Raw genomic sequence first — 59,634 nt, 5'->3', positions numbered from 1 at the left:
TTCAAATTCTCACCAAATTGAGAGCATACCACTCCAGCATCATCAACAACTCCAATGAAGTTGAAGAGGAGGACCACCTAAAAGGGCATAAATTACACTGGGTAATTCTGTATTCGATTACATAATATATTTATATACATATATGACGTGTATAATTATATCATATGCAATTAAGAGGCCGAAAAGGTCCACCTAATAAATAAAGGGAAAAAGAAGGAGCTCAATCCCCTCTTATGTATCATTATATCTGGGAGTAATTAATTTGACGACCTCTCCCCACTGTGAAAATGAAATTGCTTATATGTATACATACATGCATGCATACATGTATATGTATATGTATATGTATATGGATTCTCACCAAGCAAGGTAAAGATCTGACCTTTCCTTGGAGAAACAGGGTTGTTGAGGGGAATCACATTATACGCACTTGTTATTTATAGAAAGGTCCCTATTGGTACCACTTTGATATGTATATGTCAAATAAGATGTGTTTAAGAACTTCATTTTTTATTTTTTATTTTTTATTATAAAATCTTACAATTAGTAAAAAATTAGAAGATTACGAGTACGTATTTAAATTCTTAAAGTATTATACGGCACGAAGATGTCTCAACGTTGAGACGGACGTTCAATCTGACGTTTTTTTTCTTAATTTTTACTTCTTGTTCTTGTTTATAAATTTCTACAATTTATAATTAGAATATAAACTCTTGTGAATTTTGAATTGGTAACAAAATTTACAATTTTATTGAAAAAAGAAAAATTAGAATTTAAAGGCGGCCCATGACAGTGGCCATTCGGCTGGTTGTCTCACGAGACAACAAAGTAAGTTGCAACAGATTTAAATCAGCTGCTTCGTTGTTTTTATTATTTAAATTGTTTTAATAAAAAATCACAGCACGTATGGTTAGTATTTATGACCCTTGCTAACTTTCTACTTAGTTTCATTATCCTCACGTGATGTATACGTACGTACATACATACATACATACATATATATATATATATATATATAGAGAGAGAGAGGTTCGACTTCCAAAATTGACTTTTAACTTTTTGCCCATTTGTAATTTCTTTTAATTCCTATAATAAAATTATTAATTGTTATTTTTTTTCTCATAATAATCATACACTACCTATAACACAATATAAATAATAATACATATATATATAGGATAATTCTGTCTTCGGATTCCAAGTTTGAATTTTTTAATAGTAATATCTTTGTTTCCTTTAACTAAATTCGTTTCGTTCAAACTTATATTGTGATAAGCGTTTGTTGTTATCGAATAAACTAATTTAAAAATAAGATAACATACTGATAAATCAATCATGAATTTTAATATCATAAATATTTTTTTATAAAAATATTCATGAATCTGATTAATTACTATTCGTATTTTACGAAAAGACATGCGTATGTATTGACCTAAAGTGTATATTTTTATAACTAATTTGTTCTTAATTAATTAGTTAAAAACGTAATTACGTGGTTAATTTTCAAATATAATATAGTAATATTTTATTTGAAGTTAACAAATTGTGACCACCTTAATAATATTATACAAGTGTGTGTGTGTATAAACAAGTGCCGTGTGGGGATGCATTCATTTCAACTATTCAAAAGAAATGTATGGGTTAACAAATGGCAGGAATTAAATGGAAGATATTATATATATATATATATATATATATATATATATACATACACACACATATACATATAATGATATTTGTCTACGAAATTCTCACCAACCAACTACTCAGCTACTTTAAGTCGAGTCGAGTCTAAAGTATATGTTAAGTTTATTTTGTTCCATTAAATTTTGAATCCCAAAAAGCAAAGCTCAAAATTTTTTTAGGTGGTGATTGGAACATTTTCCTTCAAGGCCGCCATATTAATGGAGCCTACTTATTGGATGGCTAAAAAATATCATTTTTATATCATATCAATTCTTATATAATTTTTTTAAAAAATATTGTATTAGTTAATCGTTAATATTAGTACGTGATATCTTTTGCCTCGTTACGTTTTTACATACGTTAACACGTAACATCTGACATAAAAAAAAAAAAGTTATATATATATATATATTTAATATGATATTTAATATAGAGATATAACTAATTGAAAAATAACGTGTATCAAAATCGGATCTACCTAATAATTATTAAGAATAAAACGATTTAAAAATATTATAACATAATGAAATGATGATATTAAATAAATAAATAAAAATTGTAATTTTTTATTTTTAATTTATTCTATAAATAGAAAAAACTACTAAATAAAGGAGTAATAATTAATTTTCTTGTTCTATCAATAATTCTTTCAAATCATAATAAATTTATTTAGAAAAATTAAATTATTTGGTCTTACTTAGACGTCACCAAGAAAATTAATGACATAAACTTGATTGAATTGTCAAAGTCGTGACCAATTATTTATTTTTAAAAAAAAAAAAAATCAAATAAATTGTCTAATAATTTAATATATATATATATATATAAATTTATAATAAATAATCGATTAAAGCAGGTGATACTTATAATTTAGCAGCATCTAATTTTTCAACGTGGTGTGTAAATATTGGCCAAGATAATTAATTACCAATTAAAGTTTAGTCAAAAAATTTGCTATATCTAATAATTGCAATGATAAAGACTAGACGTGCATGCATGATATATGCATTAATAATGATATTATATTCTATCACCGAAACCGATTTCTAATGTGAGGGAACAAGTAGGTGAAGATTTTTCAAATTAAGTTTAGATTAAAGTTTAAATTTGTATTAAATTCATTAAAAAAAGTGTTTAATTCTTGTCAACTAACTCAAAATTTCCGTAAAATTATACCTCTCGATCATATACTTACACGAGAAAACAGGGATATGATTTGTATCATTTATCCCAATACTTATCCTTAAATATGATCCGGGTCAAGTGGGTTTGGTGAGATTTTGAGTGTTACTCACTTAGCTGTTTTTTTTTAATTACTTCCATGTTAGTTGACATAATTTTTAAAATCTTAACGAGAAAATTCCTACTTATCTTATTATTTTAAATAAAGATCAATTTAAATTTTAGGATGTCTTTAATTTTTGTGATTTTAAAATAATTTTATCATGTTATTACTGTTGTAATTCCATGAGTTCCTTTATAATCTTACTCATAAAGTCTTGTTTAAGTTCACAGTTAAGTTTGTCACTCTTAACTTAATCATTATTTAATATAGGTGGTGTGCCCATTAAGCCATATAGTTCATACAAGTGTTAGCTTCGTGGAAAATGTGACAAATACAAATTTTGTAATCACAAGGGAGAAGCTCTTTAATTTAATTCATAGTCGCATGTGGTTGTGGTGACTTGAACTGTCCACCTATTAGAGCAAAATGGTAAGAACCAAGTCCACCGCAATGATTAACCTTCTGATCTCCATGTCCTAAATTAACTTGATATTTTTCAATGTCTAATATTTTAATTGTCATAGTATAGATATTGTTAATTTGATACATGAATTCAGTTATCCATTTGTTTCTACTGTTATGAATAAGACCATATGTCGTGTTGTTACTCAGTTCATCATATACAGAGTCATCATTATTGAGCTTAAACATATTTCCTTAATAAAGTTTTCCAATCTAGTTCAATTTATTTATTTTAATCAACAATACCAAGTTTCTAATTGATTTACATGTACAAAATGTAAAACTCAAATGTCATATTGATAATACCATAGCTCAATGGTGCTCTTAAAGTGAGACCACGAACCACTTCGTTCCTCATCTTCCAAAATGACTAGGCATTAATTACAAAACTAGATCTCTATCTAGCAATGCTACGAGCATTAACTTATCTTTTCAGTAAATCTACATACTCATCGAAACATATGAAACTCATTAGTATATTTTTATCAATAAATTCAACTTTTATCAGTTTGAAAGTCAGACGATCACATAAAACATGAATGACACTCTCGCTAGAATTTTAACAGTAAGGTAACCCATCATCACATATGAAGTTTTATTGGTCTATTTTTCATTTAAAAAGAAACTTTTAAATGCGAATAGTCATAAAAATTGAACTGTTATTCTTTTTACAGATATTGCAAATAAAATTATTGTCAAATATATAGATTACACAATCACACTACCGAACCTAATAAAAATAAACAATTTGTGCAAACTAATAGAATTCACAAATAACAAACATTAACTCTATTTGCTTTGCTAACCAGCAAGAAAAAAGAAATATATATATATATATATAAAGAAATTGACATATAGATGTTATAGTGAATGGTCCATCTAAAACCAAGGCCCAATCTCCTTATTAGAAGAGCCCATGCAATTTGTGGGTCTGAAAAATTAGGGTCCAAAATTTCAGGATATAAAAATATTTGTAATTAATTAAGTATTATTACTAAATTAATTATTGTGTATATATATATATATATATGTATATATTGTATATTAAATTAAGAATTGGTGTATTTATTTAAAAGAAAAAGCGCCGCTAATATGCGCGTAAAGGAATAGATAGATTAGATTTGGCAAAGCGTGTTGCCAACCGGACCGAACAGACATGCACCCTTTACTCTAACTCATTCGTTATTTCCTCAATATGTATATACAATATGTATATACATACACACAAAATACAATATATATATATATATAATAACATTGTAATGTTAGAATTCAATGTTTTTGAATTTTGACCCACGACCACCATACCTTCTAAGATGACTTGAATTTGACATTTGGCATCTATACATATATATATATATATATGTATAATGTAATGTAGGGCCTACGACCAAGAAGGCATGCCTTGAGTCGGTGAACAAGTTCATATGCTAAATTTCAAGTCATCGCCTTTCTACCATTACCACCAACCCCTTCCCCCTATTTCCCTTTCATAACCAGTCAATCCACCAACTTCTTTTTGTAAAAAAATTCAATTCGATTATTCTACATGTATATATATATATATATATATTGTATTCTCTCTTACAAATATTTTATTTTTAGAATATTTAAGTGTATAGAATTATAAACAAATAATAGTTTGACCCCCCCAAAAAATTGTAATAAATTAATTTTGACAATTTTTACACGAATCAAATTCTTGAATTGGTTCAAATCTCTTACTCACACCAAACAAATATTATGTCAACTGATTTGGTAAAAAAACAATACAATCAAATCTCCACGTTTTCTTCCCTTTTAGTTTCCGAAATTTGATTATTCGAGACTCGAATTTTCTATTTTTGACTTGCGTGATATTTTTACTCCGATTGATAATTATAAAAGTAAATATTTTTGATTTACGAATTAATAAGATCATAGTATTTATGATTTAATTTTACTAAATCCACATTTGAAATTTCTTGATTAGCAAAATTAACAGTGAGCAAATAATAATAATAAAAATAGAAAAAACCTTGCTTGCTTCTGCCATTCAAAGCCAAAACCTTTCAGAACCTAAACCTTATATCGTCCTCATTCACCAACCAACGAAACTTCACCCTCTGTTACTTCAACTATTTAAGCCATCTCTGCAACCCAATCTTTACAAAATCTCCTTTCCTCTTGCATTTCAAAAAACACAGCGACGATAACGAGGAAAAACTGCAGCAATGGGCTTTGACGAGAGACGGACATTGTTGGAGGAATTGATCGAGAGAGCAGGAGGCTGTGCAGTCATTGATGGAGGTTTCGCTACACAGCTCGAGAGACACGGCGCTTCCATTAAAGACCCTCTTTGGAGCGCCATTTGCTTGATTAAAGACCCAGACCTCATCAAGCGGGTACAATACGTTTTCTTAAATGCTTTTTTTTTGTTTTTTTTATGGGTTTCTTATTTTTTTCTTTTATTAATCCCATTTCCGGGCTCAATCTGTTTGTTTTTTTTCCTCTGCAAAATGTACTCATTTAGCTATATTTTATTGGGTTCAATGTAATCTTTAGTGATATTCGTTGGTAATATCTGGGTCGTATATGCAGGTTCATATGGAATACCTGGAGGCTGGTGCTGATATCTTAATAACTTCATCTTACCAGGTCTGTTTATTTACATTTCATGTTTTAGTTCAATAGTTAGATCTATTTTGACTCTTATCTGCTTGTATATAACTGAGTTATTGTATTATTCTTGCCTTGAGTTCTATATCCATTCTAGGAAAAAAAAAAAAGAAAAACTTGAGTGGATTTGTTATTGTCTTTTTGTGTTAGATGGTCAGTCACATGTTTCCTGCTAAATTTGATGCCAAAAGAAGTCATTTTGGTTGTTGATTAATCTGATCCTATTTGCTTTCTCAAACAAGATAAATGCTATTATTTCTTTGATCTGGGAACTTCTGTTTTGATTTTCAATTATTATAATGAAAAATTCTTTCTATTTTTACAGGCCACCATCCCTGGATTTCTCTCCAGGGGATTGTCCATTGAAGAAAGTGAATCCTTACTACAGAAGAGTGTCAAATTGGCTGTTGAAGCTCGTGACAAGTTCTGGGATGCCATAACAACTACTCCTGGGCATAGTTACAATCGAGCTCTGGTTGCGGCCTCAATTGGAAGCTATGGAGCTTATCTTGCTGATGGTTCAGAATACAGGTGCGTTGTCGACGATCTGTGTAAATGTTAGTATAAGATATATGCAATTGGTTCTTAATGTTATTCGTGCTTGTAATTATATAAATGCACTTAACATAATCATGTCATGATAATGTTGTCCATCCTCTGTTCACAGTGGGTGTTATGGACCAGATGTAAACTTGGATAAGCTGAAAGATTTTCATCGGCGTAGACTGCAAGTTCTTGTGGAGGCCGGTGCTGATTTGCTTGCTTTTGAGACCATTCCTAATAAACTTGAAGCTCAGGTATCGACTCTGTTCTTTCACTTTCTAGAGTGTATTAATGATTTACAGATTTCCAAATAAAAATATGACTCTGCTGCATTACTCCATTTAATTGATCGGAGTCATTTCTCGATTGGCACTTACACCTTACAAGCGTATTAATATTCAAAATATCAAATGTTGTAGGCCTGTATCGAGCTTCTTGAAGAAGAAAACATTCAAATTCCATCTTGGATTTGCTTCAGTACCGTCGATGGTCAGAATGCACCATCAGGAGAGACTTTTGAAGAGTGTCTTAACATGATAAACAAGACTAACAAAGTAAATGCTGTAGGCATAAACTGTGCACCTCCCCATTTTACAGAAAGTCTCATTTCTAAATTTACGAAGGTATTACTCCGGATATTCTCCATTTTCTCGCATCCCCTCGTAAATTTTTCTCTTTCCATACTCATCTTCTTAAAGACATGAAAAATTCGGGCTCAAAGATATTGAAATCGATGGAGATGTGCTTCTTTCACATTTTGAGTTGCAGTGTTTCTTTGTTTCCAGTTAACTCAAAAGGCAATAGTTGTTTATCCAAATTTTTCTCTTTCCATACTTATCTTCTTAAAGACATGAAAAATTCGGGCTCAAAGATATTGAAATCGATGGAGATGTGCTTCTTTCACATTTTGAGTTGCAGTGTTTCTTTGTTTCCAGTTAACTCAAAAGGCAATAGTTGTTTATCCGAATAGTGGGGAGGTATGGGATGGCAGAGCAAAGAGATGGCTGGTGAGTTACTCTTCTCCCTTTCTATCATCCACCATCATGTGCACGCTTGCCTGCACATACAATTGATTTGATGATTATTGAATTCATATTGTGATTCTGATCAACAGCCATCGAAATGTTTTGGCGATGACAAATTTGAGGTGTTTGCAACAAGATGGCGTGACTTGGGAGCTAAACTCATCGGGGGTTGTTGCCGTACATCTCCTTCTACAATCCAAGCCATATCAAAGGCTTTGAAAGAAAGCTCTTAAGCAGTTCTGAAGATCATGCATAATTTAAGGAATACAAAAGGTTTTGAAAGGAATCTCTGAATTAGTGAGAGGATTACCCCGAGTCTCCTGCAATATATTTATTGTAGTCTAGAGATAGTTATTTCTTTAGACAGATGAGATCTTTTTGTAGTTTTTTTTTTTCTTTTGAAATGGGGAAGGTTTACATCCATCCCTTGAGACCAGTTGAGGCAGAAGGGTGTAAGTTTACTAACTAGTCATTTTAAATTTGATTTATTCCATTCTTGATGTTATATGCAGAAAAGAAAAAGTGCAAAGAGTGCCTGAAAATTTTGAATTGCAACAAAAGAACTTTCAGAAACTAATTGTAATGTAACTAATAATTCAAAAGGGAAAATAATGAAAATAGCCACAACCGTAACTTCATTATAATATTAAAGACTTGTGTGATTTCCTAAAACCAAAAAAGAATGATTCATACGGCTCAAAAGGAGATAACGGGAAGATCAAATTAGTTCAAAACAATATGCTTCAACGTCAAATACTTTCTAGCGTTTACAAACTCCCAACAAAAGAAGCTAAAACCTATACATGCCAATTCCACATAGAGCAGTCCTTCACCGTCCATGACGAACATGCTTATCATAAGGTGTCCATCTGCCACCAGATCCATCACCAAGAGTAACACCACCATATCTCATTTCAGGGCTTCCATTTAACATGTAACTTCCACCACCTATACAAAAAGAGCAAAAGCATTTTCAGAGGCCACGGTTTGTGATGATAACAACAAGAATATGAGGATAGATGTAAAAGGGAGAGACAAGGAAGGACCTCGATCCCTTCTCTCCGCATTCAGCTTCTCTGCACGTAGCTTCTCAATCTCACGAGCCATGCTAACAAGGTTTTTCTCCATTGCTTGCTTCTGTTCAAATTGTTCCTCGTTGGCTTTTCTTTCATACTCAAAAGCTCTCCTATAAGATGACATATCAGTTTCATTATTTCATAAAATTTGACAACACAACAACCCATAATACTAGTACAATGCTTACACCCCAACCATGAAAAGACAGAAAGCAGGAAAAACTCAACCAAAGAATTCAACCGAAACAGAGGTCCTATTTCGAACCTGGCCTCAACAAGATCCTCGTGCAGTGCTTCTATATCAGACCTCATGGTAGTTAGCTGCTTGTTCTCAGTCTCTAAATGAGTAACATCCTGAGTAAATCCTTTGACTTGAGACGTCAATTCCTGCCGCAAACTAGTCAAATGCTGAACTTCCGTCCTTAATTGGACAACCTCTTCATTGAGAGGCACAGAAGCACGAAGCTCAGCTTCCAGCTTCAATCCTCTCTCTATCAACTCCCTGGCATGTACCTCCTTCTCAGCTTGAAGTCTAGGTATGACCTGTTCTAATTGATGAATATCATCTTTTGCAGTTGCCAGCTCCCTTTGAAGATGCGTATTATCATCAACAACAAGCCGATTCTCAGAAATAATCTGCTGCATCTCCCTATATTGCATCTCAAGTTCCTCTTCTAAAATTGCTGGATGAATGTGCAGGGGTCCTGATCTTTGACTCAAAACAGGCCGTGGCCCATGACGGAAACTCCGGTAATTATCAGGACGACGAGGCATATGATTTCTTCCAGCCATAATTAGATCCTGCAAAACTATGCAAGTCACAAATTACTGAAAGCACAACTTCTGTTCAGGTGAAACAGAGAATAAAAGGAAAACCAAAATGGATACTTAATCATCTACTAAAGCAAAGCTGTAAGAGTAATGCCATTTAATGACTACTCTGATGCTTCATTACGCCCGTTCAAATATGTGGCATCACCATGTGGATTCTGGTATTGCCGATTCATAGAAAGGCTCCCTATTTCAACAAGCCGTACCTCTGTTTCCAAGTAACTAGACCAATAAATCTGAATTTTCCATTCACAATGGCAGACCATTCTTCCAAGAAAAATCTGATTTTTATAACTTTAACCTATATTAGTATTGATTATATAAATTTAACTCACTTGGTCCCATCAATTACTGAGAGTTAAAAGCTCTTACAAAAAAGCTTTTAACTAAAGTGGCTGGGTCGCATCATCTAAAGACAGGAAACTGCAAGAGGTTTATGTCATCCATCATTTGATGCAGCAGAATAAAGAATCCAACAATAATAAGTACCAGCTTACATATAAGGGAAGGAGATGTTAAATAGCTTACGATAACTGCATTCTATCTTACAAACAATAATTGAATACAAAGATTCGTGAACACGAAACTACTGCATCTCTAATTAGCATGTCTCAAGGTTATTTGTCATTCAATCTCCAATAAACATCACAAACACCCGTAGAAAAGCAATTGTATTCCACTAACACCCAAAAGAAAACCAAAAAAAAAAAAAAAATCTAAAATGGCACAAGCTATAAACAGTTTCACCATTTCCTTCAGGAGCTAAAGCAATTGTCTTTAATAATCCCATTAGCATCTCCAGGGTTTAGTCACTGATTATGGTTAAGAAAATAAACGATTCGAACCTAGAAAACCTTTGCTAGAAACTATGAGAAAAAGTTCATTCACATTCACCAAACATTTCCAACCAATTCCCACAGGGCTTAGTGTAATACCAAAATTACAAAACATTGCATTCTTTATCACCATAAATATTTTATAGCATTTAAGCCCGTTAAAGCGGATAGATAAAAGAAAGTGAGTTTTGCAAACTGTAACAAATGCAGTGAGTATAGCGTCACAGATGAAGAACGTGGTTTTTATCGTATCATTTTGAGCTTTCTGTTCCAAATTAGATAAAAGGGAAACCATGGATAACTTACAAGGAGCGCCCAGAGCCGGACAATAAGACCTAAATCTGAACCTTTCCGATCAACAGTAGCTTATCGGTGATCATCACAGACAACAACCCTATTTGCAGGGAAAAGCTAAAAGAGAAAATTTTTAACTCAAAAAACCATTTTTGTGGGCCATTTTATTTATGGGCTTGCTTCATCCCCCCCATTGGATCTCTATGGTTCTTAGCAGATCCAGACCATCTTCAATTATTTGACACCAAAATTTTTATTATTATTAAAGGAATTAATTAATGATGCATTTTCATAATTATAATAAATAATTTGATTCACAGAAAATCTCATAAATTAAATAATTAAATAAAATTAAAATATTTAATTCCACTAATCTCATCTTATTAGGTATATATAAACCTTACATTTATTCAATAGAATCAAACCATTATATTTCCATAATTACGATTACTTATTAATTAATTTGTGGCGAAGAGTTGTTACACTTTTCTCTTGACAATGTTTAACAAATCAATTTTTCGGTATCATTTCGGCCGATGATGAATCTGCGCGGCGTACAGATTTTTTGCATCCGAAACCGCCACTTCGATGATTGATTTGAAGAGCATCAAATATAGATTTTTCTTCAGCAGGGTGACAGAAGCATAAATTCATTCTGCATTCACACTTTCCTGGTGGAGTACAATCATCTACGGTTTTGCATGGAATGTTTATGTTCCTCGCATTTGCCCATTGTTGCATACCTGCATTCAAACTCAATCACTTAATATCTCTGTAAACACAAGAGAAAACATATGTATTTACAAGTAGTACATAATCAGCACGTATAAACAAGTAAAATGTTACGATAGAACAACTATAAATATCAAAAGTGTATGAGGAAATAATTACCGATCGTAAAAACGACAAGAAGAAGAAGAAGAAGAGAAGAAGTAAACTTGCGAAAAGAGAGTGACATTTTCTCTCTAGTGGCTGGTTTATGGATGGTGGCTTACAGGGAGATATATATATATATATATATATATATATATATATGTGTGTGTGATGTGAGGTTTGTTAATTTTTGAGTGAAAGTTTGAGCTTCTCTTACTTGTATTTATATTGAGATGAGCATTTTGTTGTATTTAGAAGAAAAATATATTAACTAATTATAACAATCGTAATAAATATTCTCAATAAAAAATTTGATTTGATGATATCATATTTGTAATTAATAAATAATTTCATTGAAACTGAAGTAGTATAAATCTGAAAAATATGATTTTCCAATAAATTTCAAAATACAAAATCTTGTGTTACTATTTTGTAAAAAAATTATTAAATATGAATATATTATATACATGTGACTCAGATAAATGTACGTCTATCTATTTAATTTATTATGTTTTAAAATATTTTATTTACGTGTTTATTTAATTCATTATTTTCTTAAAATATATAATTTTCTAAATCTCCTTGATTAGATGTTGATAGTTTTCTAAATTTGTTTGATTAGATATTGAAAATACCCATTTTCAATAACTTTAAATTTAAATAAATATATTAATATAAATTATAAATAAGTAAAGAAATTATAAATGTATGTCATATAAAACTTACGTAAATATGCTAAATAATACAAAATTTATGTATTACATAATATTCCTAATTTTTGGAGAAGAGTTGTTACATTTTTCTCATATATGTATTTGACATTTTAAATTATCTTGTTTATAAATTACTTCTTTGGTGGTGGCGGTGCATGGCGTACTAAAACTGGCTGTCTGGCATCTAGGACAGCCACTTCCATGATCGATTTCAAGAGAATCAAGAACAGCATCATTTTCAGCAGGGTGGCAAACGCACAAATTCATTCTGCAATCGCACTTTCCCGGTGGAAGACAATCGGCTGAGGTTCTGCATGGAATGTTTATGTTTCTCGCATTACCTGCACTCAAATTTAATTGCTTAATATGTCTATAAACACAAGAGTAAATATATATATATATGTATATATAGATACGTATAAGTAGCGGATAATCAACATATACAAAACAGTGAAATATGACAACAGAACAATAATGAATACCAAGGTGTATGAGGAAATAATAACCAGTGGTAAAAACCACAAGAAGAACAAGAAAGTAAACTTGAGAAAGGAGAGTGACATTTTCTTCAGTGGCTGGGTTCTGTATGGGAGTTTAGAGAGAGAGAGAGAGAGAGAGAGAGAGAGAGAGAGATTTACATATATGATATGAGCTCTGTTAGAATGAAAATTAATTGCATGTGTCTAAGAATGAGGATCCTGATAAATCTTCTTAACATAAGTTGGATTTCATTAAATCATATCTAATCCATACACGATTGTATTAACTAAATGTAGTTACATACCCTTTGTATATATTCATTTAGACCCTTTTCAAAAGGGATAAAGAAAAAATTATAGGCCACTTGTACCAATTAAGTATTTAAAACATTTGAAGTTATCCACTATATATTTATAATATATATAATATAAATCATAAACAAAGAACAAAATAATTATAAGTATCTATTGTTTAAGAATAAGTTTTATGTATAAATATGTATATGAGAAAAAGCTCAGAAGGTAATGGATAAAGGGGACCGCAATCTGGGCTGTAGACTTTATAACGGCAGTCTGATAATTACAAGCAACAAAAGAGTCTGCTTCACTTCAATTATTACTATATATATGAATATATATATATATATACGTATATCCCTAAATGGGATCACATACACAAGGACTCTTCATTCTCATCCTTTACAACTCTGGGCCCACTAGAAATCCCCTTGATTAGACAGCCAGCCAATCGAAACCCTCAGATCAAGATGATCTTGCATGCTCATCCAACCAGAATCCAGATAAGGTCTTGTGTAGCCCCCAAAAGTGCTCTTGAAATATATACATACACACACCTAAAAGTGCACTGCAAAACTCTCAACTCAGTCTTTGTGATGTTGTAATGCTGTAAAAGCGCGGTTGTGGGTCATCCATGCACACTCAAACATAACCATCACCTTCCATACAACTCAATAAAATTATTATACCACCATTTTAAAACCCTCTTCTGGAATGATTCAATTCCAGTAATCTCTGTTTGGTTCTCGGTGTGATTCGTTGTGTCTTCTTGAAATGATTTTGACAAAAAATGTAGCCAACGCCGTGGGTGGCAAGACGGCTAGAGCTTGTGACAGTTGTATAAAGAAAAGAGCTCGTTGGTACTGTGCTGCTGATGATGCTTTTCTTTGCCAAGCTTGTGATGGTTCAGTCCACTCGGCTAACCCACTTGCTCGAAGACATGCAAGAGTTCGCTTGAAGACTGCTTCTGGCCTCATCAAGAATCAATCTTGTACCCCCACTTGGCACCATGGCTTCACGAAAAAAGCTCGAACTCCTCGATCCGGCAACAAGGGTAGAAAGGATGATAATCACAACCCAATCCCTCTGGTGCCGGAGCTTGGCACCGATGAGATTTCACATGAAGAGAACGAAGAGGAGCATCTTCTTTATAGGGTTCCCATTTTCGATCCGTACGTTGCTGAGCCGTCAAATGAATCTGTAATGGGTGTTGAAGTGGGAGATGTGTCAAAAGTTGTGGTATCTGGATCTGGGTATGGAGAAGGGGAGAGTGTCTTACATGGGTTTCTTCCATCTGATATGGATCTTGCAGAGTTTGCAGCTGATGTTGAGAGCTTGTTGGGGAGGGGATTGGAGAATGGAAGTTTTGGAATGGAGGAGTTAGGGTTAATGGACTGCAGAGAAGACAAGGAAACTAACAAGGAATGGTCATTAGGGGTTAATGATAAATCTTTAGTGAAGACTGAAGAAGAAAATGAGGGTACTAATTTTGAAGGTGCTATAAGAGAATGCCATATGGGTAATGAGCCTTTTGAGTTGAGCTTCGATTATGATTCTCCTACCACCTGTGGAGATGAAGAAGAAGAGAAAGCGGTTAAGGGAGTGGTGGATAAGGAGGATAGAAGTTCTGCTTCTTGTCGTGAAGAAGCTGATGGCTCAAAGAATAAAAAGAAAAAGAAGAAGAAAAATAAAGTATTTTTGAGATTGGATTACGAGTCGGTGATCACTGCATGGGCAAGCCAGAATTCTTCATGGACAACCGGTGAACGGCCGGATTTTGACCCTGACGAATCCTGGCCTGAGTTTATGGTAAGGGTAACTCTGGTTCATGGCTTCTCATCCATCAATATAACAAAAATAGAAAATAATAGTATGCTGTTATGTATTTCAGGGAATTAAGGGAGCAGAAGTTCATCAGCCATACGGTGAAATGATGGGAATGCTAGGACACCATGGAATGGGTGATGGAGGGAGAGAAGCAAGAGTATCAAGATACAGAGAGAAGAGAAGAACAAGATTGTTTTCGAAGAAAATAAGGTACGAGGTTCGGAAATTGAATGCAGAGAAGAGGCCTAGAATGAAGGGGAGATTTGTCAAGAGAACAGCTTTTGCGGGACCTGGTTTTCCTAATCTGTTCAAGTAATTAATTAATTAACGAGCTGTTTTAATTAATAATAAGCTAATAATACTTAATTGTAATCTCCACCCAACTGGGTCCTTTATGTGAATTAGCATGCATTAAGGCTGCTGGTTTCTTTGACTTATTAATATACGAAACTGCTTATATGAATAAAACCATTAAGCTGGTAAGCTCATGCTTATATGTACCATCTTCCAGTAACATATCTATCTCCTTTCTTCTTCCTTTGTTGGTCTTTATATAGTAGCGCTCAATGATCAGGTTTGGCCAGTAGTCAGCTTAAGTCAAATGTATCATTAGCTACTTGTTCTTCAAGATTCTGGCATTCTGCAGATGCTTAAACTGTTGATGAATTACTTCCTTTTTCCTGCTTTTACTGTCGGAACTGAATTGAAGACTGTGTGTATATATATTGATGGGCGCTTATGCAATCTCTTTACACTATAACCCTCCTTGTATTCATGACAAGAAACATATATATCAATACCATTGAAGTAATTGTGTTAACAAAAAGTTGAATTCTCTTTTCTCTTTTCTTGTAGAACAAAGGCTAAAATTTTCTAAAAGACATATAAGCCTACAAAACGTATACTATGTAAAGTACATGAGAATTCAATGAGTAATAAAATATTTTACATATGTTTATTTAACTAAGATTTCTTAATATCCATAATTAAGTAATTTTAGATTTTTATTGAGTTTCTTAGTTTTTAGCTTTGGCGCTACGTGAATTTCAGAGATTGCGAACAGAAATATTTTATATTTATTTTATATCCCATACCTACGAATACATGAACAAAAATTATTATTTAATATATATAAAATAAGTGAAAGTGTATTAAAAATATATAAGATTATACTTACATAGCATACTAAACAAATACTTAATTGACAATAATACCACAGAGATTATAACATTGATCTTAGCCAAAAAACTTAGAAAAGTATGATACATATGGATTACTATCAACATCACTATATACTATTTCTGACATTTATTTGGATAGACATACCAACATTATTACTTACATCTCCGTGTACTATTTTTGATATTAAATTCTTTCGTTCGGATAACATTGTTTGAATTTTTGAAAAATATAAGATAAGTTAGACAAAATGTTATTTTTTTATAAAAAGGAAAAAGATATATATTTTTTTAAGTACATAAAAATTTATATCTAACTTTTAACATGTTGTAATTATCATAATTTAATTATCACGAATTATTCTTTTCACACAAAATATAAATATATTTGCTGATACTTAAATATAATTTGATCATTACAGTTCATCATCAACACACTGATGAACTAAATTTTTAATTCTGCTTAATAAAGTATTATAAACTAAATTTATAATATATTCTGCTGAGTTTTATGTATTCAATAAGACAGGTGTGGTAGAAGTTGGATTTTCATAGGCGTCAGAGTGAAAAACCAATATAAATGAAACACATCCCAAGCACGACCACCATGGAAATCATGAACTAATCATTTCAGAGTTGAAGATTTAAAGATTCTGAAAAATTAGTATTTTTTTTTAAAAAAAAAATCTTGAAAGTAGATTTTAGATTAGATAGAATCTGTAAATGAAATCTCTGTACACATCTGAGGGTTGAACTTTTTTGTCTGGGCAACACAATAATAATGGAGTTGTTCGAGACTCTCAAGTTGGTTTCCAAGAGACAAATCCTGAAAGCTGAATTCTGATGGCGATGCCAATGGTTCTGAAACTGTATACACATATATATATATATAATTTATAATTATCTGAATTAATATTCGAAATTTTAATTCAAAATGGAATAAAAGAATTACAGTGGCCCATGAATAATAAATGTAGAAGTTGGCGTTTCTCCACAAATTGACGTGAATGCATGGTCTGTCTTGACAGTTGACACAGTTGTTTCTGCAATTTTTAAAAGATGCAAATGGGTCCACCTTCCACCCTAATCATAAAATTCAACTCCATTTTTCACTCAAAGAATATTCAATACTATTCAAATTAGAATGTCTAAAAATCTTAAACTGAACTCTAATTTTTTAACCACACATGTTATATATATGTAAACACACATATGTATGGTTAACTATTAAATGTGATATAAATTAATTCAAACTAAATATGAAAAATATAAACAAACTCGTACTGAATCAAAAAGAACGAACGCAGAAACGTATTTGAATCCATAACAAAAGAGATTTTCACGTCATGGAGTAAATCTTTTAAATCAACATGTAGCTATAAAAACTAATTTTCACTGCTGATGGAATAATATAAAATAAATAAAACACACACGTGTGATTTGAGAATTATAACTCATTTTTATATTGTATGATTTTTATTGTCTTTCACTTTTTTCATTATAAAATTATAAATTATAAATATAGTATCTATAGATATTATAAATTCGTATTTTAACTCAATGCATTAAGAATCATAACTATTTAATCGTAATTGATCATTTTTAAACGGACCCAATAAATTAATAATCTGTTATACACACCAAAGCTCACATTAAAAAACTATTTGTTCATAAAAAAATCCGGCAAAATGTATTATCTTTTATATATCTAAATTAGAGTTTGTATTAAATTTTTAGTTTTTTTTTCTATTTTAAAAAATATATAACTTGATTTCTGTAAGTTCAATTTTATAAATAATATTAGTGAATTTATTAGGGAAAGTAAGTTAGATATATGTTTGTTTTTTTATTGATTAAATTTTCATGTAGTATCTGATTTATAAAAATTAATTTAATTTCTTTTAATTATTTTAATAAAAATTTAAAAAGTTCAAAAAATGAAAAATTAAAACATAAATTTTGAACCTTGCTCGGATTGCTTGATTCTTATACGATGTTTATTCTTTAAACTTGATCCATAAATATGTTTTAAAAATGTATAAAAATGTAATTAATATATTATATGTTTTAAAAATATGTAAAAATGCAATTAATATATTATATACTTTACTCCATATATATATATATATATTCTTGTATAATATTGTAATAGCTCAGAACTTGTAAGGAAGTAAATTATAAATTAAATGCGGAAATAAAATAATGGTGTTAGGGTTTACATTCTTTATACGATAATTCTGAATACCCAATAGGAATACAAAAATGACCATTCTAAAGGAACAACTAATAATCAAAAAAATAAACGAAAAATAAACAAACTGAACATCTTACTTGCAACTCTCTTGTGAATCGGGATCTGGATATTGGTCATCTTAATTTAAAATAGTAATGAAAAAGTGAGCTATATTAGTTTAGTAAGAATGTCACACTACTCACCGATACAGAAATAAAGATCGATAAAAATCATGAAAACAACTAATGGACTTTTTATTTTAAGTAAATTAATTTATTATAAGTAAAATCATTTATTGTATACTTACTGTAGCGAAATTTTAAAAACTGACCTATAGAGGCAATGACACAACCAATCTCATAATCTCATGTATAATTAACCAGAACAACAATTTTTTTTGTATCTGCCTACTAGTATCTATGGAGGTTCAGAAGGATGTCCCTACTATGCGTGAACTCTTATTCAACTTTTTCAATGAACCAGCGGTCCTCATACCCCGTCCGGTATGAGTGTGAAAAATATCATCACTCAATACTCCGTTCAGTATGAGGGTGAAACGGGTCATCCTCATACCCCGTCTGGTATGAGCGCCAAAGTACCAATCATCCATACCATATCCGGTATGAGGTAACGTTTACGGTAGAGTTCCCTATGTACCCGATCCGTTCATTATCTCTCAGGATATCTAGTAAGGCTACGATTCATTCACTCACTTAATTAAATAATTTTCTATTTACATTTAATTTTTAATTTCATAATTGAACAGTAAATTACACAAAACAAGCAATACATACATCAAGAAAATACAATCAAATTATCATACTAATTTCAGTATATTATCATGCATTCGAAAATGTAAATTTATCAATCAGTTAAATATTGCAAATAATAATAAATAACTCGTTTTGCCTCTATCAGTAACCTTTAATTATCGATGTTTTTAAATTACTCAAAATACCATATTATTTATAATTAGATTTCAATTTCATAACATGGAATAAGATGAGAGATTCTTACTCGAATCAATATCTGAAATGCTAAGTTTTTAGCTATGCCTACTAGCAAACCCCAAATTCTCTAATTTTTTTTTGAAGATTAAAACACGCTCCAAATACCTAGAAATACCCCCAAAAAACCCAAAATTGGTGTTAGAAACCCTTTTCATTCAATTTCAGAATTCTGGCAAGGCGGTGCAGCATTGCTTCGGCGACGGCACCGCCGCTCTCAGTGACTGTTCGCCTCAGGTTGGCCATTTTTTGCCAGTTTCGGTCGATTTTGTACTCATTCTTAAGAGAAAATATGTTAACGAGCATCGGTTGGCCGAAAAAAGTCAAAAAATAAAAGTTTACCAGCGGCATGATTTTTCAATGTGGCTACTCTGCTGGCTCACCTTCGCGGTTATGTGTTTTCCTTCGGTCAACCTTTCCTTTTTATCTGCCTACTAGTATCCATGGGGGTTCATAAGGATGTCCCCACTACGGGCGAACCCTTATTCAACTTTTTCAATGAACCGACTGTTCTCATACCCCGTTCGGTATAAACGCTAAAAATATCATCCCTTAATACCTCGTCCGGTATGAGGGTGAAACGAGCCGTCCCCATACCCCATCCGGTATGAACGCCAAAATACCAATCCTCCGTACCCTATTCAGTATAAGACAACGTTCATGGTAAGGTTCCCTATATACCCAGTCTGTCCACCATTTCCCAGGATATCTAGTAAGGATACCATTCATTTACTTACTTAATCAAACAATTTTTCATTTACATTTAATTTTCGATTTCACAATTAAACTGTAAATCACGCAAAACAAGCAATACATGCATCAAGAAAATACAACAAATCATCATATCAATTTCAGTGTATTATCATGCATTCAAAATTATAAAATCATTAATAAGTTAAACATTACAAATAGTAATAAATAACCGGTTTCGACTCTATTAGTAATATTTAATTATTGATATTTCTAAATTACTCAAAATATCATATTATTTATAATTAGACATCAATTCTATAACAGGAAATAAGGTGAGGGATTCTTACTCGAATTGATGTTCGAAATGCTAAGTTTTTAGCTACGACTACTAGTGGTCTTTGGGTTCCCTAAATTTTTTTTTTTCTGAGATTAAAACACGTTTCAAGTACTTAAAAATATCCCAAAAAATCTAAAATCGGTGTTAAAAACCCTTTTCGGCCAATTTCAAGATTCCGGCACGGCGGTGGCGCCGTGCTTCGGCGACGACACCGCCATTTGCTGCGGCAGTTTGCCTCATGTTGGCCGTTTTTGGCCAATTTTGGTCGGTTTTATACTCATTTCTACAAGAAAACACGTTAAAGGGGCTCGGTTGGTCGAAAAAAGTCAAAAAATAAAAGCTTATCGACGGTGAAATTTTTCGATGCGACGGCTCCACTGGCTCACCTTCGCAGTTGGGCCTTTTTTTTTCGGTCAACCTGTGGAAAACAAAATGATGAATATAATGGTTGAAAAATTACACGAAACGGGAATCAGAAAGGGCCTCATCGGAGGTGGTTTTTTATTTTTTCCGCGGCGACGCTGTCGGGCTTTACCTGCGATTTTCAGCTTGTCTGCCGGTCTTTTTGCTCCGATTTGGCCATGTGAGTGTTCAAAATTGAATTTTGAGCGAATTAAATTTTTTTACCTATTTTGGCGGTCGGAGGTGGCTCCGGCACGGCGGCGGGCGGCTCCCTTCCCAGCAACTAGTTCTTTTTCTCTGGTAGGGCCTGGCGGTTAGGGTTATGATTTGGTGTGAGGGGATGTATTTATGTCCGTTTTATTTTAATTTGGGTCATCCATCGCGTTTGATCTGCATCGTCCGATCGCGTTTAAATAAGAAGTGAATCTAGACCGTTCATCGCAATTTGATCTGGACCGTTTGATCGCATTTAAATAAGAAGTGAATCTGGATCGTTCATTGTGATTTGATTTGGCCATACGATCGTGTTTATAGAGGGAACATATCTGAACTGTCTACACGCGCGGGAACAAATCTGGACCATTCGATCGCGGACATGTGGATTGCCAACGTGGCCTCCCCCGTGGCATCGCATCAGAGTGCCTTGCCATGTGGCGTGCTCCGGTTCATCGGGGCTGCTAATTGAGCGTCCTACGTGAGACATTTTTCCTAAATTGTGTTTTGATATCTAATATCTGATTTTTGTTTCAAAAATACATCTAGAACCCAATTTTTGACCTATTTTTCCCAAAATTATTTTCAAATTCATCATCTACTTATTTTCTTCATTTTTACACTAAATAAAAATTTAAAAATTTAAAAATTATATTTTATACATTAATTTTAAATATATCAAAATTAATCTCGGGTATTACAAATATACGTTTCTAATTATTTTTATTATTCATTTATAATTTATATTATGTGTATAATAAATATATAGTGGATAACTACAAATATTTTAAATACTTAATTGGAACAAGTGGCCTGTAAATTTTTCTTTACCTATTTTGAAAAGGGTCTAACTGAATATATATATATATATAGAGGGTACATAACTATTTTTAGTAAATACAATCATGTATTAATTAGATATGATTTAGTGAAATCCAACTTTATATTAAGAAGATTTATCAGGATCCTCATTTTTATACCAGTATCTGCTTAATTTTACATTGGATTTTTTCTTCTAAATATAACAACACGTTCATCTCCACTATAAATACAAGTAAGAGAAGCTCAAACTTTCATTAAAAAAATTAACAAAGCTCATATTATATACACCTCTCTCTATCTCTCTCTCTCTCTAAGCCACCATACATAACCCAGTCAGCCACCAAAAAGAAGATGTCACCCTCATTTCTCAAGTTCACTTTTCTTGTTCTCCTTCTGGTTTTTACCACCGGTAATTTTCTCCTCATACACCTTTGGTATTCATTACTGTTCTATTGTAATATTTTACCGTTTTGTATATGTTGATTATGTATATTCTCTCGTGTTTGTACGTATATTAAGCGATTAAGTTCTGAGTGCAGGTAATGCGAGAAACATAAACATTCCATGCAATACCGTAGCTGATTGTCTTCCACCAGGAAAGTGTGAATGCAAGATGAATTTGTGCTTTTGTCACCCTGCTGAAAATGATTCTATACTTGATGCTCTTGAAATCAACCATGGAAGCAGCAGTTCTGGATACAAAAACCCAGTACCCCCTGTAACTTCATCTGCTGAAACGATACCGATAAATTAATTTGTTATATGTCAAAATACATATATGGGAAATGTGTAACAAGTCTTCTCTAAATAGTAATAATAAAAGTTTAAGTGTCAAATAATTGAATTACTTATTGTGTCTGCATTCTACATTTATTTTAGCTCAAAGATAATGGAGATCTTATTTGAAATTATTAAAATTGAATTTCATCTGGATAGAAAACAATTTATTTTTTTTTCCAGTTCTAGGTGAATTATTTGATTAATAAATAGACTAATTTTAATAATATATAGTACAATTATGGTGAATTGACATGTCTTTTTAGTGGCTGGCTCACCAAAATGAGATGGGGAAAGGACCTTCTCTAACATTGAGTTTCCATTTATTCTTCTAGTAATTCATTAGTTTTATTAATTATATAAATCGTGTATCTTAATAATAACATAATTTTAAAAGGTGGTATGCGTAATACAATTTTTTAATGAAAATATACAGAATACGTAACTTATAACTCAACTCACATTTTCGTATAATAGAGTTTGAAAGTATTTATTTATCGGTTAACTAAAGAGTAAATGGTATAACTATATTCATCTAACAAATAATGTTTAGATTAAGTACTTTTTTATTATAAATATATATATTTTGTTTATATAGAAATTCACATACACTTTATTAATCATATAAATATATACATTAATAATGATACAATTTTCTTAAAATAAGACACATATCACAACATCTTAAATCAAAATATACAAAATATATGACTCGAATTCACACGTTTTATGTAATAAAATTTGAAAATACTCGTCGTCTAATTAAAAAATTTACAAGGATACATATCCCGGCTTAACTATTTCTTAGGATCGGCAGGAGGCTTAGACTTACCACCATCTTGAATATCTCCGGCCTCAACAGTGCGAACCTTAAATCTCTCTGGCCTCAAAGATGGTGAGCCAACGCTTAAACTCCTCTTCAACTGACTCGTTGTCACTGCAGCCCGATCATCATTGCCTCTTTCTGGCGAGACCGTCTTGCCAAATTTCTCGAACAATTCAGCAAACTCATTTTGAAGTACCCCTGGAAGCAAGTTGTACAGCAACTCACGTCTTTGAAGGTAGAGTTGCCTGAAAAACTCTACCAACATCATCAACCGCACGTCCATTTTTCTTCTTGATGATGATGATGATGATGATGATGATGGTGAAGATGATAATGAGGATGATGACGAGGATTTTTCTACCTTGGCTTCGATTTCATGGAAGTTATCAACATGATTTGTAGTGTAGAAACCACTACTTTCGAGCAGCGATATATCGTGATTTCCTGTATGGTGTCGATGATGATCTAACGATGGAAAACCATGTGGGTTATAAACTTTGGGATCCATACAATCAGAAAGCCGAAGCTTGTGAGGATTTTCCATGGATTTATTTTACGGAATCTATCAAGGGAATAATGGTAAAATTATCAAACAGGATGATGAAGAGATTGAGGTATGAATATAATGTTGATATAATCTTGGTGTTAAATCAGACGACAGAACATACATGTTTTAATCTGCTATAAATGTTTTTATGGTGTGTATATATATACAGAGAGATGTTTCAGGGTATGATTTGGTCGTTCATCTAAACAATTTATTAAAATTTCCACACCAAATATTAAAAAGAAAATTATGGTAGCTGACGGATGATCTTTTAAAAAACTAAATAGATAGTCATGATAAGGAGAAATTGCCTGTGGCTGCTTATGTGCGAAGCTACGACTATATATAATTTGTCCACGTTTCAACTTTGCGTGTGCATATATATATATATATATATAATATCAGATTTTCTTTTTAGAGATATATAAACAATTTATGGGAATTTCGTTTAAGATCTTATTGTTTCCTTCCCAAGTTAAGCATTCATCGTCTCATTGAAGGAAGCTCACTTATACATATACATATATATATATATATATTATGTAGCGTAATGCGTCTCAACTACATATGAAACTTGGAAAAAAACCAATATTATATCTTAATTGAAAGGTTTGCATTAATATTTTTAGTAAGGGACACGTTAAGTTGTTGAAATAGCGGTGGTAATAACACTTCAATTATATTATACACATATATATATAGTATCTCAAAGTATATCTATTATCTATATATATATATATATATATATATATGCATATAGGTTGCCTCACGGCTTTTACAAGAAGAAAAGAAAAATTAGAAAAGTCTCATTGTCAGTTGATACTGATACACCATATGCTTTATTGTTAAATAATAAACTTGAATTTATATTCTCGATATTTAAACCAGTAAAAAATGAAAAAGAAGATGTCAAATAGCAGACAAGAGCATGGAGGGATATGAAAATCAAGACAGTAAGAAAGTTAATTAATGAGCTATAAAATCAATGAATATATAAATACAGAAGGGAATAAGGTTTCTAAATATTAAACCAGGAATTCTAACTCTGATATTCTAATAAATAATAAAGTTAAATTAAATCATAATCTGCTTTGATCATCAAACATGACTGGATTATTCTATACGATCATATTTACATGAGAAAGTCAAAGAGTATTTGTCCTTGTTTGATCAAGAGATGGAAACAAGATAAGATTTTGAACATATTATTGTTCAGAGGGGACAAGACATGAATCGATGCAAGTCATTGCTCTTTACAAATTCTATTTCTCCCCAGCTATAACACCAAATACTACTATTTATTTTACAACAAAAGCAAATTGCAATGATAGATCCTACAGGACTATTTCCGAAATCTTCTTCCTTGAGATTACCATGAATAACACAAGAGATCGCTAAACTATCTATACATATCTGGTCTCAAGTGATCATTGTAAAATGCAAAGTGATTACCGGGAGGTATCCCAACTGACTGGCTTGATCGGAATGTTGGAAACTCTTGTTCAGACAGCAGCCGTGAACTCAAGTCAGGATGTGTACGGAATGAGGGATGGGTGTATTGACTGCCAGGGGGCAGACTTGAACTTAAGAAATTATCAAAATTTGGTTTCTCAGTTGATATTCTTGATCCACTCTCTGCCTTGATAGTGAACTGTCGATGATCCATTGTAGAAACAGATGGAACATCTGAAGACGGGATGGTTGAAATACTAGACCTAGTATCCTTGTAAGTTTGCCTGGAAAATTGTGCACCAGAAAGCAGTCGATCACCACCATGAAAACTTGGCAAAGTATGCAAATACGAGCTTATAAAAAGTTGATCACTAGCAGTTCGTGCAACACCTGCGTCAGGAAAATGGTTTGCCATATCTAGTTGAGAACCTGAACCCACGTAATTATCTTTAGTGGCATCGTCTGACAATGTAGGTATTCTAAAAAGTCTAGCACATCCACCAGGAATCTCTATGTTACCCCCAATCCTTCTAGCAGGAACAGAAGGAATAATTTCTTTTCCGAAAGATCCAGCTTCCAGCAAGGGAAATTTACCGACGTCAACTTCTATTGGCATTGAGTGTTCAGTGGGTTTAAGAACCAGTCCAGCTTCTGCTGAAGGAATTGTACCCATTTTCTGTTGTAGTGATAACTTAGCCTTCTTAAGTGCATCCAGCACGCCATCAAACCCACTAGATGTTTCCCTTGCAAACAAGTCATTTTGGCTCCCAGAAGCTTCTCTATAGGAACTAGAACTAGCATCTCTATTCGCCGAGAAGACAATATCTGTCTGAATCCCTTGGGGAACATCTAGATGCAAGTTATTATAGGAGCAATCAGAAGGCATACAATGATTGCTCTTCAGGCTCTCTTGATTCTGCTTTCCCTCGGCCACTGGAAATGCAGAATCTTTGACTGCAGATTCAGCACTGTTTTTATCATTCAAGCTTCCCATAGCATCATGTAGAGGTCGGAGCAAGCCATTAGACTGATATTTGAATTGTTCTGTGGAGAAGCAACGGCCCTCCACCTTGGACCTTGCCTCTTGGACCTGGGAGGCAACTGTACCAGAATCATATGGAGCTTGGGACTTGATTTCATCTCTTTCATCAGTGACATCAGAGTGGTTCCCATGATCGCCTGAATCCTAAACATTTTTGGGAGACATCATAATTTCAGGAGTTATACATATAAAAGCTTCATAAGAGGAAAATTAAGCTGTCTAAAGAAGGAATTAAAAGAAAAAGAAAGATATAGCATCTGAATATGCACTTCAAGTAATAGTTTCATTGACACCAACAGGAAGCATGCATATCTCCTGCAATTTGATCAGAATTATCTGTTATGCTTAACATCTCACAAAAACATTTTACTTCAAATAGCTTAAACTTCAAAATGACATGTAGCTTGCTGCCTCTTCCCATTAACATGTCCATCTGAATGAATATTTTTCTGTATCTCTTTTCTCCAGCAGTCAGCAGAGGTCAGAGAATAGTTTTAATCTTCATCTAGAGTTTGTGAAATTTGCATGTGTTTTTGCCTGTGTGTATGCATGTAGCTCTTGTTCAGGGGAAGGGGGACGTAATGAAGGTTTCGAATTTTTGGGGCAAGGACTGAGACTGAAGTTTGCAAATTTCTCCACTTGTAGGAACAATTACATTTGTAGACCGGATCTTCCTAAAAAGTTTTCCATAGCAATGTTTGTGGTTCATTGGCCACCTAAACCACAACCTCTAACCCTGCAACTATGTAATTTCTAAATCTGTGACAAACAAGAAGTTTTCAAATGTCATTTCCAAAGTCTTTTGAGATAAAAGTTTTATTTGCAAAACTGGTTATTAGAGCAATTTAACTGGTATTATGTCGTTTATGTTCAATTAAATTAAAGCAGCAAAAGGCCACCAAGTCTTTGACTAAATAGTCTGTACGTCCTTCCTTTAATGAGAGATTGTAGGTTTAAGTCAAATTTTGTTTTCCTATGTGTTGTTGATTAGGAAATTGTCTTATGATTGGTGTGTATATGTTACTTAATTAATCAAATGTATGTATTTTACTTTTTAAAAAATTAAATCAGGAAAAGGCTGCCCGAAAAGGATTTTTTAAGGAACACTTGTTATTTCAGTTTCCAAAGTCTTTTAAGATAAAAGTTTCATTTCTACAAAACTGGTTCTGAATTAATTTCAAATGTGGTTTAAATTAAATCTGCAAATACCTGATCGAAATGCGTAGAGTTACTAAACAAGGCTGATCACAAGATAGATTTGTTTCCTAAAGTGTAGGAGCCGAATAAGGAGGATCTGAATTTGATTCAATCCCATAAAATCAGTGTAAATCACTTCCCTTCCTAGGAGACTCAACTTAGGAGGATTCTTGCCTAAATTGTTGGGCCATGACTTTGTTAACCTCTTCCATATTTGAAATTTGGATGTTCTAAAAATAATACACAGAATTAACAAACAACATGGTATCAGAACCGCCTCTGATACCATGTTGACAAATACAGGATGAGAAGCCAGCACATCGCGATCTGAAGTCATTTGACCCCATGAAAACTTTCCAGCACAACTAGTGGAGGAATGAACAGCCCTGCAAAGTCTATCACTGGACACAAACTACACGGCCAAAATTACCTTCCATGGTTGGAAAGGACAATAACCTCACTAGAGCTGTGCAGTTCCTCCACCAAAAGAAGATTCAAAGTATCAAGTGTGGAAAACAGAAAACAATATGGTTTATATCCTGGCTCATCAACTTGATGACAAAGTCGAGATTGCAGAGAATTTCCTTATATTTGGATCGGCAAAGGAAATATGGGATGCAACAAACGAAACTTATTCCAAAGGAGACAACTTGTCTGAATTGTTTACAGTACAGAGCACGCTTCATGACTTGTCATAACAGGACCTCAGCATAACCCAATACTTCAACATGATCAGGAATTGGCAGCAGCTCAATATGTTCGAAGAGCGTCAATGGAACTGCCCCAAAGATGGCCTGAGGTACAGACAGATTATTGAAAGGAAAAGGTTGTACAAGTTCTTGCTTGGACTCAACAAAGAACTTGATAATGTCTGAGGAAGAATTCTTGGTTCGAAACCTGTAACCAGTATCCGCAAGGCCTTCTCTGAGGTGTGCATGGAGGAAAGCCAGAAAAAGGTGATGCTTGAAAACACCAATCCATCTCAGATCACTGAAAATTTGGCACTTACTGCCCAGAATAGCTGAATAATCTAGAGAGACAAACAGTAGAAAAAAGGGAGAACCTGGTGTGACCGCTGCAAAAACCCGAGAACACAAAGGAGATTTGCTGGAAAATTCGTAGGAGACCAATCCGGAACCCGAACAATAAGGAAGCAAGAGGAAACATAACATAACTGCAGGGGAAGACTCCACTCCAATAAACCGGCTCTGTTTAGTACGGAGGAAACGGAATTCTTGCAAAAACCAATCAACCCCACCAAATAGATAGTCCAGTGATTCGTACTGGATCAGTGACTCACTCATGTAACTTATAAATGCTATAACTTCAATGCAAAAATTGGATAATACCTGGATCATAAATTCTAATCCTTCAGACAACATGACTAGTGATTCTAGAGTCTTTAACACTTATTTTCCTTTTTTTCTGAAATAAAGAGTCTTTAACACTTACAACCCTTGCCTCTGTTAAAATTGTAGATGGGTCTTTAGCACAAGTTGTTGGAAAGGACTCAATGCTCCTAACGAAAGATATAATCTTAAATATAGTTCAGTTCTTTGAATTTAAATTGCAATTCATCATCTATTAATAAACTCACTCAAGAGCTGAATTGTATTGCTAAATTCTCTTCAAACCCGATTGCATTTCAAGAACTAAGTTCGGGAAGGACAATTGGCAATGCTAAGGTGTGTCATGGACTCCATATCCTCAAGAGCAACTATATCCAGGAACAATCATCCAACGTTTATTTCTTACACTAAGGACAAAAGTGCAATTATGCTGTGGCACTATAAACTCAGACATCCCAACTTTAGTTATCTACAAAGACTTGTTCCCTCATTATTCATCAATAAAAGCTTTAAGAATTTCCAGTGTGAAATATCCCAATTTGCAAAGCATTCTCTAATTCATATTAGGCTCAACCTTATAGAGAATCAAGCCCATCCTCAATGGTTGGTAGAAATGTATCAGGACCTACTAGGGTAAAAGATATAACAGGAGCAAGATGGTTGTTCTGCTTATTGATCACCACACTAGAATTACATAGGTATACCTTATGAAAGAAAAATCTAAAGCTGGGTAGATATTTCAAAAGTTCAACTTCATGATCTAAAACCAAATCCTTATAAAAATCTAGATACTTAGAACTGATAATGTCAAGGAATACCTTATACACACTCTCGTAAGATATCGAGAAAACGAAGAACTTGTACACCAAAATTCATGCATTGACACAACCTATCAAAATGGGATTGCAGAAAGAAATAACCATCACATCCTAAAGGTTGTCAAATCAGTCATTCTCAACCCATGTTCCAAGCCATTTCTGGGTGGAAGTCATATTAACTGTCACTTACCTTATCAAGATAATGCCCTCAAGAGTACTAAACTTTCTAACACCAAGCCAAAAGCTACTCATGATGTTCTCTCAAACCCAAACCATTTCATCTATACCACTAGAAGTATTTGGGTGCACAGCATTTGTTCATATTCACTCACAATACAGGAGTAAACTTGAGCCTAAATTAATAAAATGTATCTTTCTGGGGTACACTCCAAACCAAAAAGGGTATAAGTACTATTTCCCAAGTAACAAATGGTTCTATACCTCTGTTGATGTAACATTCTTTGAATCTGAACCATTATACCCCAAATCTGGCATTCAAGGGGAGAGAGAACAACAAGAATCTCAGGTTCGGGATCAAATAGGGTAAACCAACAAACTTTGGGATCAAACAAGGAAAAACAACGGAACTATGGAGTCACAACCTACCTCCAACACTTTGCAAGATAATATGTTTAACACCCATTATGAACCCAAGCATACCCTTGAAGCTTGCAAGAACCTGATTGCACACTGCCGGCCAAGAACGGAGAATTCGTTATATACTCAAGGAAGAAGAAAACTAAAATAGAGCAACATTCATTACCTGAGCAAAGCAAGAGTCCGCTCTAGAAGAGAGTTCTCATACTTAATCAAGTAACACACAGTCCAAGGAAACCATGATTGATGATGTTCAATTGCCCTTAAAAAGGGGTAAGGTAATGCACCAGCCACCCTATAAATTTTGTTTTATTTTTTTTTTAATATAAAGTGCGAAAAATATATTGAAATAAGTACCAACGGGATACAGCCCATATACAGAATTTACAAGCCAGTCAATGAATGCCCAGGAAGGTGATTTTGGATCAGCAAGGAAAGCAAGGAAAGCTAGTTTGAAACACTACACAAGGAAAGCTAGTTTATGTTAATTACCTGGGTCAGCAAGGAAAGCTAGTTCGAAACACTATGCAAACCTATTCTACATTTTATCCCACGGTTTATGGCCTATAAAGCAACCATTTCCAGCACACACACAGTATGCTATCTGTTAAATTGTATCTCGATTTCAGTTTTATTAAAAGACAAGTAAATAGGGCCTTTCCATAGAGAATTGAACGTATTAATACTAGGATGAGTGTGAGAAATACACTATATCTTTAAATTTTTTCTATGGTGAATCTGGATCTATCTCTTCTATGGAGTGAATTAGACTGACAGAACTATGCAATTCTTCTTTCTGCACTAGTTTGCTTGTTATTTTCCATTGACGCACTACATTGTGAAATTGATATTTAGAATATTTAAAAAACTTAAAATTTTATCCAGGTTTCAATAAAGCATACCGGAGTGCTGTCGTTGTTTTCCCTGAACTTCTCTTCCCATTCTTGTTGAACCCTTTCCATTGCTTCATAACGTTCAATGAGCTGTTCCTGATACTCCACTGCCCTTTCCATATCTTTTTCTGCTGCATAGCTGTGAAAATCGAGCTCATTCTTGGATGTCTTTCCACCATTTCCTAAACCACTTGAATTTGGACCCTCCAGTAAATTTTTCCATTCATGTCTTTCAGAACCTGCTTTCAAGATATTAGGTTGCTGGTCTATGGTTCCAAGAAAGACTTCAGAAGAGATTGCAACTTTATTTCCTTGATCATTAACCTTGATTGAATCTGTTGTAAGGTCTTCAACCACTGATCTGGAAAATAAGCAAAGTACATATAAAGATCCCATGTACTTGAGTGCAGAAGAATCTAAATCAGTAGCTATGACCTAAACCATGAATATTGCACATTCAAGCAGTTGACATTATCTTAGACAGAAAATTCTCGTAAAAAGAGAAGACTTGGATTTCATTTCAAGATATAAATTTAAATATTCTATATCCATTTTAATTCTATTTCACTAGCCAAAGGGTGCCAAACTACATCATTATGAGCAATTTAATTTTGATGCAAAAAGGATCTCCAAGGTAGTGTGTCAAATTTGGATCAAATTTGTTATACACATTAACTTTCCTTAAAATAGCAAATTGCGTTAAAATAGCAAATTGCCCATGATCTACATCATTCATAATGTTCTTCTCTTTTCTGAATAATGATTATCTTGAATGAATTGCCAAATACAGCAAGGGAAACACAAATTCACATAGGAGATATATATATATATATGTAAATACATATTATATATGAAGGTTTGAAGAATAGAAAAGCTTCTTCTACTTGTCTTAATTTCATTCTTGGTGGTGCTACAATTTATATAAAATAAAGCAACAAAATAACAACGTCCTAACAAATTTATGGGGAGAAGGAATTGTAGAAATGGTTATAACCATAATGAGATTCTCTCCACTAGGCAAAACAAAAAAGAAACAAATTTATTTTTTTATATTTTCTACACTCCTTCTCAATCTAGTTTACATAGATGTTAAATAAACCTAGTATTTCATCATTCCAAAATCTTTAATTTCAAACTTTTTAGTTAAGAATTCTTAAGTCTCTGAATTTCCTCAATGTGATCTCCTATCAAAAAAATGTCATCTACATGGACAATCAAGATAGCTTTTTTACCTGAAATGCAGTGTTTAACAAAAAGTGTATGATCTGATTGGCATTGCCCATTCCCTTCTTGTTTTACTACTTTTGTGAACCTGACAAACCAAACTCTTGGAGATTGCTTCAGACCATATAGTGACTTTTTGAGCTTGTACACTTTTTGAGAATCATTAGTTAGTTCAAATCCTGGTAGGATATCCATGTATACTTTAATAGAGAAGAGGTGAATAAAGAGGAGGTATGCTAACATTCCACAACTGATATTCCTGAGTAAAATTCTCCCCCTGAATATCAGTTGTGGAATAAAATGGTTAGTTTTCAAAAAATATAACATCCATGGTGTTATAGAATCGTCGTATACCTGAAACTAGACACTTATATCCTTTCTGATGAGCAAAGTAACCGATAAAGATGCATTTTACAGCCCGTGGATCAAGTTTCCCTCGAAGATATGGGTGAATATGAACATATGCAGAACATCCAAAAACTTTAAGTAGCTATTTAGGATATGAGATTTAGAAAAGATTTGTGAGAATAATTTATATGGTGACTGGAAATTGAGAATATGGGAAGGCATCCGATTTATCAAGTAGGTGGCAGTGAGTATAGTCTCTTCCCAAAGTAATTTTGGGACGTGAGCAATAAATATGATTGAGCGGGCAACCTTTAGGATGTGTCGGTTTTTCCTTTCAGCTATACCATTTTGTTGTGGTGTATGGGCACACGAGCTTTGGTGAATAATACATGATCGATAAAATATTTCCCAAGAGAGATTTCAAAATATTCACATGCCTTATTAGATTTTAAAACTTGAACATTGGTATGAAATTGTGTTTGGATCATGATATTGAATTTTTTGAAAATAGGTCCAACCTCAGATTTTTCTCTCATAAGGAATATCCAGGCAATTCTTATATAATCATCAATAAAGGATATAAACCACATATTTCCGGTAATGTTAGTGATCCAGGAAGGTCCCCATACATCGCTATGAATTAATATGAATGGTTCAGAAGATTTATATGGTAAACTAAGAAAAGAATTGCGAATGTGTTTTGATAATTGAAATACTTCATATTGAAATGAAACAGGATCTTTATTCTTAAACAGTGAAGGAAACAACTTTTTTAGATAAACGAAATTTGGGTGTCCTAATCGATAATGCCCTAACATGATATTTTGGTTATTATCTGAATGATTTATAGAAACAAAAGTTGCACATACTGCATTTTGAGTTTGTCCCCTAGAAGTGTCTACTTGAAGAAGGTATAGTCATTGTCAATCATCCTCCCCGAATCCGAATCCTGAAATTAACACAAATTAAAGACAAATTTAGTAACACATTTCTGCTCTCTACAAAGCTTGCTCACTGATAATAAATTACAGTCTAATTTTGGTACATAAAAGACTGAATGAAATATCAAATTTGGAGATAAAATTACATAGTCACATCCAGCCACTTTAGAGACAGACCCATCAGCAATTTTAATCAAAATATTTTCTTCATATTTGCTGAAATTTTGGAGCAGTGACACATCTCCAGTCATATGATTTGACACTCCAAAATCAACCACCAAAACCTGCTTTGCTGAACACACAGATAAACTATGAATTTTACCTTTGTGTGCCACTGATGCGTTGATGGGAGGCTGATAATTTTTCTGGGTCAAAATTTTCTGAAGTGCTTCCAGCTGCTCGGAGCTAAAGGGATTACTCTCCACAGAACTCAGAGAGGCTTCTCAAGTGGACGCGTGACTGCCATGGTGGTCAGTTTCTAGTTTAGGCGACTTTCAGTCGATTGGTTTTCCATGGAGTTTCCAGCATTTGTCACGAACATGGCCAGGCTTTTTGCAGTGGTCGCACCAAGGCCAACCTTTCTTCCCCCTCGAGTCCTAAGTTCTCGTCGAGAGTGCAGAAGCATTTTCGACAGATTGAGTGAGTTACGCTTCACCCATCATCACTCTTCTTCAGCTTTCTTCTCGTCGAATCTCAGAGAAGACTTCGCGGATGCTAAGTAATGGTTTAATGCTAAGCACCCACCCTCGGACTTCATCAAGATTGCTGTTCAAACCCAGCAGAAATTTGAAAATACATTTCTCCTCCATAAATGACCGAAAATTTCTAACATCCTCGGGACAGTTCCATCTCCTTTCTTCGAAGGTGTCCAGTTGCTGCCAGCTACGAGATAGAAGGTTATAATATTGAGTTACATTTAGCTCACTTTATCTCAGTTTATGAAGTGTGGACTCGATTTCGAAGATAGCTTATGTATTTTCCTTGCTGGAGTAGAGTTCTCGAGCTGTCTCCCAAATTTTTTGCGCAGTCTCGTAGATAAAGAAATTTTCTGCGATGTCGGGCATCATCGAATTTACAAGTCACGACATTACTATATTATTGTCAATCTTTCATATTCGAGCATTCAATTCATTCGCCGGTGGAGGTAAGAGTTCACCAGTGAAATACTCTTCGCGACCTTTGCCTAGGATGAAAAGTAATATCGACGACAACCACTAAAGGTAATTGTTACCATTCAGCTTATGCCCAATGAGGAGTGATGAGGATGGTTCAACCAAGCCATGGTTGGTAGAAAAAAGATGGTAAGGGCCCGATGAAATTTCGGTTGGAGAAGACGGTAGTTCTCCCAAAGCAATTTTTGACTGCGGCTCAATCGGGATGATTCTCCTGGATCAGAGTTGCTCTGATACCATGAAGGTTTGAAGAATAGAAAATCTTCTTCTACTTGTCTTAATTTCATTCTTGGTGGTGTTACAATTTATACAAAATAAAGCAACAAAATAACAACTTCCTAACAAATTTATAGGGAGAAGGAATTGCAGAAATTGTTATAACCATTCTGAGATTCTCTTCACTAGGCAAAACAGAAAAGAAACAAATTTATTTTCTTATATTTTCTACAAAAAATATATATAAATACATATTATATATATATATATAGAGAGAGAGAGAGACCTTGATTCTCTATGTCTTATCCGGCGGCAAGATTTTCCTTGACGTTGTTTCGAGGAAGAAGAACCAGCAGATGCATAACTGCTCCGTCTTCTCATAAGAGAACCCTTGTATTTATTGGAAGAATTTGGAGCATTCTTGCAGCCCTTCCAGGACAGGCTTCGACCAGGTAATGGAGAAGAGTCATGATCAGAACCTGAACATTCTTCAGAGTCATTTCTTCCCACTTTTGAATTGATATAGCTCCCTTCCACTTCAGTGGATTTATTACCCACTTTGGATTCACAATCATTTTCCTCAGAGCTTGAATCAAATGCTTCAGAAATGTCAGTGATCCCATTGTTCTTCAGAATAGCAAGAACATCAGCTGTTGCCTTCTCAGCTTTCTTTCTTTGAAGAGATACTATCCTGAGCTGTTCCTCTAGTTCATCGACCTAATCCACAAAAATCAAAGGATTGAAATACTGTAGAAATATAGACATAGACACGCTAACTTCTCTCTTTAAAGAAAAAGAGGAGAGTTCATCAAGTGGTATCAAGCTGAGAAAACCCCAGATAGAATCCATAAGTAAATTTTTTTTTAGAAAAAAAGACACACCCTTTTCGCCAGTTCATCAGCTCTCTGTCTTGCGCTTCTTGATATGGATCTTTCAGACAGTAAACGTGCTCGGAGGAATTCAATGGTCATTGCATTTGAATCTCCCATACCAGAACTAGTCCTGAAAAAGGAAATGACTCAACCAATCAAAAAATTTTGACTACTTTCCCGTCCTGATTTGAGAAAATAAGAGACCCATGCAAATGACTCTCTCACCAATCCCAACTTCCAGATTCCCAGGTAAATGCATTACATGCCACATGTACATAGAGAGGATATGCATAAAAGATCTCTTACTTCGCAAAAATTAAGAAATTGCAATAGAATTTTTCAAGCAAAGGAAAATTCTCATTTACTTATATGCATTCATTTTTTTTTTTTTTTTTTTGTTCCAGAGAGCCACCAAGAAACTGTAATGAAGTTATCTAAGCACCAGTAACAAAGTTTTCAACAGAAATAGAAAACATTGTTTAAAATTACAAATTTGACAGAAGAATATCTAGAAAAAATTTGTGTACCATCTTTATTAAATTGGTATAAACTTCTTTTAAACTTCATTCTTTCATAATTGATGCTTAGACCAAATTGTATGAACTGCGGATTGGCACAAATTGATAATACTTGCAAGCATGAATTCTAAGTCCTCTATCCCTATAAGGATGATTATGATAAAAGCAGTCCACAACTGAAGAATTAAAATCCTCTTCTATGTAAATATGAAAAAATAGCAATACTCTGTTTACAAGGTTTCAGGGTGCAGATGGCAACAGGGTGGAATTTTCCATCCCTGATTCTAATCACAAGAGTCAGAGGTAAATGCATACGCTCAACCGACCCCGTAAAGGAAAACAATTTCCTCAACCCAATACACCCTACCAACAAGGCCACTTTTCATACTTTTTTTCCTTTTATTATCTAGAATATATAATTTTTTTTTAAATAATCTAGAATATATAAAATGAACTAAAGTTATTCACATCTATCGGTATAATATGTTATTAGCTTACTCAAACTTGAATCAGCATATATGAATCATCACATAACAATATCATCCTTATAGATAATGAAACCATATGTGAAACTACTTTAGCAGCACTCAAAAAATTAAAAATTTTCATTAATCCACAGCCAAACGAGACATGATTGCAAACATAAGCCTCAAGTGGTTTTTTTTCTTTAAAAAAAGATGCCTCAAGTGGTTACAATATAGAAAATTGTATATTTAAGATCTTAAATATATCAGAGAAAAAGCATACTTAATGACAGTATTAGGGGAATAACGATCGATTAATCTGTACCAGTAAATGTAATAATACAAAAGATGCAAGTGTTATCCAGAATGATTTAAGGTGTAAAACGTCTGTAGGTCACTCTTTAAATCGCCTGTCAAACCCTAGGGCTCAACCCTGGATAGGTGATGGAAAGTATCAAGTTGAAGTATGGTCCGCGCAAAGGAAATTTCTGATGGAATAGTGAAATTTGTAAAGATCGAAAAGAACAGCCACTGTGAAAGCAATCTGTTGAGCTGATACTGACATTGAGAGACGGAAGCTAGGGAAGCGAGAGACCCATGGCAAGGATCGTTGAATAATTTATTCTCAACAATTTTTTTCCTTGAAAATGATTGCAGATTCATAACCTAGAAGCTTCTACTTTATTTAAAAAAAAAGAACAAAGAAGCTTCGAGAATACATGACTTACCACATATAGTTTTATTTTCATGTTTGTTAAAAAATTTTAATTTAAATCAAAATAGTTGCAGAAAAAGTGAGTGTCATTGCATTAGCAAAATTCAGATTCTAAATTTAATTTCTGGTTTAAGATTAGGAAAAAAATTGGTATTTACATTGTTTCCCAAAAAAAGGCTTTTACAACTTGGAAATTATCTTCTATAATAGGGATATACTCAAGTTGTATTCCCTTTTAATTAATTAATTGATAAAAATATTATATTCTACAAATTTTTTATCACATAAGATTTTTGTCAAACTATTAATATAAAGAAGATTATGTACGTTTTTTTCAATAAAAGAATACTTTATCGAGAAAGGGAGAAAGAAATTACAGCAAAGGAGAATGAGACATCATCCTCAAAATACAAAGAAGAAAACAACACCAAAGAAAGATAGGAAAAGAGATAAAGTAACAAACTTAATACAAAGGCTATGCACTATTAATAAATGCATACCATCTTTGGTGGAGAATGGAGATGCTAATATCACAAAAGCAACCATGTGCTTTGGACCATAAGTGATATGAGCATGGATGGCTTGAACTATTCAAGCAACCAACCAAGTCGAGAAAGGGTCCCATAACGAAGTTAAAAGTCCATAGGAAATCTCTCCTCACTCATGAGAGACTTTTTCCCACTCAAGATATATTTTTTTCTCAAGAAAGAAAGTTTCATTTTTCTCTCCATATCTTTCTCAAATGGCAAAAAAGAAATCAAGATTAAGAAATTTTGAAAATTCATCAAGGGAGAATCGAAATTATATCTTTCCAAGTTTTCAAACCAAGATCATATCTTCCTAAAAAGGTATATTCACATATTAGAAAAATCAAGAGAGATCATGGACGGATTTTAAATATTTATCGCAAGATCATGAATGAATTTACTTTCCTAAGGAATTCAAAAATCTTCGTTAAATTAAGAGATTTTCATTAAATTAAAAGATTTTCAAGAGATCGTCTTTAAATTATAAAATCTTCCTAAATCAATCAATCTTTCAAGAAAATAGAAAATTAAATTTGCAACCTTTAAATGAAGATATCTTCACAATTTATTAAAATATTCTCCATTTAAAAAGATTTCTTCATAGGGAGATCATATTTATCATATTTTCAAAAGCAATCCTTCTAATTGTTACAAGTTTCCTATTTTATTCTAAATTTATTTTCCCATGTAATTTTGTAATTAACTTAGAAGATTATTTTTCTTATAATTTACTTAGCTTACACTATAAATAAGTCATCAATTCATAGTTATATTCATTCAAGTTTGAGAATAATAAAATTATGAAGTTTTAATTTTCAACTAATTAGATTTTCATCAACCTTCTTATTAAGTAAGAATTGATTCAACTTATTAAGATAAGTTCTTGTAGTCTTTTATCAATATTTCTTAAATTGATTTCACTTATCAAGGTTCCACCTTATGTTGTTTAATCAATTCAAATAATCATCCCAATTACCCTGGCACTCCCCAATTGAGTGCAGGTCAAATAGGAATGGTTTACTTCGGGTTTTGAGTTTTTGGTTGTTGATGTATATGGGGGATATTCGATTGCGTTGTTGATCCTGAATTCTACATCAATAAGGTAGCCAAAAAATAATCTCTCCCAAAGTTCAGCGTAGGAAGTTTATTTGTTGTTAAAAATTGTAGAATTGCAAGCGAACCATCTGCACCATAGGCCTACGAAGAGGGCATTTTGCCGAAATGGTTTAGCTTCTTTCTTCACCCCTTTCTCATTGATGGAAACACTAAGGAAAGTCTCCATTGTCGAAGGTGACACCAATAACAACTGAATAATTAAAAATACTCACCCATAATTCCCAAGCAGTGTCACAGTGAAGAAACAAATGAGTGTGTGTTTCCTCTACCCTAAAGAAACATAACATAAACATCAAGAGAGAGGGCCTGATAAAGACGATGGATTTGGAGCTTGGGTGATAGCTTTCCAAGGATTATGGTGAGTAACATACCTTCCTGCTTTGACATCCCATTTCGTCCCTCTCACTCCTATGGATGCTGCTAACCACCCTATGCCACAAGGAACTCGGCTTCCTTGGAAATGTCAAAGGCATTTAGCCAATAAAAATAAGTTTTAATCAAAGATTTCCAGTCCTTAGACCTCCTGGCCTCTTGGATTTATAACACACCTCCCAATTTACTAGATGATCCTTATTTTTCTCCTCTATACCCGACCAAAGGAACCTTCTCATATGACCCTTGATCCTATTTGCTAACCTTGCAACACATCCTAAACAGAGATAAGTAATATAGTAGGACAGTGGAAAAACACACCTGAATCAACGTGACCCTGCCTCCTAATGTGTAGTCCACCATTCCAACTCTTTAAATGCTTTGCTACCTTGTTTTCTACTCTATTCCAAAATGATCTACTACAAGGATTACCTCCTAGGAAAACTCCTAGATAAATGATTGGTAATTCCAACTTGCAACAACCAATCTTCCTCTGTAGTTCCTCTATTGTGTCCCCGGCCATATTGATTCCAATGAGACCACTCTTTCCCAAATTAATCTTTAAGCCCGATATAACTTCAAAAACCTAAATAAGAATCAGAACCCGAGGAATGCACTGATTGTCATGTTGCAAAAACAGGATTATATCATCAGCGAACAGAATGTGTGAAACTTCTACCATATCCGTAACTACCTTCAGCCCCTCTTCTTTGTGCCTTTGAGAACATCATACTTAGAACATCCATGACGAAAGTGAAAAGGAAAGGAGAAAGGGGATTATGCATTAGCCTATAACTATCACTAAAAAATTTCTACCTTGCACAATTTTCTATCAATAGTATTACTTTTTGATATATGAAGGAACTTTGTAAAAACATAAATATGGACCAGAATAAAGAACTTTGATATATGAAAGAACTTTGTACTAAGGCTGAATTTGATTCAAATTTCAATTCTGTGAAAGAGGAGTAAAAATATTATATAAATGGCCTTAGTTTTTGAACAAAAATAGTTATTGTAACTCCAAATAAATTCCATATATGTTCAGTTTTACAAGTTTTTAGGGTTTCTCCATTCACAAGTTAAATAAAAAAAACATTTATATGTAAAAAAAGTTGATTTCATATTCATCAAATATGTAAATTATGAAAAATTATACTCATCAAATACAATTAAGATAGAAATAGAATAGGATCAAAGTACGAACAAGGCAGCTCAACAGAACCTTGGTTTCCTAATTAGAACTATATATAGTACTCAAGAAGAAGAGAGAAAAATACAGCTATTTTCCTAACGCTCGAAATTGGCTGCAAGACCAGAAACAGTTAACTGACTCAACAAAAGAGAATGAAGAAGAAGAGGAAAAGAAAACCAACTAGCATATAATGTGTCTAAATGATACTGCTTTAACTAGCATATATCGTGTCTAAATGACCTGCTTGAACTCTAAGTTAAGCATCATTTCACGTATTTATCAGCTTTCTGAGGAAATAAACAAATACCGCAACTAGAAGGCCATTTACTCCGCAGTTTAGACAAAAATGGAATTGTGAGGCTGGGATCTTGGATCGAGACAGGCAATATTTTAGTAGGTAAATTAACATCTCAGGTGGCGAAAGAATCATCGTATGCTCCAGAAGATAGATTATTATGGGCCGTACTTGGCATTCAGGTATCTACTTCAAAGAAAACTTGTCTAAAATTACCTATAGTTGGTAGAGGTCGGGTTATTGATGTAAGATGGATTCAGAAAAAAGGGGGTTCTAGTTATAATCCAGAAATGATTCCAGTATATTTTTCACAGAAACGTGAAGTCAAAGTAGGTGACATGGAAACAGCACTTCCCACTCCGAACTCATCAATAAATCGTCTACTAGCACACAGTTGACAAAAAACATTCAGCTTATTGCAAAAGAAAAAACGACAAAGTACAAAGGAAAATCAATATTCAGACCAGTTTAATACCTTAAACCCTAACTACAAGGTCCTAAAACCAGCAGACCAAGAAATTCCCAAATGATATTTACCTCCGATCTTCCTTCTCCTGGCCTGAAGTGTCCATTATCTGAACTCAAACTTGACAGCAGCAAAGACGCCAATTTCAAAAGTCAAGCTTCTGACAGAAGCAAGAAGCACAAACAGTCGTGATTAAAGTTAGCTAAGAGTGAAGAGAGATAAAATGGGAAACCACCCAGATTTGTGATTGAGAAGAAACAGAGACCAATGAGAAGCATCGATACCTTAAAAAGGAAACGCCATGGAGGGGAAAAGAAGGGAGGACTTTTGCTTGCACTAGTATTTCCACAGAGAAAGAGACTCTTTGGGTCAGTTAAGAATCAAGGGAGGAAGCTACTTTGAGGAAGACGATTTGGACCATGATGCCAGGGGTCAACGATGTCGCGTGATCCTTACACGTAAGGTCGAAGACCATCATCCTAAACGTAATCTACTCTGATTCACTTTTCAATCTTATTCTCAGTTATAAACAAATTTTATTTGTTTTGACTTTTTTTTAAAGTTCATAGATTCTACAGTAATAAATAGATGTATTTACATTATATAAATTTTTTTTTTTTTTTTGTATTTTATCAGTATGCTTATTAATACTTAATAATATTATATTCATATTTAAAATATATATATATATGTATAAAAATATCAATATCTGAAAACTTAAGCTCAATTGTTACTGCCATATGATATTACTAATTATCATATAATATCTGTTTTATTGCTAAATAATATAATCAACAAAAAAATATAAATTATTAAAAAATCTTTATTAATGTAGTTTAAGTTTATTATTATTTTTTTGGTTCTCACTTTAATTATAAATTTTAAATGCTCCTAATAGTAAATAGACATATCAAATGGAGGTCTCGTATTTTTCTGTTGGATTTATGCCCTTTCATCAAAAGTATTTTTCTAAATCTCGTGTACAACTAAACCAATATATGTAAAGTGGTGTAATACATCTTTTCAATTTTTTAAATCTAATAATTTTTCGTTTTTAAATTATGATTTATAACTTTAAATTTTTGAGTTCATTCATTACATCATTCGTAATAAGCAAACTCGATATTTTGTACAAAAGAAACTCATTTAATTCATGCATACACCAAGTAAAGATTATTACAAGAGTGAAAAATATCTTTATAAAATTTGTTTTACAACTTTATTATCTCACATACGTAGATTGAAGTAACTTCTTTAATAACTTTTGTTCTACAAATGGTTTATTATTGGTTCCATTCTTATCTTTTAGGAAACAAAAAATGTATTACGTCCATCTAACATGGCATTTAATTTAAAACTGGACCAATTAAAAAATATCACATGTCGATAAATTTAACACGTAGCAAAAAAGCTGACGATGTTAATAATTACTAACAGTGAGGGACTAAATCGAAAATTTATCAAAAATGCATATATTAATTTATACCAAAATAAAAAGCATGGACTACTTTGAATAAAAATAAATACTATAAGGACCAAATCATTATTTTAGTCTATTTAGGGACCAAAGAAAAACTAGAAGTCTCTATTCTTTTCGGATTTTGGAGCACTACTCATGACTCTGGCAATAATTCATGGAATTCCAATGGCACCAACTGCCCAAAGAGAATCACCCAAAAGTGTATGAAAAAAATACATATGATCTATTATGTCCTTCATAGTGGTAAGATTGACAGACAGCTGTTCGTAAAAGAAGCTTGGAACAGTTTCTAGAGGCAGCACGTCCACTCCCGTCAAGATTTGGCACCTTGTCGGTAGGACTGTGCTTGATGGAAGGAATCAAGATCTCATCACAACCCTTCCCCTCCTACCCGACCCTTCTTTTCTCAACTTTCTCAAATCCTCTGAAAAATCCTGGGCCTTTGCGGTATGGCTCAACTGGAACCTTTCTTGACTCTCATCCGGACAAGAGGTGCAGCTTTGGTCCCAACCCTTTGCCAAATTGGCATTCATGGTCCTATAACAGCCTTGCTGTCATTTGACTCGGAGCTGAGCAGTCGGGTTACCTAATGATTGATCCTCCTAGTGAACATGAGGTGGCTGCAGGCTAGCACGCTGGTTCCAAACAACTCTTGGAATGGCACATTTAACAAAAGGTGCAGTCAGTATAATGTGCATATGTATGATAGAGATACTACAAGAAAATCATGACTGTCTAGACATGGCAAGTCATGCGGGCAGGCACAAGAATGTCAATAAGTACATACAATCCAGTAGCAGGAGAAGAGGGAATGATCAACATAACTGACAAGAAGATAAAATAGTTCGTATTTGCTGGAAAGGAGGCAACATAAACTGAGACACAAATTTCCCTCAATTTGAATATGTGGGCAAGATCAGAAAGGCAGTGATTCATATTACTCATCGAGTTAAAAATTTTAGATTAAGAACACAAGAAGAATTCACAATACAGCAGGTTGAGCATTAAGATTATGTTTCTCAAAGAGCTTTCAGATAATGGGCAAAGTTTGAAACTGCTAGTGTTACATTAATCAAACTTCCAGGAGTCCCCAGGAATATTAAGTACTAAATATTCCGAATATGATTGTACATGTATTTCGGTGCACAAAGACTAATGATAATGACATGCTAAATAAGCTGCCGTATCTGTAATTGAAGGTCATGCATCAACCTGTAGTGATGGAATTTAGAATCTTGAATTAGGGAATGGCAAATTGTGTCTACTACATTAGACATTACATGAATAACGAGATGGCAAATTGTGTTTCCACATTCCAAATTTCCTGATCATTTCAGAAAAAGTAGAATAAGACTTTAGAAAAGAAGAGAGAGAGAGAGAGAGGAGTAAACTTGATGACCATTGGGCATCTAAAAACTGATTATTCCAATAAAAAACAGTTAAATAACTCACATTAATGCTAGTAAAATTCATGTCTGGGAAAATAATATGTACTTACTTGCCCGGCGAAAGAGCAAATAGCGTCCACCAAAAGTATCTGATTCTCTGGTGAAAAGAGTAAATAATTTACTCTTTAGCAATTGCTGAAAAGAATTTAGTTTCCAAATAAGGCTTGAATTTCAGAATGTTATCCCCTTCAGAATGTTGTTGAGAATAATTAAATTCAATTAGGAAGATATGGTATCAAACACCATTTGGGTTGTGAGAGAAAAAAAGTATTGTGGGCTAAATCAATCATCGATTCTCCCTACTCTGATTGTGTATAGAAAACAAAGGCCGAAATGTACAAGTTTCAGGTCCCACAAAAAAAAAAAACTTTCCTCTATGCAGGTGAAAGCTTGCATAAAAATGCTAAATCACCTAGACCGTTCCTCTGGAATATTCAATAGACTTGAAGACTTTTAGCAAAATTTTAGTCAATGCCAACCCACTTCCTAAATGCCTGAACATGTTCAATCCTCTTACTTTGAACCTCAGATCTACCCACTGATGCTTTTAGGCTCCGGTATAGGTTTTTATGAAGATTTAGAAACTCCATTTTATACATCCACTTGTCAGTGCACATGCCACACCTTTCCATGCAACCAATAACCTCCAACACTCTCTCAAAGTAACCACCTCGAATAAAATTCATTAGCAAGAGCTCATACAAATCCCTGGTCAACATTAGAGTCCCATTCTCCACATTCCTTTTAATATCCCCCCACAAAATTGTAATTTCACGGTACATTCCCAAGGAAGAAAATCCATATATCAAAAAAGCAAATGTTTGCCCACTAGGTTGGAATTTCATTCCTTCCATTCGGCGGTAGGTCTTCAAAGCATCCTCTATCATTTTTGCTTTGCAAAAAAAGTAAAGAGACGAATTTAACTCATAAACCATAGGAAGAATTTCCTTCTTTTCTTTAATTTTTTCCACCAAACAGTCAATCAACTCTGATTTACCTACCGAAGAAGATGGGTATTTGTTGCTTACCTCAGATAGACATGCAGAGGCATCAATTCCGTCAGATAAATCTATTTCTAGACCAGCCTTTTTCATTTGTTTTACCAAGGCTTTGGCATCCCTAAGCATACTTGCTTTGTAATAAGCTATCAAAAGTGATTTATATGAAGCACAGCCCATGGGATTCCCAGCTGATTCCATGTCATCCAAGATGTCATGGGCAGCCTCCAGCCAACCTAAACGGATGCATGCATCAATAACGTCACAACATAAGTTGGATCCACCCAGTGAATGAAACAACATTTGAATGCTGACTAAAAGCTTTGACAGCTCAGCAGTCTTTCCATGTCTCTTGTAACCATAGATGAGTTTTGCCAGAGCCTTGTTAGTTGGAAGAAGTCTGCCATTCCTAAATGTGACAAGGTCTTGGTGATCATCTGTGGCAAGAACAGAGTCCTTTTGCAGCAGTTCAGGCACAACCTGTAGTTTCAAACCTGCTTTAAGATTGGAGGGTCCAATTGGCACAAGGCAAGGCTTTTGGGAGTTTGTCCTCGCTCTTTTAATAGGAAAAGAGTCCCTGTTCCCACACATATCTAAGACAAGGTCAGCAGCAGCATCCATGTCATCAAACTTAAAGTGCAAACTCAACAAACTTGCATAGAACTTCTGGTAATAATAAACTGGAGCTGAACATTGATCAACATAATCTTTGAATTTTTTCAACTCATCTCTTTGACCATTCATTTCATGTAAACAGGAAATAATAACAATAGAGTGTGCATCAGCAATCACACCAGTTTGTGACATGAGCTCCATAATTTCTTGGCCTTTGAGAGAGAATTTAAACCTCACACATGCATCAAGCACAAGGTTAAAGATCATTGTATTGGGTTTCATCAGATTTGCATGATCATTTTTCATTATACTTAATTGTAGGAAACGGTTGCAAATCTCAACTAAAAAGTTGGAAGCAAGACATGTCCCAATCTCTGTCTTCACCATATGCAGCACAACTAACTGCAGTACTTCCATTGATGGCAAATTGTCTTTCTGCAGCATCAACCTAAGAATCCCTGAAGCAGGCTCAGGCAACTGAGATCTTGCTAAAGATAGTGACAATTTGGTCAGTATATCAGGATGAAGTAAACCTGATTTTTCTTTTGAGATCAAATGTACTAAATCACATGCTCTTTGAAGGCAGTGCGAATTAGAAGAGTACGAAAGCTCCGAGACCAGCCTACTCAAAACAGAACGGTTGGGAAAACCATATAAACTTTTAAAGTCAGTAAAAGCTGCTAATGCTTCAGTCACTTGATGACCTTTCAAAGCCGATTCAATCTTCTTCAACAGAATGGCATGAGATGAACTTTCCCAACTCAACCTTTCTGGATGAGTTTTAGTAGAAAACAACCTGGAGATCCGTGACTTATGCTGCACAGAGCCCAACTCAACCTTTCTCAACTCAAAGTTTCCTAACACACTGAAAAATTGAAACCTTCCAAACAACTTTCTAAGACAAAATCCCTTGCAACAATCGGACATCAAAACCATTTTTTTTTTAAAAGCTAGTGCTGCACAGAGCCCCAAGAAGTAGCTATTACTAAAGTGGGATGCATAATGAATTTGTTCCTTGCAGGACCTGTCATTCAGCACATATTAATACAACCACATGATGAACTCCACAAATATGATGCCACTGCAATCAGAATCCAACATCCAAAAAGAAAAAAAAAAACATTAGTCATTTACTTCTTAGAACCTGGTTCTCAATTATTAAGCTGTTAAATGAAAACTGAACAAGGCAACATATAGGGCTAACACAACCATATAATTCAAAGTTCAATACTTGAATTCAAATTCTTTTTCCAGAATGCTCATGACTTGGTTCGCCATCATTGCTGGTAACTAAAAGCTGAAAGGCAAGAGAGTAGGGCAATGCAAGCATATGAATTCAAAGTTGAACAGCACAAGCTAAAGGTGCATCCGAATTTAAATATATATCAGCAACACGGGGCACAAGTTTTCTTGTCACTTCTTTATAGATACTCATAATAAAAAAATAATAATAATTAAGAATGGAGCTTCATTGAAGCATTTACAGTACTGTTAACTAGCTTTCGTGTCCGTGCATTAGAGATTATGATATTCGTGAGACAACGGGGATTTATAAAAGGTAAAAGTAAAAGTGAGAAAGAAACCCTAGAGAATTCCCACGAAAGATGTCGTTTTCTGAGAATCGCAAGCTCTTACCAAGAGAATTCCATGGAAGTGCAGTAAAAACTTATTTTGTCTGTTATAGATTATATATGTAGGACATAAATCATTAGTAAAATTCGCATATTGCTCGATTACCTGAACAGAGAGATAGAGAGGTTGCAAAACAAAAGTTTGTAACTTCAGTTACTCTTACCTGAAAATACGAAGTAAAAGGACCCAGTGGAAGTCCATGGACGAAGAAGAACCAAAGTAAAAAGCATGAATGAAACAGATGAATTATTTGGATGGATAGGAAAAATGGAGCTCAATCTATAAATGTGATTACGGCATAATAAAACAAAGAGATAGGATCTCACCATAGACTGGCAGCAGAGTCTGCAACTGATTCAACAAAGATTTATTGGGTGCAAAGAATCCAACTACTGCTTTAGTTTTGTTCTGAATAGGGAAGGGCTGCTTCATTTTTGTTCTGAACAGAGGAGCAATCTGATTCAACAAAGATTTAGTGGGTGCAAAGAATCCCACTACTGCTTTAGTTTTGTTCTGAACAGGGAAGGGCTGCTTTATTTTCGTTCTGAACACAGGAGCAATCTGATTTGTGACTGTTTGACCAGTACTCTAATTTTGATTCTCTTCTCAAAAAGTTTCCTTTTTTCTTTCGTTTTTTATCAGACTTCTCTCGGAATTTGCAAATTACAATTTACTTTTAACTTTTTAAAATTTAGAAATAAATCTTTTTAAAAATAAATCGGTTGATGAATAATATTTTGTTTAATATGTTTACTATCAATTTAAGATTTTAAATCGTTTTAATAATTTAATCATTAGTGTAGCGCCCGGAAAGGAGGAAAAAAAAAAAAAAAAAAAAAAAAAAGGGGGCCACGTCAGCAGCCACGCCAGCAGGCCCGGTCAGCAGTCCCGGCCAACCGGGGCCTGCCACGTGGCAAGATCGCGTCACTCCAAAAGGAGCCACGTTGGCGATCCGCGTGGGTGCGATCCGACGGCCCAGATCAATCACGCGATCGGACGGCCCAGATTCAAACGCACGGACGGCCCAGATTCAATCAAAAACGAACGGCCCAGATTAAAACGAAACGAACGGCTGTGATCAAAAGGCAAGGGGTTATAAATAGAACCCCCACACCAGACCAAAAACCCTAGCCGCCAGCCGCTCGCCGGAGAAGACGAACCAGAGGCCGACCGCCGCCACCCGCCGCCACTCGCCGCCGCACCGGGGAAATTTCCGACCGCCGATCGAGGTAAATTTCATACCCCCGACTCGTTTTTCCCCACTGATTCCTCCTATGGCCAAATCGAAGCCGAAATCCCGGCCAAACGGCCGGAATACGCGGCCGAATCCCAGCGGTGCCGCCGCGCCCCCTCTCGGTTTTTGCCTCCGACGAGGCCCTTCCCGGCCTCCGTTCGATGCAATTTTTATATCACCGTGATCACCATTCTTTTCTCTACAGGTTGACCGAAGCCAAATCACCAAAACACGAACTTCGCCGGAGAGTCGCCGTACCCGAGAGCGCCGCCGCCGGTAAGCTCCGCTTTTCCGTGATTTTTTGGCCCCCCGAGGGCCCTAGGGTTGTTTTCTGACAAGGACCAATGCGAGTGTGGCCGAATTCGGCCAAAAACGGCCAAAAACAGTCAACCCGAGGCGACTCGCCGCCGCCAGCGGCGGCGCCGTCGCCGGAGCACGGCGGAGCCGCCGTGCCGGAGTTGCGATTTGGGCCGAAAGAGGCCCTGGGCCTAATTTGGATTTTTTTTGGAACACGTGCAGGTACTGTTAGCGTGTTTCAGTTCCCCGGGAAAAATTCAGGGAAAATTAGGGACAGCCTGCAGGCGCACTGTGAATCGTATTCGGATCCCGAAAACAAGTAAGGACCCCTCACCCTATTTTCTATCACGGTATTAAAGTTCAATAAATGATAAAACGGTATTTCATGAACCAACGAATGTGTGAAATTGCTTAAGGTCGCTAATGGAGCCCGAGTCTAGTGTGTTTGTCGGTTAACTGTTATTTGGCCTATTTTACAGTTTTAAATGCAGTATGAGGTTTGATATTTTTCATTTTATAGTTTCGTGTGCATATTTTACTGTTTTACTGATTATGGATTGAATGACTGGGATATTGATGCTATATATTGTCTGTTTGGCATAAATTACCGTTTTGCTTGTTTGTATGTGGATTGATAATGCTGACTGAGGGAAAGGAGAATGAAAGATTATGTAAATGGGTAATTGTATAATGTGGTCAGCCTGACTAGATATCCTGGGAGATGGTGGACGGACCGGATCCGTAGGGAACCCTACCGGAATTGTGGTCTCCCATACCGGACGGGGTATGGAGATCTTATGTGTTTTGGCGCCCATATCGGACGGGGTATGGGGACGGCCCGTTTCACCCTCATACCGGACGGGGTAATGAGGTTTATAGTTTTGGCGCCCATACCGGACGGGGTATGGGGACGGCCCTGGAATATAATTTCAAGTGTTAAGGGTTAACGGGTAGCGGAACCCCTATGGATCCCCATGGATACTAGTGGGCTGGTAAATGAGGAAAATATATTGTGTAACGATTGAATTACGAAAGGCTTGATAAGTATTACGTTATACAGTTTATATATGATTTCATGATGATGATGATGTTATTGTTTTCGTATATTGTCTTATGAATTTCACCGAGGTAAGTGAATGGTAAAAGTTTTATTATTGGTAAAAGGTTTTGTTGTAAATTATGCTCCATTGGTCTTTTTGTGGTTTTCTACCCACCTTTATCTCCGTGACGGTGAGATATCGTGATGTTCTTACTGGGCTAGTGTAGCTCACTCCTTAATTAACCATTTCAGATCAGGAAGACATGGTTCCCGAGCCCGTTCCGCAGGAGGACGACGAAGGGGATGCCTAGAGACTCTGTAGTCATACGCATAGTTTATTTTCGAGTTTTCTTTCTTAGTTAGTTTAACCTTTTATATTTTAAGTACGTTTGTTTGGTTTTTCGTGTAAGGGATGTTAACTGAAATTTTGATCTCGCTTCCGCATTCGATATATTTAAATACTCATTTCATTTTAATATTTTCCGGGGCCGTTACAGTTGGTATCAGAGCCGCGTTTCCTCGGACCCATCCCTTACACTATAGTCCTTTAAAGAAATACTCACCGATTGGTCGTTACTCAACCATTCCTTGTAAATGCAGGTACACAGAAATGAGGAGAGGAAGGCCCCCACTAAACCGAGAGGCCCAAGATAATTCGCTTCGGGAGGATTTGGACAGATTATATGAGATGGTGGAAGCTCTCGTAACTGCTCAGCGAAGGCAAGAGGAGAGAAGGGAGTTACCCGGACCTCCTCCGCTAGCGCAGGTTGAGCCCCCGTTACAGCAGGCTGATCCCGAGCCACCCCGGCAGGAGCCTGTTCCTCCACAGTACCACCCGGCACCACAGCCGCGGTACGACCCGGTACCACAGCCACGGTACCAACAGGTACCGCCACAGCACATTCCAGTGCCCCCACCCCATCAGCAGGCGCCACCACAGGGTCCCCCAGTTCACCCTCAGCCGGCCCCAGTCCCTCTACCTCGGGACCCCGCTCCCTCCTTGATCGACCCTGGCTTCATAGAGAGGTACAGGAGACTGAACCCTTCTACTTTTTCGGGGGGATCCTCTTTTGAAGAGGCCCAATACTGGCTGGCGGAGACTGAGAGAGCCTTTGAGACCTTGGGGGTAATTCCTGAGCAGAGGGCTGCCATTGCCTCCTACATGCTGGTAGGGGAAGCAGTACGCTGGTGGGAGCTCAAGCGGGCCACCCTGCCTGTACTAGTTACTTGGGAGCAGTTCCTAGCGGCTTTCCATGCGGAGTATCTCCCTAAGCACATCCAACATTTAAAGGAAATTGAATTTGCTCAGTTGGTCCAGGGTAATATGACAGTGTCGGAGTATGCCCGCAAGTTCCTGGAGCTGGGCCGACATGCCCCGGAGACATTGTTGGATGAGGGCCGAAAGGCCAGGAAATTCCAGTGGGGTCTCCGCCCGGCGATCAGACAGCACTTGTTGGTGATGGAGCTCGAGACATATTCGGCAGTCCTGGCAAAGGCGCAGATCATAGAAAGGAGCTTCGACACCCGCCCTCAGCTAGCGGGAAGTTCCCGACCTTCAGCCCCGCTCCGCAGGCCAGCGCCTACCATGCCTGTCCAACCCAGCAAGAGACCCAGGCCTGCCGCTCAGGGCCCTCCTCAGGCTATGGGGGCAGCTCGTGAGAAGATCTGCCAGTACTGCGGCAGGGATCATGGGGACCGACCCTGCTACCGCCTCAACAACACCTGTCGCATATGCGGCAGTGCCCAGCACTATGCGAGGGAGTGTCCTAGGAACCAGAATCAAGGGAGGCCTCCAATCCAGGGCAGAGTTTACAACCTTACCCAGAAGGATGCCGATGCAGACCCGGACGTGGTACATGATATGTATACTATCTCTGGCCACATTGCTCATATTTTGTTTGATACTGGTGCATCACATTCTTTTATTTCACATGTTCTTGCTTCCAAAATTTGTGTACCACCTGATAGACTTGATTCATTATTGTTTGTATCTACCGCTGGGGGGGAGACATTACTAGGAGAGGTTGTCTACAGGGCATGTGCCGTGGAGATAGCAGATAGGAAATTGAGGGTAGACCTGATAGGGTTAGACACAGGGGATTTTGATGTAATCCTAGGAATGGATTGGCTGGCGGCGTATCACGCCACCATAGACTGCTTTAATAAAAAGATTGTATTTAATCCTCCCAACGAGGAGCCATTTACAAGTTAATAAAATTATTCGGTACTGATTCTCCCTAATGACAAATTCTTTTCTTCTTAATTCCCAGTGCGTTGATATTGTATTTTCCCTAACTAGGTAAACCCAAGAAGGAAGTTTGTATCCAAGAGATTCCAGTAGTCCGAGACTTTCCAGACGTATTTCCGGATGAACTGCCCGGTCTACCAGGGGACAGAGAGGTCGAGTTCACCATAGACTTACAGCCAGGAACCCAACCCATCTCGGTAGCTCCTTACCGAATGAGCCGCATCGAGATGGAAGAGCTAAGGAAACAAATCACTGAGCTACAAAACAGTGGCTTCATTAGACACAGCATTTCCCCATGGGGTGCCGGGGTTACTTTTGCAAAGAAAGGAGATGGAACGTTGAGACTGTGTATTGATTATAGAAGGATAAACAAGGTAACAATTAAAAACAAGTACCCTCTCCCCCGGATTGATGACCTTTTCGATCAGTTTTTCAGAATTGAAGAAGCGACTGACTACTGCACCCGTGCTGGCTCTACCGAGTGGATCAGGAGGGTATACAGTTTATAGTGATGCCTCCTATCTGGGCCTGGGTTGTGTCCTGATGCAGCATGGAAAGGTTATAGCATATGGGTCTAGACAGCTAAAGAATCATGAGAAGAACTATCCTACCCATGATTTGGAGCTTGCCGCAATCATACACACCTTGAAAATCTGGCGCCATTATTTGTATGGAGAGACCTTTCAGATCTACACCGATCATAAGAGCTTGAAGCACATCTTCACTCAGAAGGATCTCAACATGCGTCAGAGAAGGTGGATGGAACTCCTCAAGGACTATGATTGTGACATCCTATACCATCCAGGTAAGGGCAACGTAGTAGCCGATGCCCTCAGTAGGAAGAGTGCAGGCACCCTAGCCCATCTGATGGTTTCGGAATGCAGGTCCATTGGGGCTACGCAGCAGGTTCGACTGCAAGATCTGAAGAGGGCCACATGTTTGAGCCACCTAGCAGTCCAACCCGAGCTAATCCAAAGAATAAAGGAAGCCCAGTCAATCGACCCCGCCCTAGTAAACCGCAAGAAGGATGCAGAACAGGGAGTGAACTCAGAATTTCAGATCTCTGCCGACGGATTGATTCGTTTCAAGGACAGAATGTGTGTCCCAGACGACAATGAATTAAAAAGAGACATCATGACAGAGTCCCATAGTTCAAGGTTCGCCATGCATCCAGGAAGTACAAAAATATACCAAACTATGCGACCCCGATTCTGGTGGAATGGGATGAAGAGAGATATAGCCGACTTTGTATCTAAGTGCTTGGTATGTCAGCAGGTCAAAGCAGAACATTAACGCCCAGGGGGGTTGCTTCAGCCTTTACCGATTCCAGAATGGAAGTGGGAACACATCACCATGGACTTCGTATCGGGACTACCCAAGGCACGGTCGGGACACGATGCCATATGGGTGATTGTTGACCGACTCACTAAGTCTTCCCACTTCCTGGCCATCAGAATGACTGATTCGTTGGACAAGTTGGCAAAAATGTATGTCCGGGAAATAGTCAGACTGCATGGGGTCCCAGTAACAGTGGTATCCGACAGGGATCCCAGATTCACTTCTCGGTTTTGGAATAGTTTCCAGCAAGCTATGGGAACAAAGCTGTCCCTCAGTACTGCCTTCCACCCCCAAACCGATGGACAATCAGAGAGGACAATCCGTACGCTGGAGGATATGCTCCGAGCTTGTGTCCTTGACTCCGGAGGCCATTGGGACGACCATCTACCCCTGATAGAGTTTGCCTACAACAACAGTTACCAAGCAAGCATCGGCATGGCCCCATACGAGGCGCTATACGGGCGTCCGTGCAGGTCACCGATTTGTTGGGAGGAAGTGGGCGATAGAAGATTGTTTGGCCCGGATTTAGTGGAAGAAACCACGTCCAAGATAGTTAAGATCAAGAAGAACATCCAGACAGCTCAGAGTAGGCAAAAGAGCTATGCTGATACCCGGAGGAGAGACCTGACCTTTGAGAAAGGTGACCGGGTGTTTCTTAAAGTCACCCCCTTCAAGGGAATTAGTAGGTTCGGCAGAAGGGGAAAATTAAACCCCAGATACATTGGACCCTTTGAAATCTTAGACAAGATTGGTACCACTGCCTACAGACTTGCACTGCCCCCTGAGCTCTCCCAGGTTCACAATGTGTTTCATGTATCTATGCTGCGCAAGTACAATCCGGACCCTTCTCATGTCGTGGCTCATGAACCGCTCTCACTCCGAGAGGACTTGTCTTATGAAGAAGTACCGGTCAGTATCACGGACCGAGAAAGCAGAATACTCCGTAACCGGGAAATATCATTTGTAAAAGTCTTGTGGCAGAACCACACGCCTAGGGAGGCGACTTGGGAGCTGGAATCAGAATTTAGGGCCCAATATCCTCATCTGTTTGATCAAGAGTAATGAGGCAAATTTGGGGACCAAATTTCTTTATGGGGGGGAGAGTTGTAGCGCCCGGAAAGGAGGAGGAAAAAAAAAAGAAAAAAAAAAAAAAAGGGGGGGCCACGTCAGCAGCCACGTCAGCAGGCCCGGTCAGCAGTCCCGGCCAACCGGGGCCTGCCACGTGGCAAGATCGCGTCACTCCAAAAGGAGCCACGTTGGCGATCCGCGTGGGTGCGATCCGACGGCCCAGATCAATCACGCGATCGGACGGCCCAGATTCAAACGCACGGACGGCCCAGATTCAATCAAAAACGAACGGCCCAGATTAAAACGAAACGAACGGCTGTGATCAAAAGGCAAGGGGTTATAAATAGAACCCCCACACCAGACCAAAAACCCTAGCCGCCAGCCGCTCGCCGGAGAAGACGAACCAGAGGCCGACCGCCGCCACCCGCCGCCACTCGCCGCCGCACCGGGGAAATTTCCGACCGCCGATCGAGGTAAATTTCATACCCCCGACTCGTTTTTCCCCACTGATTCCTCCTATGGCCAAATCGAAGCCGAAATCCCGGCCAAACGGCCGGAATACGCGGCCGAATCCCAGCGGTGCCGCCGCGCCCCCTCTCGATTTTTGCCTCCGATGAGGCCCTTCCCGGCCTCCGTTCGATGCAATTTTTATATCACCGTGATCACCATTCTTTTCTCTACAGGTTGACCGAAGCCAAATCACCAAAACACGAACTTCGCCGGAGAGTCGCCGTACCCGAGAGCGCCGCCGCCGGTAAGCTCCGCTTTTCCGTGATTTTTTGGCCCCCCGAGGGCCCTAGGGTTGTTTTCTGACAAGGACCAATGCGAGTGTGGCCGAATTCGGCCGAAAACGGCCGAAAACAGTCAACCCGAGGCGACTCGCCGCCGCCAGCGGCGGCGCCGTCGCCGGAGCACGGCGGAGCCGCCGTGCCGGAGTTGCGATTTGGGCCGAAAGAGGCCCTGGGCCTAATTTGGATTTTTTTTTGGAACACGTGCAGGTACTGTTAGTGTGTTTCAGTTCCCTGGGAAAAATTCAGGGAAAATTAGGGACAGCCTGCAGGCGCACTGTGAATCGTATTCGGATCCCGAAAACAAGTAAGGACCACTCACCCTATTTTCTATCACGGTATTAAAGTTCAATAAATGATAAAACGGTATTTCATGAACCAACGAATGTGTGAAATTGCTTAAGGTCGCTAATGGAGCCCGAGTCTAGTGTGTTTGTCGGTTAACTGTTATTTGGCCTGTTTTACAGTTTTAAATGCAGTATGAGGTTTGATATTTTTCATTTTATAGTTTCGTGTGCATATTTTACTGTTTTACTGATTATGGATTGAATGACTGGGATATTGATGCTATATATTGTCTGTTTGGCATAAATTACCGTTTTGCTTGTTTGTATGTGGATTGATAATGCTGACTGAGGGAAAGGAGAATGAAAGATTATGTAAATGGGTAATTGTATAATGTGGTCAGCCTGACTAGATATCCTGGGAGATGGTGGACGGACCGGATCCGTAGGGAACCCTACCGGAATTGTGGTCTCCCATACCGGACGGGGTATGGAGATCTTATGTGTTTTGGCGCCCATATCGGACGGGGTATGGGGACGGCCCGTTTCACCCTCATACCGGACGGGGTAATGAGGTTTATAGTTTTGGCGCCCATACCGGACGGGGTATGGGGACGGCCCTGGAATATAATTTCAAGTGTTAAGGGTTAACGGGTAGCGGAACCCCTATGGATCCCCATGGATACTAGTGGGCTGGTAAATGAGGAAAATATATTGTGTAACGATTGAATTACGAAAGGCTTGATAAGTATTACGTTATACAGTTTATATATGATTTCATGATGATGATGATGTTATTGTTTTCGTATATTGTCTTATGAATTTCACCGAGGTAAGTGAATGGTAAAAGTTTTATTATTGATAAAAGGTTTTGTTGTAAATTATGCTCCATTGGTCTTTTTGTGGTTTTCTACCCACCTTTATCTCCGTGACGGTGAGATATCGTGATGTTCTTACTGGGCTAGTGTAGCTCACTCCTTAATTAACCATTTCAGATCAGGAAGACATGGTTCCCGAGCCCGTTCCGCAGGAGGACGACGAAGGGGATGCCTAGAGACTCTGTAGTCATACGCATAGTTTATTTTCGAGTTTTCTTTCTTAGTTAGTTTAACCTTTTATATTTTAAGTACGTTTGTTTGGTTTTTCGTGTAAGGGATGTTAACTGAAATTTTGATCTCGCTTCCGCATTCGATATATTTAAATACTCATTTCATTTTAATATTTTCCGGGGCCGTTACAATTAGAGTAATGTTTAAAATATATTAATTTTATTTTAATATTTATTATTAATTTTATAACATAATTTATTAAATATACTACTAAATACATTTTTAGTAAATTTGTTAAATACCATATAGTTTTATTTTTTTATCTTAAATTTATTTTTATTTAAAATTATTTTTACAAACTAAAAATATACGGAATTAAACATTATCTACTATATTGTAATTACACTTAATAATAATAAGAATAATTTAAAATTACAATATTTTGAGTCAAGTGTGTGTAAATATTAAATTAAAACGTGACCATAGAATATATAATAGAATAAAACTATATATGTTCATATAGAGTTATGTAATTTACTCACATGGAGTGTTTGTGGAGATAGGTGTGAAATAAGATATGAGTCATTTTTTAGTACAAATGTTATATTATCTTACCTAAATGCATAATTAATATGAAATTGATAATATAGATATATCATATATATATATATATGTAAGATATTGAAGAGCACAAAATATAAAAGAATAATATATATACAATTTCTAGTATTTAATCTTTGATAATTTAAGTTTGAAGATTATTTACGTATAATTATCTATATATTTTTTATCCTTAAGAATTTTTAAGTCTAAAAATATATACTTTAAATATAAAATAAATTTATGTTTAAGTTAATCATAATTAATGGATAAAAATAAATAGTTCATAAAAAGTATATAAACTATTTAATTAAATAAAACTATATGTTTAAAATTTTTAAATAATGAACTAGTAATTTAAAATAAATATATTAAATTTTTTTGCAAAAAATATATATATATATAGAAAGAATTTAACTAAAAATAATTATATATATCGTGATTAAAAATATATTTTTTCTTTTAAATCTATTAAACTTATGATTTCAGTAGTATTAGCACATTCTAAACATAATATTTTACCTCGAAAAAAGTTTAAATAAATGCTTGTGGCAAGTTAGCTTGCCTATTCATATTAATATCCTACTTGGCTATTGATCATTAATATAAGTATAAAATTTCATTGGAGAAATTAATTTCTAAAGTGCACACAATTCAACGAAATAAAAACAGAAAAAAATAATAATATACAATATTTTGACGTGATTCGATAGTGTGCCTACATTCATGGATTAGACAAGTACGAAAATTTTTTATTATAATAATTTTATAGAGTACTTCATCAATAGGTTAACAAACCTATGTATAGAGAGACTACGAGAGTTTTTCTTCAATAAAATTTAACAATATATACATAAAGATGTTTCCTATAATAAATACAAAATATCTCTAAAATATATATAAAGTATCAATTAAGATAAATATAAAATATTATTCAGAATATAAATAAAATATTTCTAAAATTAAAGTAACATCAACAAATTCTTTCAAACTTTCAAACAAGTAACAACTGGAGCCAATATTTTATAGAATTATATTATCTATTTAATTTGACGATAGTCATTATATAAAATATAAAAATATCATTAAATGATAAATATGAATCTATATTATTGAATATAAATAAAGATTATCATGGATTGTCATGTTGTTACTAGTAGTTTATGGATATAAATTTTTGTTCGTGACCCAAACTTCAAAAAAAAACTTGTAAATAAATTCAAAAAAATTTTATTGAAATTATTATTTAAAGAAAAGTCTAATCAGAAATGATAACTATCATATTCAAATTTTCATTCTAATTAAAGATTTAAAAATTGAGTTTATATGTAAAATTTTGTTAGACAGCTTAACACAATCAAAAGATTGAAACCCCCCCGACCCCGACGATTAGGTTTTACTATTGTTGAATATAAATAAAGATTGTCATAGATTGTCATGTTGTTACTAATAATTTATGGATATAAATTTCTGTTTGTGACCCAAATTTTTTAAAAAAACTTGTAAATAAACTCAAAAAAATTTTATTGGAATTATTATTTAAAGAAAAGTCTAATAAAAAATGATAACTCTCATATTCAAATTTCTTATGAAATATTCACTTGTTCATTCCAATTAAAGATTTAAAAATTGAGTTTACATGTAAAATTTTGTTAGACAACTTAACACAATCAAAAGATTGAGCCCCCCCCGGATGATTAGGTTTTACGTTAACCTTGCATATTTTAAATGACAAAATCTTATTTTTTACAAGTTGTACTCTTAGTCTAAGTCATCGTTACATTAACTTAATATTTTTAATTAAATT

General features: G+C 35.4%; 6 protein-coding genes and 1 long non-coding RNA gene across 15 annotated transcripts; 3 read left to right on the top strand and 4 right to left on the bottom strand.

Annotated features, from left to right (window-relative positions):
• The first annotated feature begins 5,462 nt into the window (after positions 1-5,462).
• HMT-1 (Homocysteine S-methyltransferase family protein) lies at positions 5,463-8,152 on the top strand. Of its 2 annotated transcripts, XM_022048416.2 has the most exons (7): positions 5,465-5,817; positions 6,014-6,070; positions 6,417-6,622; positions 6,759-6,888; positions 7,054-7,257; positions 7,570-7,641; positions 7,749-8,152. In XM_022048416.2, the coding sequence occupies exons 1-7, from the start codon at positions 5,647-5,649 to the stop codon at positions 7,890-7,892; spliced, it is 984 nt and encodes a 327-aa protein (XP_021904108.1). In that variant the 5' UTR covers positions 5,465-5,646; the 3' UTR covers positions 7,893-8,152. The 2 variants fall into 2 exon arrangements, with proteins under 2 accessions (XP_021904109.1, XP_021904108.1); XM_022048417.2 differs by lacking the exons at positions 7,570-7,641; positions 7,749-8,152 and adding an exon at positions 7,420-7,537 and having other exon boundaries at positions 5,463-5,817.
• Positions 8,153-8,268: 116 nt separating this feature from the next.
• LOC110819347 (protein FLX-like 3) lies at positions 8,269-10,862 on the bottom strand. Of its 4 annotated transcripts, none has more exons than XM_088212683.1 (5): positions 10,709-10,837; positions 9,902-9,989; positions 9,001-9,544; positions 8,706-8,845; positions 8,269-8,607 (listed from the first exon to the last, which is right to left on the bottom strand). In XM_088212683.1, exons 2-5 carry the CDS (start codon positions 9,909-9,911, stop codon positions 8,489-8,491), a joined length of 813 nt encoding a protein of 270 aa, XP_088068809.1. In that variant the 5' UTR covers positions 9,912-9,989; positions 10,709-10,837; the 3' UTR covers positions 8,269-8,488. The 4 variants fall into 4 exon arrangements, with proteins under 4 accessions (XP_088068809.1, XP_088068812.1, XP_088068810.1 ...); XM_088212686.1 differs by having other exon boundaries at positions 9,001-9,536; XM_088212684.1 differs by lacking the exon at positions 9,902-9,989 and having other exon boundaries at positions 9,001-9,536; positions 10,709-10,862.
• A 2,831-nt stretch (positions 10,863-13,693) lies between these two features.
• On the top strand, positions 13,694-15,385 carry BBX15 (B-box type zinc finger protein with CCT domain-containing protein). Its single transcript, XM_022048557.2, has 2 exons — positions 13,694-14,867; positions 14,950-15,385. Exons 1-2 carry the CDS (start codon positions 13,833-13,835, stop codon positions 15,199-15,201), a joined length of 1,287 nt encoding a protein of 428 aa, XP_021904249.2. The 5' UTR covers positions 13,694-13,832; the 3' UTR covers positions 15,202-15,385.
• Positions 15,386-22,048: 6,663 nt separating this feature from the next.
• LOC148268673 (uncharacterized) lies at positions 22,049-22,609 on the top strand. The gene is made up of 2 exons (XR_015816705.1): positions 22,049-22,179; positions 22,310-22,609. It is a non-coding gene; the product is annotated as an uncharacterized LOC148268673 (long non-coding RNA).
• Positions 22,610-23,217: 608 nt separating this feature from the next.
• Positions 23,218-24,207, bottom strand: LOC148268672 (uncharacterized). Its single transcript, XM_088212302.1, has one exon. It carries the CDS (start codon positions 23,915-23,917, stop codon positions 23,345-23,347), a length of 573 nt encoding a protein of 190 aa, XP_088068428.1. The 5' UTR covers positions 23,918-24,207; the 3' UTR covers positions 23,218-23,344.
• Positions 24,208-25,098: 891 nt separating this feature from the next.
• LOC110819163 (transcriptional regulator ATRX) lies at positions 25,099-42,208 on the bottom strand. The gene is made up of 6 exons (XM_022048250.2): positions 41,994-42,208; positions 41,781-41,869; positions 36,051-36,171; positions 35,456-35,886; positions 31,278-31,629; positions 25,099-26,558 (listed from the first exon to the last, which is right to left on the bottom strand). Exons 2-6 carry the CDS (start codon positions 41,813-41,815, stop codon positions 25,320-25,322), a joined length of 2,178 nt encoding a protein of 725 aa, XP_021903942.2. The 5' UTR covers positions 41,816-41,869; positions 41,994-42,208; the 3' UTR covers positions 25,099-25,319.
• A 1,063-nt stretch (positions 42,209-43,271) lies between these two features.
• LOC110819202 (Pentatricopeptide repeat (PPR) superfamily protein) lies at positions 43,272-48,484 on the bottom strand. 5 transcript variants are annotated; one of them, XR_002540634.2, is made up of 4 exons: positions 48,209-48,484; positions 47,988-48,045; positions 44,688-47,331; positions 43,272-43,840 (listed from the first exon to the last, which is right to left on the bottom strand). XR_002540634.2 is itself a non-coding variant. In XM_022048319.2 (2 exons), exon 2 carries the CDS (start codon positions 47,184-47,186, stop codon positions 45,102-45,104), a length of 2,085 nt encoding a protein of 694 aa, XP_021904011.2. In that variant the 5' UTR covers positions 47,187-47,331; positions 48,209-48,484; the 3' UTR covers positions 43,272-45,101. The 5 variants fall into 5 exon arrangements, 1 of the variants encoding a protein (XP_021904011.2); XR_015816821.1 differs by lacking the exon at positions 47,988-48,045 and having other exon boundaries at positions 43,272-44,401; XR_002540633.2 differs by lacking the exon at positions 47,988-48,045.
• Between the last annotated feature and the right edge of the window lie 11,150 nt (positions 48,485-59,634).

This window comes from Carica papaya, chromosome 2 (genome assembly GCF_054855325.1).
Source record: "Carica papaya isolate Zhongbai chromosome 2, ASM5485532v1, whole genome shotgun sequence".
NCBI lineage: Eukaryota > Viridiplantae > Streptophyta > Magnoliopsida > Brassicales > Caricaceae > Carica > Carica papaya.
Note: the sequence above shows the minus strand (reverse complement) of the source record. Positions and strands in the feature narration are given on the sequence as shown.

What these genes read in the sequence shown, in the direction of transcription:
- HMT-1 (XM_022048416.2), top strand. Translation starts at nt 5,647, where the DNA reads ATGGGCTTTGACGAGAGACGGACATTGTTGGAGGAATTGATCGAGAGA. An exon ending in TAATAACTTCATCTTACCAG is followed by an intron (nt 6,071 to 6,416) that starts GTCTGTTTATTT and finishes CTATTTTTACAG; the next exon opens with GCCACCATCCCTGGATTTCT. An exon ending in GCAGAGCAAAGAGATGGCTG is followed by an intron (nt 7,642 to 7,748) that starts GTGAGTTACTCT and finishes TCTGATCAACAG; the next exon opens with CCATCGAAATGTTTTGGCGA.
- LOC110819347 (XM_088212683.1), bottom strand. An exon ending in GAGGATCTTGTTGAGGCCAG is followed by an intron (nt 8,846 to 9,000) that starts GTTCGAAATAGG and finishes GTCATCTTATAG; the next exon opens with GAGAGCTTTTGAGTATGAAA. An exon ending in TGCGGAGAGAAGGGATCGAG is followed by an intron (nt 8,608 to 8,705) that starts GTCCTTCCTTGT and finishes CTTTTTGTATAG; the next exon opens with GTGGTGGAAGTTACATGTTA.
- BBX15 (XM_022048557.2), top strand. Translation starts at nt 13,833, where the DNA reads ATGATTTTGACAAAAAATGTAGCCAACGCCGTGGGTGGCAAGACGGCT. An exon ending in AATCCTGGCCTGAGTTTATG is followed by an intron (nt 14,868 to 14,949) that starts GTAAGGGTAACT and finishes TATGTATTTCAG; the next exon opens with GGAATTAAGGGAGCAGAAGT.
- LOC148268672 (XM_088212302.1), bottom strand. Translation starts at nt 23,917, where the DNA reads ATGGAAAATCCTCACAAGCTTCGGCTTTCTGATTGTATGGATCCCAAA.
- LOC110819163 (XM_022048250.2), bottom strand. Translation starts at nt 41,815, where the DNA reads ATGGACACTTCAGGCCAGGAGAAGGAAGATCGGAG. An exon ending in CTGATGAACTGGCGAAAAGG is followed by an intron (nt 35,887 to 36,050) that starts GTGTGTCTTTTT and finishes TTTGTGGATTAG; the next exon opens with GTCGATGAACTAGAGGAACA. An exon ending in AAAACAACGACAGCACTCCG is followed by an intron (nt 26,559 to 31,277) that starts GTATGCTTTATT and finishes AAAAATGTTTAG; the next exon opens with GATTCAGGCGATCATGGGAA.
- LOC110819202 (XM_022048319.2), bottom strand. Translation starts at nt 47,186, where the DNA reads ATGGTTTTGATGTCCGATTGTTGCAAGGGATTTTGTCTTAGAAAGTTG.